The 60,948-nt window shown below is 42.8% G+C and overlaps 3 protein-coding genes across 3 annotated transcripts; all 3 read left to right on the top strand.

The window, feature by feature from the left end:
* Positions 1-4,843: 4,843 nt before the first annotated feature.
* On the top strand, positions 4,844-12,746 carry cpa4 (carboxypeptidase A4). Its single transcript, XM_049574134.1, has 11 exons — positions 4,844-5,004; positions 5,727-5,808; positions 7,045-7,179; positions 7,321-7,419; positions 8,910-9,011; positions 9,097-9,198; positions 9,648-9,758; positions 9,984-10,074; positions 10,164-10,363; positions 11,983-12,067; positions 12,443-12,746. Exons 1-11 carry the CDS (start codon positions 4,937-4,939, stop codon positions 12,628-12,630), a joined length of 1,263 nt encoding a protein of 420 aa, XP_049430091.1. The 5' UTR covers positions 4,844-4,936; the 3' UTR covers positions 12,631-12,746.
* A 1,321-nt stretch (positions 12,747-14,067) lies between these two features.
* smc1b (structural maintenance of chromosomes 1B) lies at positions 14,068-37,234 on the top strand. Its single transcript, XM_049574135.1, has 25 exons — positions 14,068-14,454; positions 14,798-14,986; positions 15,668-15,780; positions 16,450-16,653; positions 21,569-21,807; positions 22,008-22,266; positions 23,203-23,343; positions 23,922-24,004; positions 24,125-24,332; positions 25,488-25,673; positions 25,824-26,015; positions 27,136-27,282; positions 27,488-27,625; positions 27,785-27,901; positions 29,071-29,177; positions 29,873-30,014; positions 30,257-30,402; positions 30,919-31,072; positions 31,321-31,419; positions 31,921-32,077; positions 32,161-32,315; positions 32,695-32,846; positions 34,192-34,261; positions 36,470-36,580; positions 36,672-37,234. The coding sequence occupies exons 1-25, from the start codon at positions 14,346-14,348 to the stop codon at positions 36,780-36,782; spliced, it is 3,729 nt and encodes a 1,242-aa protein (XP_049430092.1). The 5' UTR covers positions 14,068-14,345; the 3' UTR covers positions 36,783-37,234.
* An 886-nt stretch (positions 37,235-38,120) lies between these two features.
* On the top strand, positions 38,121-44,584 carry borcs5 (BLOC-1 related complex subunit 5). Its single transcript, XM_049574989.1, has 4 exons — positions 38,121-38,590; positions 38,965-39,108; positions 41,290-41,447; positions 42,499-44,584. The coding sequence occupies exons 1-4, from the start codon at positions 38,533-38,535 to the stop codon at positions 42,730-42,732; spliced, it is 594 nt and encodes a 197-aa protein (XP_049430946.1). The 5' UTR covers positions 38,121-38,532; the 3' UTR covers positions 42,733-44,584.
* The last annotated feature ends 16,364 nt before the right edge of the window (positions 44,585-60,948 follow it).

Genomic DNA, 60,948 nt, shown 5'->3' with positions numbered 1-60,948 from the left:
CTCCAACATGTTCTCCCCGTGTCAGCATGGGTTTCCTCCAGGTGCTCCAACATGTTCTCCCTGTGTCAGCATGGGTTTCCTCCAGGTGCTCCAACATGTTCTCCCTGTGTCAGCGTGGGTTTCCTCCAGGTGCTGTCTAGTAGAGTTCTGCACATGTTCTCCTACCGATGGTCTGATCCCAGCCTGTACCTGTGAGAACATCACCAGGACTATATTGTCGTCATTTCAACGTGAAGTAATGTGCATGCTGTGAAAGGCACAAAACATTTCCAACTTCTTTTAGCTGATGCCAGTGTATACATGGGTATATGTATGTGGTTTTTATTTGAATAATTTTCCTTTGCAGAGCTGTGTAGCAGTTTATATATTGTTAGAAAAACTTAACTGTGAAGATATGACCAGCACTGATACAGTGTGTAAACTATGGTAACAGTAATCTAAACTATCATCATCACTGTCAGAATCAGAGAGCATCTTTCAGCTTGGACAGCGTCAGTCAGTGTTCAATATTCAGCTCCAGAGGCAGGTGACAGCATCTGTGGACCAAATAGATCAGAAAGTTCAGCCACATGTCACCGTGCATTTTAAATTGGAGGTCTGACTTTTACTTTTTCTGTCTCCTCCTCGCTCTCACCCAGCTCTCGTTACGCCTCGTTCTGGTGAAAGTTAATCTGAGGATGGAGGAAAGTTGGTGCTCCAAACAGTTAAATTACAGCACGGAGTCATAAAGGAAACTCAGGGAGACACTATAGGCAGATATCTGACAGTGTAATCCAATCAGAGGAAAGAGTCTGTCCTCACCAAGGAAGTCACAGGTGACCGACTTCTTCTACCTCCTCTGTCATCTGACCACCAGACTGTCCGGGCAGAGGAATCACACAAGCGCAACGTACTCAGGTGACCAACATACACAAACTGCCATTGTCATCTCTCCTCTCTCATGCTGCAGCTTTTATCGACAGAAAATATCAGACATTAAAAAGTTTTATCGTGTTTTACGAAATGCTTTTTAACATCTAAGCGTATATGCTATGTACAAAACAGACGAACAAGTGAGTGATGAATGATTAATGGTCAATTTACTGGTGGGCCTCTGAAATATTGAGAGACAGCTCAGCCATGAAATGCAATGTAAATGGATCTATTTATAGAGCAGCAGAGGAAGTCATGTGGAACGGGCCGGTCGGGGGCGCCGTGTTCATATAGCTTTTAGAGGCAAACGGCAGGGGAGAAAAACACACACTCTACACCCACATTTGCATGTAAAGCCACTTTTCATGGCGACATTAAACTTTTAGACACACACACACACACACACACACACACACACACACAGCAGGAAAAGCAATAAATAATTTCCACATTGAGAAAGATGGAAAGCCCCAGCTCAACTCCCCCGTCCCCTGTAGCCTCCCGCTCCTGTTATCCCCCCCCAACCTTCCCACATTGTCTCACGGGATTGTTTGGGAGTGAAAAGGACAGGAAGTGACACGTTAAAACCCTCTTCTTATTAATTCTGAGAGCGGCGGAGGGTTTGTCGGGTTGTCACAGCAGCTGATGGGAGTTGGGAGGCTGTGTGATGCACAGTCTGATATCAGCCAGCAGATTTCAGGATAAATAACCAAACACGAAACCCTGAATCCTTCGCTAGCAGTCATGACATGTGATGCCGTCTGCTCCACTGGGTCACTCTCCATTTTATTACATTAGCAAGTACAAGGAGTTGGTTTAATGGTCATTTGTTTGCAGGGTGGAATGTAACTAAGTACATTTACTCAAGTACTGTCCTTTAGTACAGTCTTGAATATTCTCTTTTTATGGTCCTGTAAAAAATAATGAAAGCAGCCACCGTGACATCACCCATTGGTCTGTGTATGATCATTTTGCTCCAGTTTCTCCTCCATTGTTAACCAAATGTAAACTTGTTGTCGTGACCACCACAGAAGCCCCACCTCTCAAATCATCCCATCGGACAATGGGAGAAAGAGCGGGCATGACTCTGAGTTGAACTTTTTTTAACTCGAGGAGTTAAGATAAGAGATAAGATATACCTTTATTGATCCCACAATTGAGAAATTCCAGTGTTACAGCAGTCAAGTGTAAAGAGTCAAATTAAAGATTTCAGTATTTAAAAAACTTTAAAAAACTAGGCATGCAGAAAAAAAGTACAAAAAATACAAGAAACAGCAATAAATGATAATAATAATGAGCAGTGGATAAAAAGTGAGCAATGGATTAAAGTGAACATATTTAGTGCAAGTGAATATTGAATATGCAAATGAACAACGACATGGGGGACAGCAATGCTTATTGTGGTGTTTATAAAGTGTCCATAGTGTCCCTAAAGTGTCCATGGTGCAGTTTACTGTGAGCAGTGCTGGTTATGTAGCCTGACAGCAGCAGGCAGGAAGGACCTGCAATAGCGTTCCTTTACACACTTTGGGTGAATCAGTCTATCGCTGAAAGAGCTCTCCAGAGCTTTTATCTCCTCCTGCAGAGGATGGGAGTCATTCAGTTCAGAGAGCGCTCCTGCAAAAACACCAGACACCTTGAGCACAGAAACATGAGGCAGGTAGCAACACAAGCACAGCGAGAAATAAGTTTAATTCTCATTAAAAACTATAACAAAAAGCTGCCTCCAGCTGCAGAAACACTTTCTGTGTGATCAAGTTTTAGTCTCTTCTGCACTCATTTCACATAAAAAACATGATATGTTTTTATGAAATGATGCAGTACTGTAGCACTAATCCACCCAGCAGTGTACAAAGTTTCTTGAATTGTCTCCACAGTGTTTAAATATAACATAAAAATGCTCTTGAGTGTATCAGATATGATAAAACCAGAATAATATTATAATTCATATTAATATAACACTATTAAATTAGCATTTTTATGGAAAGAATACTTTTGATACTTTAAATACATTTTGCTGATAATACTTTTGTATTTTTACTGAAGTACATTTTGAATTCAGAGATGTTTGAATTTACTTGAAATGGAGCAATTTTAATTAAGATCTCGATTAATCAGTTCTTAAGAACAGTTCGATCCTTTCAACTCTGGTTCTGTAAGAAGCTCTCCACTCACTCGTACTCTATTACTGACACTGATGAAGATTTTTTTATTTTAAATCCTCTCTGTGCAATCAATAATTTAAGATTCGGGGTAATTCCAGCCTGTTTCATCTGATGTCACTGAGTGAAGTCATGAATGGGAGTGTTATCGCTGAGTGGGACCCTCTGACAGACGATTGGTGATGTACTGCCATCTGCTGGCTGCTGTACGCACATGCAGGTACTCCTTCAGTCTCAGGGTGAGTTACTTCATGTCACTGTATGTGGACACCTGAACGTTACACTGACATGTCATTCATGAACCATGTGCATTTATCTGCTGCTCTGCTGGTTTCAGACTTTCCTCCAGATTTTGGAACCTGCCTGAAGAGATTTGCTCCCATCATCAGTGAGATCAGCTACAGGTGTTGGATGATCCAGTCTGGCTGTGTCTGTGTGATGGTGTCGAGGTCAGGACTCTGTTACAGTCAGGTTCATTGACAACAAACCGGGAAAGCTGTATCTTCATGGACCTGAGTTTGTCACGTCAAAACAGAAACATGTCTTCCTCAAACTGTCGGCACAAAGTTGGAAGAACACTAATAATAATAATAATAATGATACATCACACCTATATAGTGCTTTTTGGACACTTTACTTAGAGTAGGATAACCGCAGTAATTTTTTTTGTTTAAGACAATAAATTAAAGGACTAAAATTGATCCAAGTCAGCTGGGAAATAAAAACATTTATTCCTCAACATCTCAGAGGCAAAAATTGTACTTTTACTCCACCACATTTGTCTGACAGCTTTAGTTATTTTACAGATCACAGTTTTTCATCCACTTCCTGTTTGGCGTCTGCTCTGTGGCCCATCATCAGTTTGAGCCTGATATTCGAGGACTCAGCTGTTTTTGTTAAACTTATGCTGAACAAAGTATTTTCAGTTTTCCTGTGACACGTGTGCACAACAAATTCTTCACAGGACATTATTTGTTCAGCAGCTGTTTTTGGGTGAACTGTTCCTTTACATAACAATTATTTTGTGAGCACAGAAAAAAACTGCAGCTCTCATTTAAAAACTACATGGTTGGTATTTTAACGCCGTCTAAACTTGATTTTGTCCAATAAATTCACCAAAGCTCTCTTCTAACATATTTTTATATTTGTAATACATATATAGATATATCAGTTGTAATCTCTGCAGCACCTTTACAGCATTCAGATAAACGCCAATACATGATACCATCCAGTGGTGTAGCGGAGGGTGCACGTGGATATACAGGGTTAAACTCTTTTAAACCCTCTTGGATCAGCTGTAAAAGTCAGTGTGTTTTTTTCTGACTTCCTGATATAAAGGAGTTGAAATGAGAACAACCTGAAACATCTACAGCAGGAACATGACACAGACACATTAATATTAATCCAACAATTTTGGATAAAACGATGAAACACTGACAGGAAACAGTTTACTGCGCTGTGAGCACTTAAGGGACATTTTGTTGATAACACCTTTTCTCAAATAAGGTTTTGAATACAGTTCTTTAACTTGTCGTGCAGTATTTTTACAGTGTGATACTGGGATTTTCAACTTAACGACAGAAGCTGAATACTTCTCTCACCTCTGTTTTCTAGTTGACTGAAGTAAAGGAAAAACTGAGGGAAAGCTGTGGCTATCAGCAGCTGAGCTCTGAGCAGATAAAACACATCCTGATCAGCACATCTGTGACTCAGAATAACTTTGTTCCAGACAGGAGGGCTGAGTGATTATCAGCAAAGTGAGGAAGCTGGGAACACACCACCTGTCACCTTATGGGAATAAGAGACTACAGGAGCTGAGGTCCAACAGTCTGGTGGTCAGTCGACAGTCCGAACGTTCAGACATGATGAGAGGCCTCTGGCTGCTGCTGGTGCTCGTGGCTGCGGCCACAGCTGAGAGGGTTTTTATTGGGTGAGTTCATCTGTCTCTGCAATTACAACAGAATCATGGTTTATATACAAAATCTGAGAAAAATCTATCAGTGAAATTCGTCTTTAACTTTATTTATCGAGTGTTTTGTCTCAGGAAATATTAATAAACCAAATCTTACTTGGATGCAGAGTTGAAGCTGTGCAGGTGCTTCTGTGTTTTTATGTGAACACAGTGAAACATTAAGACTGTGTCTAGAGTTATAAAGTACATTCACTAACAAATAAACTATGATACCAGAATAATCTTCATTTGGACGTTAAATTTCACACCAACACGTTCAGGTCCATTAACTCAGTGTGGAGTTAATTCAGGAGAAGAACACTCAGTCCTCCTTGTTAAATAAAAGTGTTTAGAGACTTGATGAGGTGGATTTTTTCCTCCCTTGGATGCCTCATAATCAGCACGTCACATAACTGTCAGAGTTGAGAAAGAACATTTGTATTCAGTGGGCAGAAAATGATTCCACTTTTTGTTTAGAGGAGGATTAAATCATAATTACAGTCGTATTAACGGGAACACAGTGGGAGCCACGAGTCCAGGCACTGACTGTTCTGCACAATTAAATACTTTTTATATATCGCTGAGCAGTGAATTAAATCTTCCTGGAGTACAGCACATCGAGGTGAGGAAGAGCATCAGCTGAAAACATGAAATGTAAATAATGACGCTCAGACTGTGAAATTAATTTCTTCTTCTTCCAGAGATCAGGTCATCAGGGTCAATGCAGAGACAGAGGAACAGATCCAACTGCTGCAGGCTCTGGAGATGCAGGAGGAGGGGGAGGTACGCGCGCGCACACACACACACACACACACACACACGCACACACACACACACACACACACACGCATAATGACTGTGTAAAGTACAAACACCTACGTACATCCAGTTTTCTCAGCTGCTTGTTCCAGCAGTTCCTCATGAACTTCCCCTGAAGTACAAGTCGAGTTCAGCATGAGATGATCCTCCTGACAGTTTAACAGGTTGAAGGTTAACAGAGTCAGAACGTCAGAAAGTGTCAGAGGTCCGGCTCATGTTTCTGCTGCGCCCTCTGATACAGAAATAAACCCAGAGATTAACCTCTCCTCTTATTTTATTCTATTTATTAAATATTTCTGCTCCTCCACAACGTAAATTAATGCACGTCTAAAAACAAGTAAAAATTGTTTTGGTTTCAGGGAATTTTAAGCTTTGACTCGATGTCTTTTGGCCTCTTCAAACTTCTGTAATATCTATAATATAAAAGTTATAAAAGTGGGTTTGATAAAGATTGCATTATGATGGCTCAAGTTCAAGAAGCTTTATTTGCCATTTGCACAGATACTGAGCACAGGCACGTTGCAATACTTGAACTTTTCTCTCAGTCACAAAACAAGAAACAAAAACAGAAGAACAAGTTGTTAAAAGAGACAAAGAAACACAGAGGACAGTTTTTGCTGTAGCTCATCATTATGAAGTAATGTGACAATGTAATGGCTGCAGAATAATGACACCATCTGCATATCAGCCTCGGTTTCACTAAGCAGGTGTGTCTGCCACCTGGTACCATCTCGCAGAAAAAAGAAGGCTGGATTTACTACACAAAGGAAGTTTTCCTGTCGTAGCTAAACCCAGGTCAGTAACTAGCCTCAGCAGTGGAAATGACAGATGGTGGAACAACTGAAGTCACTGTGAGAAACAAAATGCAGCGTGTCATGTGTCGTTGGTCGTTACGAGGCTGTGAGGAAAACAGAGAGCGATCCAGTTATCTTTGAGAAAACAGCACCGACAATAATACTGCACCACTTTAAACCTTACAGCGAGGTGACACACTGCATCACAGTATGTAAACTCAGGTGGAGTCAGCAGGTACAGAGGAGCTAATGATATGTACAGATACAGAAGTGGTCCACAGGTCAATAACACTCTGTGAGCTGATGAACGGAGCCTAAAACTAAAACTGGAGCCATGAGTTCATATCTGAAGATAAATGATTAGAGTCCAGTCTGTGATGTCACATCATTTCCTGTCTGATCCCAGCTAGACTTCTGGCTCCACCCGGTCTCCACTGAGCTCCCTGTGGACATCCGAGTGCCACGCTCCAGTTTCAGCTTTGTGACGGAGTACCTCAACGCCCACAACATCCCATACTCTGTCCTCATCAACAACCTGCAGGTACACAGTCAGTCATTAACACACACTCTGATAATGAAACACCTGTGCACCAGAAGAGTCAAGGCATCAAGAGTTCCTGTGTCCTGATTTTAAGACTGAAGGGACAAAATTAATTTGTGTTTTTCTGTACGACGCATTCAGGAGCTTCTGGATGAGGAGAAAGCTGAGATGATGCAGAACGAGATGAAGGAGCGCAGCAGCAGGAGCTTTAACTTCGGAGCTTATCATCGTCTGGAGACAGTACGCTCGAGTTACACATGAGACACACACCTTCATCACACACACCTTGTTATAACTCATCTCAGCTTCATATCAGATTCACACCACAGTATTGATTAATGACAAACCCACGGCTGTGGAAAGAATACCACAAGTATCAAAGTAGTTACACCACAGTGTGCTGTAGAAATACTGTCACAACTAAAAGTTCTGGATTTGCTCTTAGTTTGGTAAAAAGAAATTCAGTTATCAACATATACTTCAAGTACCAAAAGTAAAAGTTCTCATGATGCAGAATGACACATTTCAGAATAATGTACGTTATATTTCTGGATAATAATCATTGATAGATTATTGTACGCTTAACTTTCATGTTGCAGCTGATAAATTTGGAGCTAATTTTATTTATTTTATATATATTTTTAATGACTGTATATAAAGGACGACATGACAGCTGATCCCTGGTGGCTGGCTACAGTATAGGTCATAAGGTCACAGATGGGACATGAGCCAAACTGAAAACTCAAAGTGCACATCAAATATATTATTCCCAAACATGGTTTCTGTCATTTTAGGTCATTTTCATCACACTGATGTTTGTTCATGGGTTCGCTTTTCTGATAAGTTTGAATTTGTTATTTCATGCTGTTAAGAGGAAGGTCAGTATCATGATTGACAGCTGTGTGAGCCAATCAGTGTGCTCATGATCAATGACACTGCTCAGGATTGGTTGGACAGACTCATGGGCGGAAACTTTACACTGCTGCTTCACTTTGTGGTCACTACTGTGCAGAGTCTGGCTCCAAAAGTACAAGATGGCAGCGCTCATATTCAAGGCATTATGAACGTTCAACATCTATGAGATTAATTTATAATAAAACGTCATCATTTATTAGTTGGTTTTATATTTTGTATGAATAATCTGACTCTGTAAAGTATCTAGTAAAACTTTAAATTAAGTGGAGTGCAGTGAAAAGTAAAATATTTGCCTCCAAAATGTAAGAGAGTAGAATCACCTCAAGTAAAGTACTAAACTGTACTTAAGTGAACTACTTGAGTAAATGTACAGCTCTCCTGTCAGAGCCACAACATGAAGACAACATTATTGAAGTTGTCACTACCTCTCATCTGTTTTTTCACAGGTTTTTTATTCTGTCAGTTAGTTGATTAGTCGATTAACAGCCAAGTATATGAATTGTATTTGTTTTATGAGCTGACACAGTGTGGCACAGTGATTAAAACCATCTTAGAGTCAGTCTGACATCAGCTCAGCTCGTTGGTTAACTAAAGTTGACGATGACAAATAAAAAACACCAGATATATTCTGCTTTTTAATCATTATTGTATTTAGAAATTTGATTCAGCACATGGTGTTTCCTCTGCTCACAGTATGTTTTAAAATACAGGCCTTTAATTGTTAATGATCGAACCTTTGGTGCAGATGGGTAAGTATCTCTATTCAGTATCTCACCTTCCTCCTGTGTCTGTGTTATAACTCGTCCTCCTCACAGATCTACAGCTGGATGGACACTCTGGTGGCTCAGTATCCTAATCTGGTCTCCAAGCAGGAGATCGGGAGGTCGTATGAGAACAGACCCATGTATGTGCTCAAGGTACGACATGTAGCTCACACACACACATCGCACCTACAGTCAGAGTCTTATCAGCAGCAGTTTGAACTCTGTCGACGTGTTTTAGTTCAGCACCGGAGGAAACAAGCGTCCCGCCATCTGGATCGATACGGGGATCCACTCCAGAGAGTGGGTGTCTCCGGCCACCGGACTGTGGACAGCCAACAAGGTAAGACACGTCCACGAGGCTGAGCAACACAGCGATAGATTGAGTTATAGATTCAACTGAAATTTCTTTGATCTCCTGCAGAGACTGTAAGAAAAAGATCCTTTAGGTATTTGTCTCATAATAAGAGCTGAAGTAACAGAAGATTTGATTTGAAATTTTTAACACTGATGAATCATTTCAGTCATATTTCAAGAAAAAAGAACATTTTAAAAAGTCTTATTGTGGATTTTTTTTGGTCATTTTTCATTTTAAATTGAATATTTTGGGGGGTTTAAATGTTGGATAAAATAAGGATTTTTTTCTTCTTTATTTTGTTTAGGTCTTTGTTTGTAGATGTTGTTACCTGCAGACGAAGACATGAAAGAGTGTTTTGTACACTTAAAAAATTTACTGTTGAGAATGTAACTCCTACAAAATAAAAGCCTTGTTGCTGTTGTTGCTGTTGACAGATTGCCACTGACTATGGTAAGGACACCTCCCTGACCTCCCTCTTGAACACCATGGACATTTACATGCTGCTCCTGACCAACCCTGATGGCTACGCTTACACACACTCTAAGGTGTGTCTCTGTCAGTCAGTGGACACATGATGGACTTTTAAACCCTGAAACATGTTTGATCTTACTTCTTGTTTTTCAGGTTTTGTGACATTTTACATGTCAGGTGAATATTTGAGAGGAAGTCGTAGTTGATAGGGTTTACAGTTTAGATCCTAAACAAAAAAACATAAACATTCTTAAACATACTTTATGTGCTTGACTGATGTGAAACTGTGTGATGTTCAGGACCGTATGTGGCGCAAGACCCGCTCTGAGAACCCAGGCTCCAGGTGCCGCGGAGTCGACCCCAACAGGAACTGGGATGCAGGCTTTGCTGGTCGGTATAGAAGCAGACAGGAAATGCTTCTGCTGCTTTGTGTTGAATAACTTAACCGTGCTAATGCTCATGTTGTGTTCTCACTCCAGGCCCTGGTGCCAGCAAGAACCCCTGCTCTGATTCTTACCACGGCCCCTCGGCTCACTCTGAGATCGAGGTGAAGAACGTGGTGAACCTGATCAAAAGCCACGGAAACTTCAAGTCCTTCATCTCCATCCACGCCTACTCCCAGCTGCTCATGTACCCCTACGGCTACTCCTGCAAGAACGTGGCCCATCAGCCGGAGCTGGTAAGGACGGAGAAACACAAAGGGTTAATTAAAACTGACACCTTTTTCCTCTCAGGAAACAAAGTCGCTCTCACACAGGAGGATCACACAGCGAGGCAGCTAAATTTTATTACAAGCTGATATGGAAACGTCTGTCTGTGTTCTCTTCAATAACCGTAATGATTTAAAAAAGCAATATCCTTCCTCCTGACAGCTCTAACAGCCTCAGCTGTTCTACTCAGGGTTACACTGTCTTATCTTATTCAGGCTTTATTACTGAAAATCTAAATTATTTGCTCCTGGATTGATGAATCGACCAATTATAAACTCATCAGTACTTCATATGACAAGTGATCTCCCTGAAGTCAGACAGGAATCCTCTGTTTCAGACAAACTGCTTCCAGTTTTCTTGCATATTCAACCCAGTCACACAAAAAAATGTTGGCATCAAACGTTTCTGCAAACCACAGATCTGTTAGTCGTGCACTTTATCATCCACAGTGCTGAGGTGCTTGGTGATGGTTGGGAAAAGATCATGTTTTGGCTTAAAGTACTGCATTTTGGGGGCACAATCCCAGCAGGAAGAGCAGCAGTGTCTCGCTAATGAACAACTGCTTCTCAGTAGGGGTGTAACGGTACACAAAAATCACGGTTCGGTACGTACCTCGGTACACAAGTCATGGTTCGTTTTTTTTCGGTACAGTAATGAAAAAAATAGACAACTATTAAATATCTTTTACTTATTGGTAACCTTATTAAAACATACCACCGCAGCAGTTAACTCTTTTTACACAATTTTTGAATGAAACAAATATATATAAAATCCTGCTTTTTCACATTGTTTGAATGAAAATAGAAATATAAAAGTGAAAAATAAAATCCTGCTGTTTTTTAACACATTTTTTGAATGAAAAACATAAATATACATTTCTGCTTTAACAGTTTTACTCAATTAAAATAAAAAGTATAGTGCAGCTGGTCAGCTTTAAAGCCTGCTCAGATTCAGATTCGCTTTAGATGCGTTAGCATGTTAGACGTGTTTCCAAGTACATACCCGACCGCTGTTCTGCAGCATCGGCACACTGCTTTTGTCTTGTCCACTTGTTTATTTCCATCTTCGTATTTTACCCTGAAACCAAAGTGTTCCCAAACGGAGGACTTAAGGTTTGCGGGTGGGTCTTCAGGTTCGTCAGGCTCACTTGCCATGTTGTCAAAATGCGAGAATGCGCTGCACAAAGTGAAAGTGGAGATTTACGGGACTCAATTATGTCCGTCAGGGAACTAGATATTTTAAATGGTTCGGCTCGCAAAAACGGAATTAAAATAAAACAAAATAAAATAAAATAATATCCTGCGCCCAATAATTCGGTACAGAGTCGTGCCGAACCGAAAGTCACGTACCGAACGGTTCAACACAAATACATGTACCGTTACGGCCCTACTTCTCAGGCAACTGTCGCAGCAGGAAACACAGCAACTTCTTGGTAAAAGAACAACTGCTTTTTGGGCCACATTTTCTTGTATCACTGGGCTGACACATTGGAACTCAATGCAGTGGAGTACTTTCACAGCATGGTGTTGTTACTTTTACTTAAAGGCTCGACTTTAACTACAGTCATTTGTCCTTGTCGTCCCTGCAGGACTCAGTTGGCAGAGCAGCAGTGCAGAAACTCACTTCTCTCTATGGCACCCAGTACAAGGTTGGAAGTATCTGTAAAATCATCTGTGAGTAACTTTATTTTTTCTCTTTTTGTCCATTTAACTTCACTGCATCTTAAATTCAGATTCACCTCAAACGGCTGAAATGTGTTGTTGTAATCATGATAAATAATAATGAACCGATGGGCTCACAATAAATACAGTAACTTAGGTAAAGAATTATTTATTTCACTTCCTCTAAAAAAACATCATGATTATACAGCTGCTGTTACTGATACCAGCTACTAGTGTCAGTATATCAGACAATAGTAATCCATCTGTAAACATCCATCAGAGAGCACTGACAGATTTATCTTCCGATCAGCTTTTTAAAACTCAAATGTTGCTCTACAAGTGGCTGCCGTCGTGTCCTCACCTTCCCCTCTCCTTTCCTCCTCTCAGATCAAGCCAGCGGCGGCAGCATCGACTGGTCATACGACGTGGGCATCAAATACTCCTTTGCCTTTGAGCTGAGGGACACTGGGCGCTATGGTTTCATCCTGCCAGCCAATCAGATCCTCCCCACGGCCACTGAGACCTGGCTGGCTCTGAAACACATCATGGAGTATGTTCGTGATCATCCTTATTGATCGCTGTGACCCACAGAAGGAAGAGAAACTTTGATATCAGCTAACACTCAAAACAGTTTTCTAGGCTGATGTGTGACGTCTGACTTTATTATCAACCAATAAAGTCATGAACAGCCTCCTTGTGTCTGTGTCTGTTTGTCTTAATGTGTTCAGCTGTTATACCAGGTCAACTAATTGAGATGTAACACCTGGCATTTCTTTTCAATTACATATTTTTTCTCGTTACCTGTAACTGATTACAATCACAGTTACTTTGTGATCTAATTACATAACATGTAACTTGTTCGTTGAAAGGACTAGATGTTGCAGTCCCTCTTGTAGCACCACTTCTAATTCATGGGAAGTTCTTGAAAGATGGCTGCTATGAGGCTTTACCGCTAGGACACATTGTCAGTTGTGTACCTCAGCATCGACGGGTGTTTCGGCCATTTAACACAAGACACCCTCCACTGAGGCAGGCCCACCACAGGTTGATCAAGCCTTTGCCTTAGCGGCCCAGATGGTGTCGTTTCTCTTCAACCACAACCAGTGACTCGTCCTCTCAGCGGTGCTGGCCAGCTCTTTAATGGCCTGTCTGTGAGCCTGTCCCCTGACTCCAACCTCCCTAAGGAGCTTTGCTGTTGTACTGGCTACAAAGCCCCTGCACCCCACCTCCACCGGGCGCACCTTTACTTTCCAGCCTCTGTCCTCTGCCTCAGCTGCTAAGATGGAGTACCGCAGCTTCTTGCGCTCATACGCTTCTTCCATGGCGTCCTCCCAGGGGACTGTCAGTTCAATGATGTAAACAAGCTGGGAGGAATTAGACCAAAGGACAAGGTCTGGTCGCAGGGTGGTTGTCGCGATCTCCAGGGGGAAAATGAGCCTCTGATCCAAGTCGACTCTAAACTGCCAGTCCCTGGCTGCATTCAGTGGGCCCAGATCAGGGGTTGAGGGGTGGGTCCTCAGCTTGTCTCCCTCCCTAACAAACAATGGTGGGTGTCTGCGCGCATCCTGGTTGTTGAAGGGTTGGGCGTTGATGAATACCCTCTTACACTCAAGTTTGTCAGCTAGACACCTGAGGACCTGGTTGTGTCTCCAAGTGTATCTGCCTTGAGGCTGGTCCTACAGCCAACCAGGATGTGTTTGAGCTTTGCTGGGGTCGTACACACGGGGCAGGAGGGGTCTTTTCCAAGCCAGAGCTGCAGGTTTGTGGGAGAGGGCAGCAAACCTGCAGCTTTGGCTTAAAAGACCCATCCTGCCCCCAACACTGCAAATGTGTTATTCAGAAATTAGTTGAAGGTGAAATCCTGGAGTTGAAAAACGGCTCAGTTTTTCACACTTGTCGTGCAAACGGTTTATTTTTGGCCAAGTGTTACATGAGATGTAGAATAAAGTGATTTTGATGAAATATCACTATTTTAAGATCAGACTTGATAATGAACAGTCCCTAAGTGTATTTTGAGCAAATACAAGACAAGCAAATTTTTCACTCCTAACTACACCTTTACACTGTCCTAATATTATTATTACTTCGGTTGTTGTATGTTTAACTACAGATAAATATAGCACATGAACTGATATAAGTTATAAAGGTGGAGAAACAAGTAAAATATGTTTGTGCCTCTCAAGAGGAACAAGTTGTTTTCCCGCCTCTAGTTGTAGCCTCCTTTGATTAGCTGACTTTGCCTCTGACACATTAATTAGCTGCCTAATAAACTCCACTGACTGGGATTAAAATGGGATATCTGAAACAAATCGATATTGAAAACTTCAAGTCATGGCGAGGGAAGAAAGTTGTCGGTCCGTTCATGAGGTTTAACTGTATAATTGGTACAAACGGCTCTGGTAAGTCTTTATGTATAATGGTTGCTAACTCTCTAGCTAACGAGCTAACGTTAGCTGGTGATGCTAACAAGCTAGCTAGCTTAGTTGCTTCCCTACTTTTAACTGGGCTAATTCTTGGACAAATTTTTACATATCCCCCTTTTTACGAATATGAAATATTAACTCATAACTGGATATGTTGTTGGAGGCAATATAAAAACTACAGCATCTCTGTTTTGTGTAAATTATATATTTTAAATAATGAATTACGCTCTTTAAAATGTAGGTTAGCTGGGTGTTAGCTTGGAAGTTACATGTTAATGTAGTTATTCAGAGACAAGTTACAGGTGTTAAAACTCTGTAGGTAAGTCCAATGTGATGGACGCCCTGAGCTTTGTCATGGGGGAGCGGGCTGCCTCTCTCCGGGTGAAGCACCTCCGGGACCTGATACACGGAGCCCACATCGGGCGGCCGGTGCAGGACACCGCGCGCGTCGCCATGCTGTACTGCGACGACGAGGACCAGGAGACGGCCTTCTGCCGGACCATCGTAGGTCAGTTTAACGAGCGTAGATGTACATAATATTTACAGGTGTATAGTTTACTGGTGAGGAAGCCACAGGTGTTTGTTTCAGTGGGGGGCAGGTGAGGGGGGGATAAAGCTGTCAAGATGAGCTTCCAGCTCCACAGTAAAGTCAGACCTGCTCCTCAGTCATGACTGTTGTTCTGGCCCTGATTCATGAATTCATAACCATTAATCAAAGTAATGTAGTCATCATAATAACGTCACACAGGCCATTTGGTTTGGTCATTTTGGTGCATGAAGATGTTGGAGGAAGGAGGTGAACTTTATTAACCCTGCATGGTGAAATGACATTTTTTCGTTATATATATATATATTCACACACATGGGCCCGAAATACAGTTGATAGTTAGACAGCTGATTAAAAAAACAGGATCTGTATAAATGCATTAATATAAAGAGATTCTAATCCATTCCTAGAAAGGGTAGTAATAACAAAAGTCGTGATATTGAAATGAAAGGTCTGCAGAATTTAAATGCTTTTGCTTTCAATTCTGCTTTAATCAAAGAGATTTTAGACAGTTGAAAAAGAAAGAAATATTTCACCAGGTGTCCCCGTTAGTATCATATAGAAGGATGAACAGCAGTTTTATTTGCAGAGGTCTGATATATATCAGGTGCTGTCATAACTGCTGTTCATTGCATTTTTCAGGTGACTCCTCTGAGTTTCACATCAATGGGGTGCGTGTCACTCTGGCCAAATACACAGAGGAGCTGAAGAAGATCGGCATTGTGACCAAAGCTCGAAACTGTCTGGTGTTCCAGGTAAACGCTGTTAGAACAATTGGTGATGATACTTATGATACTCAGCAAATCCTCCAGAAAGCCACAACTATTTAAGCTTCTTCTGGACATTGTGTTCTTGCAGGCGAATTTTCTTTGTTGCAGACAGGGCGTCATTACACTTTACCTGCTTGTAAAACTAACTGGTATTCAAAATCTTTTATTACCCTGCTACCATAACCCATCCTTTTTTCGGCATCAGCAACACTGTACAGCGCATCACTGTATATATCTACACTCTAGAGACGACCTGAAATAACAATCAAATTCCATTTGGTCGAAGATATGTGTTTAATAAACACTTTAATTTATACAGTGTATTTAACTTCTAGGAGATTCACTGAGTTCAGGTGAAGAAGAACCTTATTAAAATCTTAAATATTTATTAATCAGCAGTGAAAGCAGTGTTGGGTGAGTTTAAATGTGAAGGTGCAAGTTCTAATTGTGCAGCCCTGATACATACCCAAAATATTTATGCTGTTTTGTCGAGACAGTTCTCATAGTGAGGAGACCTACAGCTGTATGAATGATAAGCTCTGTGACCCAGTTTGTGAAACTAAAGAACAATCAGGTGTGACTGTGAGCATTTATAATGACTGGTTGTTATAATGCCTTACAAACAAGTGTGTTGGTCCCGATGTTCCTCACCAGGGGGCAGTGGAGTCCATCGCTCTGAAGGACCCAAAGGAGAGGACCAAGATGTTTGAGACCATCAGTCAGTCCAATGAGTACGCTGCAGAGTACAATAAGAAGAAAGAGGCCCTGCTGAAGGCCAAAGAGGACACTCAGTTTCACTTCAACAAGAAGAAGTCTGCTACTGTCGAGAGGAAACAGGTGTCCCAGGAAAGAGCAGAGGTAAAGTCACGCAAAAATAAAAATAAGATCCGTCTGTACACCCAGCTACAGTGGCCTGTTCACTCCAGTCCTCAAAGTCACCACACACCTGCAGTTATTTTTCCTGCTACATTCATAACCACTCACAGAAAAACTGTCTGGCTGAGAGCAGACCGCTTGTAGGGTAGTCTCGCATGACCAGCTTCCCTTACTTCGAAATGGGAGTCTGGGGACATTCGTCTTTAGTTTTGTAATAGAAATGGGCGGGGATATCCGGACCACATGACGGCGTTGCCATAGGTACGGCGTGCTGTAAATCCTTAATTTCTCCAATCTTGTGGATGTTGCAGCTCTGCAGCTGAATCAAATGAAATCATATTCATTTTAATCTCTTCTTGCGATGCACTGAAGACTTCCTTTTCTGTTGCACTACGGACAACAATTCGGGGAACAGCAATTCCAGTGTAGGTGGCTGTAAGGCAAAGGTAATCAGCTGTTGGTCGAGGAAGTATGGAAGTACACGGATTTGGATCCAATCACATCACTGCCTCTGGGAGCCAGCGCTAGTTCTATTACAACTTTCCTATGGGAATGTCCACAGACGACAAAGTCAGCCAGCGTGCTGACGTCATCGGCGCCTGTGTAAGAGACTACTTGTAGGGCTGCACCTAATGATTATTTTTTAATCGATTCACATGACAATTTTTTTTTGATTAGTCAACTAATCTAACGACTAATTTATCAATCATTCAAAAGGTTATTTTGTTATATAACTCTATTAATATGAATTACCCAAAAATAATAAAAATGTCTCATAAATATTTAAATATTTTATTCAATCACAGTCTCTTGAAAACAATGATAGTAGTGGAATATTTTAAAATGAGTCTAATCTCTAAATCAAATTGTTGCTTTTGCATGCCAATGAAAGGAAACAGAAAATATAAAACAGCCGAATAACAATGTTAGATGACACATGCAGTATCATTAGCGGCGGTGCAGAAAGTTTAAGTGACTACTACGAACAGAAACACATTCAGCGTGTGGATAATCCTGATAGGTTATGCCTTGGTAGGACAAAAAGTGAACAGGTTGGTGCTTTCTGCTGCCATCTTGTCAAAGAGCTCTGGGGTGTTTTCACTACAAGTATCTGCGCTGCATGTGTTCTGCTGAGAGAAGTCATTTTCAGTTTGTAGGCGAGGTTTTCATCTGCACTTGTTCTCTGGAGGAATCCATGTTTTCACCAGGTGCAGCCTACTTTATTGTGACGCACCGACGCACATTTTGCAAAATTTTTCGTAGTCAATTACGTGGATGAATCACCCCACCCCTTGTGGCTTGTATTAACTTTCCTATAAGAAAACAATAACAATGCTGCAACAGTACCATCACTTATGCTGCTTTTGCTGCTTCCAGAATTAGGGACTTAACTGTCTCCCTGAAAACATAAAAACAACAACAACAAAAGTAGTGCTGCATGATTAATCTAATCGCAATCGCGATGTCAGGCTGTGCGATTACATAACTGCATAAAAGGCTGCGATTTGCAATTTAATGTAGGCTAAATAAATATTAACGTGTGTGCCTGTGAACGTGACTGCCTCTCCTGTAGTGTGTGGAGTTTGTTGATATCACGCCCACAAGCTATCCTGGTGCGTGCAGCCAGCGTGCAGCAGTGACCAACACAGACGCTGAAGAGGAGCATGAGCTCGACCATGAACAGGCTGAGTTGGTGGCGAAAAAAACGTCTGTTACATGGCGATACTTTGGATTCGGGTACGGCGATGTTGAACACAAAGACGTGCTGTTTGAGTGTAGAACTTAAAGTCGCCACGTCCCGCGGCAACACGACCAATCTATATCAGCACTTGAGACGGGACGTGGCGACTTTAACTTTAAAACTTTTACACAGCACGTCTTTCTGTCCAATGTCACTGTACCTGAAAGATGTGCTGTGTAAAAGTTTAAAAGTTAAAGTCGCCATGTCCCGCGGCAACACGACTAATCTATATCAGCACTTGAGACAGCACCGGCAAAAGTAGAAAGAATGCATGCAAGAGAAAGCCGAGCCGTGTAACGTTAAAGACAGAGAGACAACTGAAAGCTGCCAGAGCCTCATAAAACAACATCCAAGCACAGTCAAGCAAACATTTGTAAGTGTCACAGGGAAATCATGGACTCCATAACAAATGAAAAACGGAGCAATTTTGCTCGGGTTCGGCCCACTTGACATGCTGCTGTGTTGTGCTAATGGCGTGCTGGAATTTGTCATTTACGTGACATCACCTGAACGCAACATATGCTCGCTCAGCTGTGTGTACAATTCCGTGCTGCGCTGCTGTGTGAGCAGCGAGTTTGACTGTGCTCAGTCTGTTGATGGTCACTGACTCACTGTCTGTCCATAACAATAACTGTCAGGTCAGTGCCCCCCTGATATAATGTAGGGGAAACGCTGAATCAAGCAAAAAGACTCATGATACCATTTATTTATTACATTTTATTGTAATTATATTGTAATCGCAATCGCAAATCGCGATATTGTCCACCATAATCGCAATCGCGCATTTTTATCATATCATGCAGCACTAAACAAAAGAAAGGCATCCAGAATGATCCAGACTTGTCATTGAATAACTTGGTAACATAACTTAGTTCAGCTTTCACTAAAGGTTCACCTGAAATTAAAAAGTTAATTTGACCCTGCATGACGGCAGAAGTGTCGATGTTCTGACACATTAAGGACAGGTAAGAAAACATGCTGTCATATAGAGAGGAGACACCTGGTCATCATTGGCGATACAAGGACACACTTTTGTACAATCTGTCCTGTGAGGTCTTCACAGTGAGGGATCTGCTTGTGTACACAAAAAGTGACAGATGTGTGTTTTTTTGTAACTCCCCTGTGAGGTGGATGTGAGTGTCAGATTGACAGTTTTGGATGGTTATGAGAATTGCTGGACTCAGCCCCTCAGACACCGTTGGACTATCAGACGAACATTTTGGTCTCTGGACACTTTAACTGCTCTCAGATTGGATTTTGAGCTCAATGAGCCAGGCCATGATGTAGCTGTGATTGCATTGTGATAAAATGCTATGGATGTCTGGACTGCACCCGAGGCGCAGGTGGTCACACTGTGATGCAGCGTGACTGTAAAGTAGCACATCATGATGGATATGAATTCCATCTGTCCTGAACTGATGCCTGAATTTCCCAGGCTGGTATTCTGAAATACAGCTTCAGTGGGCAGAACTAGGGACGTCCCCAACAACTAATGTCCCTGGCGTTTAAATGGAAGTTAACCCTTAGACTAGTTGAGTTTAGGGCTGTGCGATATGACGATATTTATCGTGTGACGAGAGAAAAATGTCTATCATTTCATACTTTTCTCTATCGTTATCGGCAATATTTTTCGTGATTTGGAGTCTATCCATCTTTTGCACGGATCTCATTGATAAATTACTCTTCTTAGCTTTTTAATTCGCAAAGCTTTTACAGCACTTACGGTAACACAACGAGTTTATATAACTGCTGTCTGTCTCTACTGCGCTGGCTCAGCCCTGCAGCACTGAGAAGGAGCAGACAAGCAGCGAGACGGCGACAATATTCAGACCAAATCGGGTGGTGCGGAGCGCAGCCTCAGTGTTGAGCAGAGGTGTGTGAGGGTGTGGGCGTGTTTCTGCTTTACAACATAACTGCTGTGAAACAATCAGAAACTAACTCTTTATTGATCTGATTCACCAGCTTTCTTGCTACCAGTGCTCCTTCTCTTCACTCATTCTCTAGCTTGCTCGACCACAGCTGCTTGCTCTCTCTTTTTCTATCATCTTCTTTAAAATGAGTCAGTTGCCCCACTCATTGTAATGTTATCAAACGAGGAGAAATGTCCTCCCCTCGTCCTAGTAACATTTTTGTACTCCCTCATGGCAGAGGTTAAAGATCAGTCTGATCTCCGTCACCCCTCTGAATCTGGAACACTTGCATGCTACGTAAAAGCACACACAGAGGTACATTTATGCTGGTGGGGGGGCAACTTTTTATTCATTGGATTAAAATGTGCTATATCGTGATATGTATCATTATTGGAATATAAAATGACCTATATCGTGATATGACATTTTGGTCATATCACCCAGCCCAGTTGAGTCGTTTGAAAATAACACAATTTAATCTGTAAAGTTAAACATTGTCTGTAAAAATAATGTGTATATTATAAAAGCCGTTTGAAATCGTTGATCACATTTTTAAATAACCAAATCATATATTAGATGTCACTGAATTGTGCGGCATTCTGCACCGTGCGTTATGAACATCAGATGTTATCCTACAAAGCATGACAACAACAACACAATGAATAACACTTTACAAATCACTTTTATTTACTGAGTATTTAACTTCCAGATTTATCTCTATTTAAAAAACACACACTCAGATGGTAACTCTCATGCATGGGTTTGCACACAAACTTATACAAACACACATACATCCAGGCTAGCAGGATCTCCTGTCCCCAAAAGCACCTCTCTGGTCAAGTTTTTCAGGAAGACATCCACATGGAGCCAGTGTGTGAGGCTCGGAGACAGACATACTTTATGTGTCAACTAACTGTGCCCATCCCTGGTCATAAGTAGAACATAATGGACTTCTTGAATTTGTAGAAAAAATGTTCTTGCTATACAGATGTAGCATCATGTTATGACAGAAAGTGATTTTTTTTAAACTTCACTCTCTTGTTTTATTTATTTGGTTTATGGGGCTTTATCCTGGCCTTCATTCTGTTGATGGAGGAAGAGGAGAGCATCTTTAATTACTGATTTATGTGTCCTCATATGAACTGACTGTTGAACATCAGCTGTACTGTAGTTCAGTGGCCTTAGATTCTCTTGAGTGTTCCTACCCACCAAATGGCTGGTTCCATCAACCTCCATTTTGTTCCAGGCCCAGAGGTACCAGGGACTGGTGGATGACCTTTACCAAACCCGCCTGCAGCTGAGCCTGGCTGAGCTCTACCACAATGAGAAGGCCATCGACGCTCTCAGCAACACCCTGAGGGAGAAACAGCAGGCTGCAGCCGCTAAGAACAGTAAAGTGGTGAACGCAGAACAGACAGTCAAAACCCACAAGAAGGAACATGGACGCCTCAACAGAGAGCAGCAGCACGTCGAGAAGGAGATCAGGTGTGTGTATATCAGAAAACACCCAGACATATTTTGTTTGTCCCTCACCAGCTGCTTTGTTCCTCTGTGTAGGGATGTTTAAAGGCAGCCAGGCCTCTGATGATGGCGTCTGTTCAGTTCTGATGAAACAGGCATATCATACTGTATAAATACACTGGTGGTCTGTGTTAACCTAAGCCTCCTCTGACTCTGTCACTCAGCGCCCAGGAGCACATCCTGTCCCAGTCTCGATCCCAGTACATCAAAGCCAAGGTGAACACCTCACATCACATGAAGAAGGCTGAGGAGGTCCATGACGCCCTGAGGAAGAGTCAGAGGCTGATGGCTGTTAAAGAGCAGGAGCTTGCAGAGGGACGGCAGGAGATCTCTGACCTGGAGAGGGCCTGGAGGAACTACGAGAGGCGGGTACAGGAAAGGGGAGCCTCCCCGGGCAGAGACATTGAGCTGGATGAAGATCAGGTGAGTGTTTGTCAAACAATGGTGACTCCTCTCAAGTCCAGTCAAACCAAAAGTCAGTTAAAATGTCACTGCTGGGAGCTGGTAGGCCATCAAGTCATCGCTCAGCTCCTTGGCAGAGCTTTACTTCAGACTATCTGGTCCTAATGTATAGCAGAGATTTAAGGGGTTTTGTTGTGATCAATGTATCTTGAATACAAACTTGAACATCCACTACACGTTTCTAATTTAATCTGATCTAACCACTGTTACACCTCCGTCATGGGGGGCAGAAGCTCAATATAAAAGTGTAAAAGGCTGTTCCACCCCAGACCCCAAACCAGATGCCTCACAGTAGGATTGCAGTTTAAGTAGTTATTTATTACTGTGACTAAATAAGTTCAGATTAACAATAAAGTGAAGCAAATATAACTCCGTGTGAACCAGTCACCAAGAAGAAACCTTCAGGTTTGACATAGAGAATAATAATAGTTTGGAGGCCGAGGACAGAACACTGCTGCTGTCAGACTTTTGAAAACCAGAGGATTTTTGATCTGCAGTCAGCAGTTGACGCTCCCTCAGACTGAAGCCCCAACTCCAGCCAATCAGTGTGATACACCTGTAGTTTAGGAGACAGAGATTCTCACACATACAGAGCACTCACTCTCAATCAAAACTCAGTCAGAGGAAGGACACAGAAAACTAAGACACATATCAGAATACGGCCAGAGCCATAACAACCACACACGCTTATCTTGCAAGGAACTACATTATGAGCTGATGCAAAATTGAACATGTCCCTTGATGGCAAATGTCCATTAATCAGACAGTTAAAGTCAGTCAGCTTTGGTTGTTGATGGCTGTCAAGAGCCACATTACCAAACTGCAGATACCTCGATAAATGAAGGGGAAAAATACCCTGACACCCTCAGTGGGTTTTTGACTGTATTTCTGCCACAGATGGAGCGATACACAGAGCTGAAGGAGCTGGCCCGAAAGCAGGGGGCGGTCCTCAGTCAGCAGGCTGAGAAACTGCAGTGGGAGGTCAGAGCGGATTACGAGAAGATGGCTTTCGACCAGCGCAGAAAGAAGGAAGTGGAGGTACTGTCAGGGGCCACATTGGTGCTGCCACGTCACATCTTTGTTAACAGTCACAGCTGCTGAAATACACGTGTCCAATATGTTTCATGCTGAATCTGTGATTAACACTAAATCCTGAAACATGCAATAATACATTTCTTTGGCCACTTCGGGACAACAGAAACAAGCTGCATACACAGCACTGACATGTCATCACCCACTGTGGAGAAAATGAAATATCACAAGGTCATCATTTCCTTTTTTGATCAAATACCTCAATAACAATGTTGTAGGGCTGACTTTTGGTGCTTTTACAGATATTCATACAATGAGATTTTTGATAAATAATCATCAGTAATGTGGATATAATGACTAAGAGCAGGCAGAAGGCAAATAATAGAACAACTAGAATAATCTGGTAATATCAGAAAAGTATGTGACCTTACTGTAAAGCAGCCTTTGAAACCAGGAAAAGACAGCACTTGGGATATTACGCTATCCAGTATCTAAGTCGTTATTTGCTGCACTACTTTGTTAGTGTAAAAATTTAAATTACAGCTGCTTTAATGACACCTCTCCTGGAACATCATCTGTTGAAGGTTGCCATCAGGAATAACCAGACTCAGCTGGACGATTTGACACGCAGAGCAGAGAAGCTGGAGGACTACACCAAGTCCTGCACGTACGTCATGGGCATACCTTCTACAGCATGGCTGTACAGCCAGTAAAAGCTCACTGACAGGGAGGTGACGTATACGTATTCCAAAAATCAGGACATAAAATCAGTTCCTGCATGTTTCAGGTTGTCCCTTGAGGATTACTGTCAGCGGGAGAAGAGCCTGAGTGCAGAGCTGCAGCAGGGCCGCCAACGCAGCGAGGAGGTGAACCAGGAGCTGGGCCAGGTGTTGGAGGAGCTGGGGAACGCCTGTCTGGACAGTCAGGAGAGCAGTCGTCAGACGCAGCGCAAAGAGCTGCTGGAGAGGCTCCGCAGGCTCTACCCTGAAAGTGTGGTAAGAGACAGAGAGGCATAATGACCAGAGAGAATAAAGTAGGGACCAATGTGCAGTGTGAGGCAGGAGACTGAAGATGTGTTTAAGGAATTTACTGCCATAGTAAAACAAAAAACACGACACACAAACAAGGCTATCTGACTGATCTCACTTGGTGACCATCAGTCTATGGCGCTGAAAACAACAAATAGAACTTAGACAGCTCTTCTGTGGTATGTGCACACATAAAGGGCGGGAAACAGGTGAAGTCAATGATTATCCTTGATTGCAGAAGGTAAGCTGGAGGTTCCCAGCTGTAGTATTAGCACCTTGGAGAGCACTGAGGTGCACACATTCCTGATAGAAACATCACTTCTTGATATAACTCCTCTCAGGCTCTATTTAGTTCCCTGGAAGATTATAATGAATCTCTCCATATAATCCCTACAAATCAAAAGACATTTTTTTCCTTCAAGCATCATTAAAATATACTGTAGCTATAAACCACTTTACTACATGGTCGTTCATTATTTAGAATTTAATCATTTTTAACAGTCTCTTGTCTGCCTTAATACTTACTGAGAGCTATTTTCATGTTGCCCTTAAACCCCGTGTCCACCAAAGTGCTGAAAGAGCCAGGCTCTCCTCAGGAAACACCCAGCTGGGAGCGTTTGAGAGCGCTCTGGAGGCACAGCGTTTTTTCAACTGAGACACTTTGGTTGCATCTGGTTACTGTGGTACACAATATCTGCAGAGGTAAACATGTTGGCTCTGGACGAGGGGAAGCTGAAGCATCAGGGAGAGAGGACGGACTTGCTGGTCAGTGTGGGTTCATGAGAGGAAAGAGAATATATAAACAGATTTCTCTTCCATCGTTGTTGTTATTTGGCACATGTAATTAGTGATGGTTTGTCTTCAAGGTATTTGTTCCTCCTCCACCGCGACTGAACAGCTGAAGTTACAGTGACAGCTTTTGTAGGGCAGTGTAAATGCCCCCTGGCCTACACTGGCCCCACGAAAAAACGTTTGGGTGGACACGGCCCCTTAATGTGCAGCTGCATCTTTAAAGAGGAATGTTTTATTTTCAAATTATTATTTGTTAGTATCATGAAATTATTTCTGACACACTTGTTTTCTGAAAAACTTCTTTTCAATACTTTATCCTTTCTGTCTCAGTTTGGTCGTCTGTCTGACTTGTGCAGCCCGATCCATAAGAAGTTCCAGCTGGCTGTCACCAAAGTGTTTGGCCACAACATGAACGCCATTGTCGTTACCTCAGAGAAAGTAGCTCGTGACTGTATCAATTTCATCAAGACGGAGAGAGCTGAGCGTGAAACTTTCCTGCCCATCGACTACTTGGATGTAAGTACTTTGTCTGTGTGAGTGAAAAATGCAAATTGGCAAAGACGTTAAAGTTATTGGTGTATTTCAGTGTGCAGAATCTCTAGTAGTCTCTAGTACATGAATATGTAGTGTCAGTGATAACCATCACCATCACCACTGTGTGCCCAGGTGAGTCCTCTGAATGAGCGACTGCGGGAGGTGCCAGGTGCCAAGATGGTGGTCGATGTTGTGCAGGTTAACACTGGCACAGCTGCTGCCCTGCTAAGGAAAGTGGTGCAGTTTGTCTGTGGCAACGCGTTGGTTTGTGAGACCATCAAAGATGCAAGGAGTTTGGCCTTTGATGGGCAGGTGCGCCTCAAGGTAAGCTCAGCCCTCGGCCACACTGGAGTCAGTTCAGTTCAGTTTAAATATATTTGTTTGGCACCAAATCATACAAAAGCAGTTCAGAGTGCTTTACAGGAAATGGGCAAATAAACAGAGACATCCCTGCATAGTGAAGCTATAATATCCCGTATATGTGCAGTATAGACTGTCTGTGCAGTAGCGATCTCTGCGGCATCGAGTTTCCCACCTACACACTGTCCGACCAACTGTGACCAGCACCACTGACTGTGAGCCCACTGATTGGCTCACACAGTTTTCAATCATGTTGTAAAATGTTGTCAGCCTCCCCCAGTTAGTATGTTTACATGACATCAGAGAAAATCAAATTATTGTGTCAGTCCAACTAAAACCGGACTTTTGAAATCAATGTAAACATGTCAGTGTGAGTGAAATGGTCCTAAAGTGAATTTGTCACAGTGGGACTAACACACCCAGATCATGTGACTCCTACATGTATACAGTCAATCAGCCCAAACTGGCGCTCTGAGCATGCTCCACAGTTTCCGCCCCGGGCTTTGACCTGGAAGTCCAATAGCATTAAATTTGTAACAGACGAAGAAGCTGATAACAACATGGAGAAATCTACATCCAGAGCTGTGACTTTTTGGACCAACGAGGAGACACAGTTCATGCTGTGTCAGCTGAAAGAGTTAAATATTTTAAAATATATGGATGGGAGAAAAACACAGAGGCACCTTCACCCAAACAGATAGACATGAATTATTTTCCCTCATGGTGGGGGCAGGACTTAAATGCCTTCTGTCTCTCTTCTTTAAATGCATAAATACTGAATGCTGTTTAACTGATTTCCACTTCAGTTAAATCTGTTAAATCGGCTTCGTTAGTTACACCTAACAACACACTGAAATTACAAAACTGATTACTTTATTTTCAGATTATAAAACGTAGGAGATGTTAAGAGGGGAAAATGTCGCATACAGCTTCTTCAGGCAAAGATGTGACCATAAAGAGGCAGCACCGTAAATCTCGTGGGCCATCTCTGAAGCTCTGACCTTGCTGACTGACTGACTGACTGACTGACTGACGTGTTGGCCTTTACTGCCAGCGCACATGTAATCAGATGTGTTTTCTGTAGACAGTGGCGCTGGATGGGACCATGTTTACAAAGTCTGGCATGATCTCTGGAGGCTCCAGTTACTTGCGGACCAAAGCTCGCTGCTGGGACGAGAAGGACTTGACGAAGCTGAGGGAACGCAAGGACCAGCTGACAGCAGAGTTACGCGTCAGTCAACACACAAAATTGTCAAAAAATCATTCAGTGTAAACTTCAGTCAGTTTACTTGTAGCTCAAAAACTGCTTCAGTTGTCTGTGTTTTTAACAAACATGTCCTGTCATATTCAGACAGTATACTTCTGGCATGAAATTACTATTTAAGAGTCAGTAACTTATTCCCAGTTGACGTCCACACTGTGTTTTGTTCTGATAGGATCTGATGAAGCTGAAGCGGAAGGACTCAGAGCTGAAACAGATCATTGCTCAGGCTCAGGGCGCTCAGACTCGCCTCAAATACTCCAAAACTGAGCTGGAAAACCTTCGGAAGAAAATTATCCTGAAATGCCAAGTGGTAGGTCCGCAGGAGTTTGACTTTCTCACATGTGATACCATGACTGAGACTGTGTTCTCTGGGACAAGGATATACTGTGTCATGGTGACACAGGAAGCAGAGATGAACTCACAGTGTCACAGTATTTACTCTGTCTTGTCATCTGCTGATTGTTTTCAGGAGATTTCGCGTATGGAGAGTGAATTAGCAAACCTGGAGTCTCAGATCCAGATGCAGAAGGAGAGTGTGGAGGCAAAGGATGAACAGATGAAGAGGATCAGAGGCCAGATCAATCAGGTACGACTGTCTCTGCAGAGATGTTATGACATCAGATTTTGATATCACAGTTTTTGTTAAATGAAACATCACAGTTTAACAGTTTTCACAATTATTGTTTAGGGAATTTATTATATCACAGTATGTGAAGAAAACAATGCATCATGTCAATATCTCATATATATAAAGAGAGAGATTCGTACGCTGGTGAGACGATGTCCTCACAAGGTAACAAAAGTAAGCAGTAAGACATCGTTTAAACTGCTTAAGTCCAGCTTAGAACATGGGTTAGTCACGTTTCTTCACCTTGACTTGGGCATAGAGCAGTGGATGATTGTCTGGAAGATGCTGTAATGTATTTAAAGTGTTCGACCCCTTTACAGTCACTTTTCAAAGGCACACTTTGCAAATTAGATACTCATCTTCAACAGGCTTCTGGTCATTTAGCAGATGTCCACACTGATTTGAGGCTAGAATGTCAGTTCCCTCTTGACATTTTTACAGCTCTTCTTCTCAATGGATCAGCTGAGTGTCACGATTCTCTCTCTCTCAAAACAAACTGGTACATGTGTCAGGTGACTCACAAGAGGAGAGTTGCAGTGCAGGATTCAGGATACCACAGATATCGGAGCTTTATGTAACCGCAGTCATGGCAAAACCACTTAATCCTGACATCCCTTTCCCTCTGCACACTGTTTTGAACCTGTTTGACTGCAGTTCTGACCCCCATGCTGAAGTTACCAGGAACTTTAGGCCATTAATATTTCAGTTCATTGCTTTTACTGAACCAAATAATACCACGCTGGTGTATTTTCATCAGTCTCAGTGCCATGTTTCACGTCATGAGGTGGCTTCGCTAAATTTTCATGGGTCAGAACTTCAGGCATACAACAGTGTAGCTTCCACGGCTAACTTTTCTCTCAAGGGTTAAATAAAGTATTTCACTGACAGCCTCAGGCAGACAAACTCAATCGCCCCGTCTCTTGCTCTTCCTGAGGTTTCTTCCATTTTCTCCCCAATTAAAATGTTAATATGGGGAGTTTGTCTTTCTCTGAGCCATGTTTTAAGGACAGAGTGTGTCGTATGCTGTACAGATTGTAAAGTCCTTTGAGTCAGATTTTGTGTTACTGGCCTATATAAATTAAACTGACCTGATCTGACCTTACGGTTTATATGTTGTGTGTGTTTAGATGGAAGACTTGGTGTTTTCTGACTTCTGTGCTGAGATCGGTGTGGACAGCATCAGAGAGTATGAGCAGGAGCACCTGAAACAGCAAACAGAGCTTGACAAGAAGCGGTACGACAAACAACACACCACTGTCTTCAGTCATATATACTGGATCTGCTGAACTTAAATCAAGTTCAAACCTGTGATATGATGTAGTAAATGCTGAAGTGATGAACATTTACTTGAAAAGGAGAGGAGATCACATTTATATTTTTTATATATAAGGGTTTTATCTGAGGAAATCTTTCTAACTTAAGCATAAGATACCATCACAGTATGACTGCAGTCACCAAATGTCTGTAACAGTTGCTCAAATACAAGATTCACTGTTTAAGTGTCCAACACCAACATCATCTGAGACGTTGCACTTCCATTTTGCCAGTGCTGAAAAAATTGGCAGAAATTAAATGTTCTTACTGCTTGGGTTTGCAAACTTCAGATTCAGAATATTCTTTTTTTAAAGATATTTTTTGGGCCATTTTGCCTTTAATGGACATGACAGGTAAGCGTGAAGGGGGGAGAGAGAGGGGATGACATGCAGCAAAGGGCCACAGGCTGGATTCGAACCCGGGCCGCTGTAGCAACAGCCTTGTACATGGGGCGCCTGCTTTACCACTAAGCTACCGACGCCCAAAGATTCAGAATATTTTAGAGTCGTGTGTAATGACATGATTTGTGTTTGTACTGCATCGATGGTATTAGTATGTGTGACATGTTCTCAGGTGTTTTACAGCATAAACATCTTGATATGATTCTCCTTTCAGGCTGGAGTTTGAGAGTCAGTGCACTCGCCTGAAAGCGCAGCTGGAGTACGGACAAGACCAACTGGAGCAGCAGAAGAAGAAGCACCGCAAAATGGAGGAAACCATCGACAAGGAGGAGAGAACCATGGCCGAGCAGAGGAAGGTATCATCTCAGGTGTTAAACTGCCACCTGTATGAAAGGGTTAAAGGTGTCCAGGATAACAGGTTTAGTTACTAACAAACATGGTTAATATTTATTACCCATCTCCTCCTGGAATATTTCCTCCAAATAAGATTAAAGAATAAATCTGTGTTTAGGTTTTGTGTCTGGACACAGATGTGAAATGAACATTTCAGCAGACTTTGCAAACCTCTCTGACCTGATCTTTCCACTCCTCTCCTGAGGATGAGGAGAAGCTTCTGGCAGCGGTGGAGGAGGGCCAGAGCAAACTGCTGGAGCTGAAGAACCAGCTGCTGTCTAAGAAGAGCCAGGTGTCCGCTGCCAAAGCTGAGCTGGACCAAAAAACTAAGATCCTACAAGAAATCAACAAGTAACACAACTACTAACACAACTTGCTGTGCTGTTGGAGTATTATTACTACTACTGCTACGACATGCTGCTGCTGTTACAGATTGTTTTCCCTGTGCAGACTGCTGGGAGAAGTTGCACAAACGGGGAACTCTAAACACCATATATAAAACATTAAAATGTGGTATTACTTCTAAATTGTTTGACAGGGCTCTTAAGACAGAATAAGTCTTGGCAATAACTTAACTATGATCCATGGTTGTTTTTATCTGTAAAAGTATTACTTAAACAGAACTCTGTTTTCAGTCGTGATCTGTAACAACATTTTTAAGACCTTGAGGTCACAAGGAAACAGTATTGTTATGGGATCTTTCCTCTGCAATGTGATTAATTCTGGTTTATTGGTGTGAGTTGATTGATTTGGATTCCATGAACCAACCATCAAAATATTAAGTTTTTAAAGACCGTATTTCGTAAATCCAAAATGTTACAATCCATCAGGAAGATTAATTTTGGATGGTTACTTTCTTTCTCTCAGAGAGTTGGTGAAGCTTCAACGGGAGGTGATGTCTGCAGAAACGGCCCTGGAGCAGAAACGCTTGGTCAAACACAACCTGCTGTTGGCCTGTAAGATCCAGAGTCTGCCCGTCATTCTGCTGTCAGGGAGCCTGGATGAAATCAGTGAGGTGGAGGTACGACAGACAGAACTGAATTTACCATTTCAACACCAGCCCTGGACGGTTCTGGAAATGTGCTGGATATTAATTTGAGCTTAAATGATCATATTTTGAGAAAAAAATAAGAGCCTGTAATAACAGGAGTTGCAGAAACCTTCAGATTAGAGTCATAAAGACAAGACGCCCTGCTGACTTCTGAGCAGATGAAGAAAATGAAAAGACGAAGTATTGTTATCTGATGTCTGAATCTTTTCTTTGTGCAGCTGGACACAGAATCTGAGAGCACTTCAGCCACCATGAACATCTACGAGAGAGAAGCACTTCTGGTCATCGACTACTCTGGCCTGGACGCAGAAGTCAGGGTGAGACATTGAGCCTCATGATCATCATAGGCTTTGGCTGTGTTCACGCTGCGAGTATTACTACTCAGTTTGGATTTATGGCTCAGATTTTAGAGCGGCGGTCAATGTTGATATTGTGGTGACCAGAAATAAATCAAGTGTGTGAGAAACACTGGGTTTCATTTGTATGTTGATGTGCAGCTGAAGCCAGAGACTTTAATGAGCAGATGATAACGAGGATGAGGAGGAAGAGAGACGCATTTTTATGTTTAGCTTTTTCTGGAGCAGTGGCTGCTCCTTCTGTACGGAGGTGTGTAGGGACTACTTTAAACTACCTCTGTCAGTACCTTTGAATGAGGCTTTAGCAGTAAGACACTGAGTACGCGTCTTAGTCAATAAATCTTACAAGACTACTGGCTACTTCCTGTCATCTTTAAATCATTATATCACAAATGCAAAATCAAAAGAGCAAAACAAATCTCTAAAATGTCTATGACATGAACTGAATTTGTGTTTGTACAGAGTCTGCAGGCAGACGAGGAAATTGAGGCCTGCTTAGAGCGGCTGAAGGAGTCGGCCTCCTCTATAGAAGCAGTGCTGCATCGCACCACAGCTCCAAACCTGAAAGCTCTGGCCAAGATGAGAGAAGTGAAGGACAAGTTACACGAAGTGACAGATGGTATCTATGAAATCTAAGAAGATACTGTGATAACTAAAGTATCCTAACTGCTAATTGAACTTTGTTTCTTGTACCTCTGTCAGCGTTTGATGCCAGCACCAGAGCAGCCAGAAAATGCAGTCAGGAGTTCGAGCAGGTCAAAGCCCGTCGCTTACAACTCTTCAGCCAGTGCTTTGAACACGTGTCCATCGTCATCGATCAGATCTATAAGAGAATCTGCAGGAACAGCAGCGCCCAGGTGAAACAACATAACCCTCAACGTTGCACTTGAGTTGATTTTCTTCCTCCTCCACAATCATGTCAGTAAAGAATGTGCTCCTCCAACATCAGCCTTACTTGACTGTACCTGACAGACCAACCAGGAGTGTGTGTGTGCTGTTCAGGGTTGATTTACTGAACATTAAACTTGGTTAAGTAGGTGTCAGTGTACATCTGCACTAAAGATTCCTACCCCAGTGTGTTTGTCTCATGAAAGTCTCCTCAGCTCAGCCTGAACAGTGTCAACAATACGTTGACTTCACACTGGGTGATACAGAAGATGTTTCAAACAAGGCCAGGTGCCTTAAATAATGAGATCCACTCAGTGAGATTAAATCAGACTGCTGTTTGTACTTCAGGCCATTCTGAGTGCAGAGAATCCAGACGAGCCATACCTCGGTGGCATTAACTACAACTGTGTGGCGCCGGGGAAACGCTTCATGTCCATGGACAATCTGTCTGGAGGAGAAAAGGCCATTGCTGCCCTCGCCCTGTTGTTCGCCATCCACAGGTAACACAATCAAACCCTGAAACAGACCACAGGGTTCCTACGCTCATGGAAAATGTGGGGAAGTCATGGAATGTCACAGTGATGTTTTCCAGGCCTGGAAAAGTCATTGAAAAAATCACTGAAAGTTTTGATAAAACTCCTGGAATTTTGTTTTGTGTGATGAAATTAATTGTTACAGTCATCTTTGGGGATAACTTTCCACATTACCTAACATAACAGCAGGTTTTTTTCCTCTAAGTTAGCTGTTGACAAAACATAGCTTGAATGTGCATCGACGTAAGGCTGCAGGATAAATCGCTTCAGCATTGACACTGCGATGCACATCGAAGGACATGCAATGTCAAGTAAGGCAAATTAACTCAGACAACTTTTTATGCTTGATATAGATGGAAATCTTGCACAGTTCTCATTTACCATGATTTATACCAGCCAAGCTTTCTGCTTTTAGATGTTATATGCGTATGTGACGACAGTGTGGCGCGTTGGTTACAGAAGGCGAGACTCTCCGGCATGTGTGCGTGTAGAAAAATACTGTAACTGGGCCGGAAGGTGCAGCAGACACAGTGAGGCATGTGCTTTTCCCAAATGAAAATGTTATTATGGGTCATTGAAAAGTCATCGAAAAGTTTTGAAATGTCCATGAAAATGTGTGAACCCTGAGACCAGATGACATCAGATTCCAACACGTGATTATAATATTGTGTTGAGTGAGAAGCAAAGGTTACAGACAGAAAGATAAACTAATCACTTTAAACTGCACATCAGAGCTCCAGATAACAAGAACAATAAACAGAAGAATACGTCTTTAATGACAGATTGACAAACCACCATCCTGTTTCCTAAAATCATTGAACATAATCTGTGTTTGCTGGATATTAAATCAGCCGGACAGCTGGATAATTACCCCTCACAGCTACGGAAACAAAACCAAAAAATAAAACAGGAATCAGCACAGCTGTTGACAAACTGTGAAATATGTTTCAGAAACATCATTTCTTCTTTTGGGGGTAACAGTTGCCTGGAGGTACTGAACGTGTGACGTTTTTAAACTGATGAATGGACTAATAAAGTAAAGGCCGTGTCGTTCAGAGAGCCTGATGATCTCCTCTTTCACATCGTTAACTTCACAGGAAGAACTCTGATAAAGAGACACTTGACATGTCTCTGAATCCATCATGGCTGCTTCGTTCTTATCAGTCGTACTGAGACTATTGTTCCTCTGTAAATCAAAGACCTGTTCACCTCTTCTTTCCTTCAGATGCACATTATCATATACTTGTTAGATCAGTTTTTAATGGCAGTGGCTCTGACATTTGACCTTCATGACTGGTGTCATGTCTCTCAGCTTCTGCCCTGCTCCCTTCTTCGTCCTGGACGAGGTGGACGCAGCCCTGGACAATACTAACATCGGCAAGGTAAGACTCAGGAGCAGAACGTTTGAATGTGTCACATCAAGTCATCTTCCCTGATATTTGACACGATGGAAGAATAATTGAATAATGAAAAAGAAGATATTACTGATGAAAACAATTTGTTAGTTGCACCCCAAATCTTTAGTAATCAGATCTTTGTATGCTATCAAACAACACATTGTGTGTCAGATCAGTTAGTCCACTTTGGATTTCCAGCAGCAGAGTGGCGACTTTTTTTTTTTTGTTGAAGGGAAAGTTGTGTTAGGCACAGCGATAAGAAAATAAAAACTAACCATAAGAGAGTCTTTTACTTAAAGCAGCTGTGCGGAACTTTATGTTTTCATTGATTATAGCGCCCCCTTTGGTCGAAGCGGTATGACACCCACAGCCTGGTGTCGTAAAATCTCAACTGCAACCGGCAATTACCGCATGCATTTGTTTTGGAGAGCGAGAGGAAAATCATAAATGTTCTGGTGTAGCTCTGAATTTCTTATAAACTGAGGACAACTGCCTGCTGTATATTTGTGTTCATGGTCACAGTCACAGATAATTTTGTTGTAACGTTACTAGACAAAAGTGGTTCACATCAGCTAACGTTACATTTAGCTTGCTTATAACTTCCATGTCGTCATATATTGAAGTGAAACAACGTCTAACAAATTGCGATATATTCTCTAAATCAAAACAAAAATTACATAGCTGTCGATTAGGAAAAGGGCCAACTCGGGATCAGTTTTAAAACCTTTCAAATCTCTCAGCTCTCTCCACTTGGTGAATGCCCGACCGAGGTTTACACGCGTTTGGGCTCGAGCCCTATCACTGTCCCGTTTAGCCTTCTTCTGTTCTTCTGTTCTTTTGCTTTTAGATGGTGCTCCTTCTTTATCCGCCATGACACCGAAAGTACAACCAAGTCCTTATAGATACATCTGGTAAAACTGTTATGTGTTCAGCAATGCCCGTTGCGTACCGCTTACTCGAAGAACACTCTGTAAACACGGCTCCTTCTTCTTGTCTCAACTTATTGGCGGATCGTAAACAACTTCCAGGTGCATACCACCACCTACTGTACAAGAGTGTGCAATGTGTCTGAAATCATTCACTACTCCCTACTACATGTCATTTAGTCTGTTTCTTAAATCCTACTTGTAAACTCGGCTCCTTCTTCTTCTGTGGTTTAATGGCTGCGGGCCGCTGCAGGCGTGCAGACTTACTTCCGCCTCCGGGTGCTGTATTCTGGTTTGCTGACTTCCGCTGTGTCCGACCCGACCGAGGCTATGCTAAATAGCCATGTAGAGTGTAATGTAAATATGCGGATCTTCAAGGGGGGGTGATACGAACTAGGGGCAGTTTTATAAATGGTAAAAAGTTCCGCACAGCTGCTTTAATCATTATGTTTTTAATAAGGTTTAATGCCTGGTCCACACTACACAACATAGTAATTAAGCAATATCACACAAGAGGGAGTGGTGTTGTACTGTATATCGTCACGGCTGTTATTCGACAATTACAGTTGTGATGATATACAGTACAACATCACGACCTCGAGTGTGATATTGCTTTTATACAACAGTTCAACAACAGCTTAAACAGCAATGCTGAGTAAGGAAATGTTAACAAAAAGTGATGAAATAAATTATTTAAGTATGTTACGCAGCTCCGCGAAAACAAACATTTCCCCCAGCCCGTTGCCAGGCAACGCAGCACACATGCCAGGAACTCACAAGCTACTTTGTATTTACATTGATCTGCAACTGTGTAACTTCGTCCAGTTCAGCTGATGAAACGTTGGCAAACCTGGATGTTGGCACGGCCGGATTCAAACACACCTGGAGGTCTGCACAGAAGAGTCCTGGCGTTCCTTTTCCTCGTCCTCTCCTGACAACCACTCATAATTTAATTCAAATGTAATTTGGGGGAAAATATCCATCTTCTTGGTGTAACGCTATAGTGTCAGTTTCCGTCAGTGTAGCGGGTGTGACAGTGGGTTAATTAATGGTTGTATTTATATTTATAACACCTGTGAGCAGAGTGATTTTACTGTTACATGTCCCAGTGATGTTGTACTCTATATCAGCACTCAGGGAATGCCTCTCGTCCAATCACATTACTCGGTCAGAACTAACTGTTGTATAATAGTGTGTAGTGTGGACCTGGTGTAAGTGTGTTGTCTTATTTGTATGGATTCTATCAGCTTGTTCTGTTTGTAACCAGGTGACCAGCTTCATCAGAGACGAGTCCAGAGAGAACATGCAGATCATCGTCATCTCTCTGAAGGAGGAGTTTTTCTCTAAGGCCGACGCCTTGCTGGGCGTCTACTCAGATGTAACAGACTCTTATAACACGTTGGAGAGGAACTCTGATTTCCGTGTGTCATGATGATGATGCGTTAACTATGATGTTCTCTCCTTCACAGTTTGATGAATGCATGTTCAGCCGTATTCTGACCCTGGACCTGCGACCCTACCCTCTGGTTGACGAAGATAACGGGAGCCAGGCGCACGCAGAGAGGACGGGACTCGTGTAGGTCGCATCACCTGCAGGAAGTCTGTTGAAGATTTGTGCTTTGGTTGTATCAGTGTTTTCATCTTCAGATGAGGTGAAGTGGTAAAGTAGTAAATCTTAAACACCACATGGTGAGTTCTGTTTGAGGCGGTTTTACTGAACTGATTTTACTTTACTTCTGTAGTTCAGGGGCCTGCTCTGTGTTTATATCTAACTACATGTGAAAGATTTTATTAACATAACTCAAAGAGAGTCTTAAATACAGCTGTTCTGTTTCTACAGATTGACACATTGAAATGGTTTGATTGTGAATATAACACCGTTAAAAGATGTTTTTGCTGTTGTTGATGTCTCCAGGATGTTTCATGATGTTCTGCAGTGACAGATGTCGGTGTTTTACTTGTTTTTATACTCGTTCATTTTACTTGTTGTGTGTTTTTCACCCCAATCGTGCTTTTCAGCCTGACTTTTGTCCCGTTCATTAAATCTACAGTTAAAACTGTGTTAGAGTATCGGTCTGTGTTATTATGTGGAGGACTGAATTGGCCGCTAGGGGACGCAATGACATTACGAGACTGAAAGTTTTACCCATTTAAAAGAGTTTGTACGTTATACTATTAGAATATTATCATTATTATTACTACTGATGGTGCAACATGTCAGATGCATTTAATGATGTAACTGTTTGGTGTTTTAATGTTCTGTATAACAAAGCATTTTATTTTATCTGCTCATCACAAGAGTTTAAATCTCCATCTGCAAAGTGACTAAAGGGAACCGTTGAATGAATTGCAGTAAAAAAAATATAATATTAAAAATGTAAAAAGTAGAGAAGCAGCAGGATAAAGTTAAAATACTCAAGTGAAGTAACAGAGTTGCCTCTTGTCTCTGATCCTGTTTGTGATGTTCATGGACAGGATCTGGAGGCTCAGCCAGGGGGAGGAAGGGGGACCTCAGAATTGCGTCTGCTGTTTGCAGATGATGTGGTTCTGTTGGCTTCATCGCACCGTGACCTCCAGCATGACCTCTGGCGGTTTGGGTGTGGAGTGGTCAGGATGATGATTATCATGAGTGAGGGTAAAATGGAGTGTGAGACAAACGGGAGATTTGGTGCAATGTATGAAGAACAGCATTACATCACTAGGGGGACATAAAGGATTGTACGTAGACTTCTATTTAATTATTTTAGACTAATAAGAATAATAGAAAGAATGTTTTTTGTTTGTTGGTTGGTTTTTGCTGGTTTCTTAATCTCCTGCTCCACACTTCAGTCCACTAGGTGGCGGTAATGTACCTGAGAGCTGTTCTGCTAACCGCCATTAAACATCAGTAGAAGAAGAATGAAAGCGCAGACCTCGTGATCAATATTTACGGAAGTGTTGCCTCGTCCTGACCTGAAGTCATTTCTCTGTCTCAGTCGTTTTGTGTCGTTTAATGTAATTGTTTTTAAATATAACTCGGTGTCACTCGTCACAGGGGCAGATGTTGCTTCAACTCTGACTGAGCTTTACAGTAACGTGTGCTAACCTGTTAGCTAACAAACTGTAACAGGAACAACTGACGTTAGCTAACGTTAACGTTAGCATGTTACCGCAGAGCCAGCGATAACTGCCCTTCAGTTACTCTGCTGCGGTTCGTGGTCTTGTCGTTGTCGGTCCGGGTGTGTGGTGGTCGTTTGGAGTCGTTTTGATTCATCCGGTATTTATTCTGCTCCCGTTTCCGTAACCGTTAACGGAAGCTAACCGTTAGCCTGTTAGCCAAACGCTAGCACGATGGGAGCCGAACAGAGCGGAGACTCGGAGCACAAACACTCGGACTACAGCTCATCAGGTAAAATCACCTCTCTGATTAATCTGATTTAACATTAAAGAGTTTATTATTCAGTCATTTTATCGGTTTCTGTTGAAGGTGGAGTTTGATATAAGCTAAACACTGCTCAGTCACTGACACCGATTTACAGTCAGTTTATTCATGTGAAGTGCTGTGAGTGTTTATTAGAGTGTTTCTATTTAATGCTTCACACTTTACTTCACTGCTCCTCAGCTGTTTTTAGTACTATTTGTGGTCAGTGTGATCTTTCTTTCTCTGTCTACATTATAAAATTACTTCTCTTACTGCAACAGGGACATAAGTGTCAAAAAGGCGAGAGGTCATGTATAGTAACTGCTGCCTGCTGATATTAACATTAACCTATTTCATTTCAGTGGTGCCCTCCCCGGCAAAGCAGAAAGCAAAGATGGATGATATCGTGGTCGTGGCTCCGGGGACACAATCAATGAGAAATATCCACAACGACCCAGACGTCATCAAACTCCAGGAGATACCCACATTTCAGCCGCTGTTAAAAGGTAACTTCTGAAGTCTTCCAGCTGCTGACAGGGACCTTAGTGTCATCTGTAAGGCAGACAGCTCAGCAGGTACACCTCCATACATCTAAAGCAGCCTAATACTATTTACTGCTCACACACTGCAGACATCTCTGGTAGATATTGTGTGAATTTATGAAGCCACAGAAATATGTTTTCATGAATTAAAAAACCTCCCTCGGGGCACAAGATACAGCAAGTACCATTTCAGTTCTAGACAGAGCGCACACATCTATAAAACTTTATCAGGATCTAGATTAAAAACAAACTGAAAGTAGAAACCTGACAACAGATCTGCACACCACACTGATAGCTTTTAATCACTCTGTGAAATCAATTGATATGTTCTCCTAATAACATCCGGTGGCACTCACACCAGTCATCATGAAGTGCTTTGTTACCAGCCTCCCGCCCACATTTAGCTCACTTTGTGTCTTCAGAGGATGCCATAGTCACAGCTCTGCACACGGCACTAACCCAGCTGGAACATCAGGGAGCTATGTGAGACTTCAGCTCTGCCTTTAACACATTCATCCCAAGCAGACTGGTCACTGAACTACAGGACTGTCACATACTGTTACTGGATCAGAGACTTTTTGTCGAGCGCTCTCAGAGAGTGAGAGTCAGTTCCCTCAGTCTCAGCACCAGCTCCCCACAGCGATGAGCGCTGAGCCCTCGACTCTACACTCTCTGCACCAATGACTGAGCCCCCATACATCTGAGATACGCCATCATCAAGTTCGTGGATGATACAACTGTGGGGGATGAGACTGTATACAGGGACGAGGTCCAGAGGCTGTCAGTGTGGTGTCCCGAGCACGTCCAGAACCAAAGAGCTGATGATCGACTACAGAAAGAAAAAAAATCTGATCCACATCAACAGAGACTGCGTGGAGAGGCTCTCAGATGTCAAGTTCCTGGGCGTACACAGGGATGACCATTCATCATGGAATACAGATGCCACCATGCTCACAAATAAGGCACAGCAGCGTCTTCATTTCCTGATGATCCTCAGAAAGAACAACCAGGCTGAGTAACTGTGGGTTCCTTTTATCGCTGCTCCATCAACAGCGTGCTGAGTCACTATTTCTCTGCGTGGTTCGTCAGTTGCTCCACAGCCCACAGAAAAACACTTGAGGGGGTTATTTCCAAAGTCCAGAAGATCATCAGCTGCCCTCTCTCCTCCTTTGAGGACATTTACAGAACTCACTGTGTCGGAAGAGCATGCAGCTTTCTCAAGGGCTCATCCCACCCTAGCAGGGTTAGAAATCAGCAGCAGCCACCAGCTAAATGCTGCTGAAATATACAAGTGGCTGTTAGATTGTCTTCACTCACCAGACAAAATAACAATTCATCTTTGTTAGGGGTTGCGGGGAAGCTGGCACCTATCCCAGCAGACATTGGGCGAGAGGCGGGGTTCACCCTGGACAGGTCACCAGACTATCACAGGGCTGACACATAGAGACAGACAACCATTCACGCTCACATTCACACCTACGGACGATTTAGAGTCACCAATTAACCTGCATGTCTTTGGACTGTGGGAGGAAGCTGGAGCACCTGGAGGAAACCCACACTGACACAGGGAGAACATGTCGGAGCACCTGTAGGAAACCCATGCTGACACAGGGAGAACACGTCGGAGCACCTGGAGGAAACCCACGCTGACACAGGGAGAACATATAAACTCCACACAGAAGGGTTTGAGGCCACACAATGCCAACCACTGCACCACTGTGCCACCCTATCTGTTTATTAAATATAACTTCAGTGATCTGATCTCTGTAACAAGTGAAATGAGTGAGATCTAAATGTTGCCACTTTGAATTTATTTATTGAGAGTTATCAGTCCAGATTTTTAATCTGACTTGAATCATTTCAGTTTTATGTGAAGTTATTGAGAGTTTTATATAATTTACATCACCTCCCCTTCAGTCCATTTTCAGATTCTGTGTGGTGAAGCTAATTGTCGCTGCAGCCCATTAGCGCTGTGTTAGAAGGTATATAATGAGCCAAGTTTCCTGTGTAGGCACCCTCCTGACACACCAGAGGGGTAATTCTGTCAGATCCCGAGCATAGCTAATTACAATAATTACCAAGTGTTACGCTGTTGTCGAGTGTTACTTTGTTCCAACATGTCCGTTTGCTTTTCGCTCTCTGCAGGAGTGCTGAGTGGCCAGACGTCACCCAGCAGTGTGTGTCTAGAGAGGCTGGATGCCGCCCAGGTTCTGCAGCTCTGCATTCGCTACCAGGACCACCTCCACCAGTGTGCCGAGGCCGTGGCCTTCGACCAGAACGCACTGGTCAAGAGGATCAAAGAGGTAAAAAACTATAATATGAAATGTTTAACAACAACAGCCATTCTAACTGCTGTGTTTCCTGTTGAATGTAGAGGGTGTCTGAAAATATTTTATTTTAAGTTGTAGAGAACTTATTTCCTGATCAATTGAAAATCAACAGTCTTGATCAGTTGATCATTCGGGTCATTTATGAAGTAAAATTCACACCATTACGCTCAGCAGCCGTTTACATAGTTTTGAGCTGTTGTATTATTTAAATGAGCAAAGACAAGTTTGACAATTGACTTATTGTTTTAGCTGTTTCTCCCCACTAATGGCGCTGCTGTGGGAATTATTGTGGGTCATCTTTAGACGCTCATGAAGCTCAGAGACTATATATTTTTTAAAGATTATTTTTTGGTATTTAATAGACAAGAAAGTCTGGCATGAAATGGGGAGGGAGAGAGGGGGGATGACAAGCAGCAAAGACCGGAGTTGGAAATGAACCTACACCTGCTGTGGCAAGGACAGAGCCTTACATGGGGCATCCGCTCTACCAGGTGAGCTAGTGGGCGCCCCCAAGTGCAGAGAGTTGACATACAGACAGCAGTTTGTCCAGTTTGTCCATGTTTTCCTGAGCAGATAGGGAGTCAGGAACCGAGTTGGAATTACCGACTTTTGTCTTACATTGGAAAGCAGCATCTGAGCCCTCTCTGCTCCTTTTAGCTTTGGCTAATTGACGTAAAACAAACTAGTTCCGGTCTGCCAGCGAGAGAGAGTCACCTCAGACACCACAGCTCCAGTTACTGTGACATGCAGAGATTTATCCTTGAAGACGATAGGCTTCATCAACATTGTACGAACTCTTTTGGCAGTGACTTGACTGTAACAGATGTTGGTTTACATAACAGTCCCACCCTCCAGCCTCTTATTCTTTATATCTAAATTTGGGTGATGTCACTGAGAGACGCTCACACTGTATATTTCTGTATTATTTAAATCATATTCATGTCTGAGTTGTGTTAGAATGATTCATGGTGTCATCAGAAGTCAGAGACACTCTCTCTTCTCTCTCCCGACTTCTTCCTTCCAGATGGACTTGTCGGTGGAAACTTTGTTCAGCATCATGCAGGAGCGCCAGAAACGCTACGCCAAGTATGCCGAGCAGATCCAGAAGGTCAACGAGATGTCCATGATCCTGAGACGCATCCAGATGGGCATCGACCAGACGGTGCCGCTGATGGAGCGCCTCAACAACATGCTGCCTGAGAGCGAGCGCCTGGAGCCTTTCAGCATGAGGCCCGACGGCGACTCTGTCACCAAGTAGCCTCCTGAAAGCCGACGCAGCTGCTCCTCCCCTGAGTCTCCACCCAGACCTGCGGCCAGGAGGAAGTGCAGGTCTGTCCAGCTGTAGGGATTACACATTAAGGTTTTTGTTTCACAGTAGAGCTGAGGTGTAAATGTGTCAGACTGATCTGTGACAGCTCTCTACGTCAAGTCTTTCTATTCTCTCTGCTGAGCACATGTCAGCAACATCATGTTTGCTGTCACATCTTAAACTCGTACATGAATTTAACCTTCTGCTCCTGGCTGCTCAGAGAAACTGCAGAGGGCCTCTGCAGGGAATCAAACCAGCAACCCTCCATTCACACGCTTTCCTCACTAATCTAAAGGCAGGGGAGGAACAAACACTTCTGAGTCAGAGTGAACTCGAAATGCTCAAAAACTTCTCCTGCAGATGTGTTGCAGGTTTTAGAGACTCAGATGGGACTGAGTGACAAAAAAAACAAACTTGAACTTCCTGTGGGCTGATTCTGGATAGTGAACTTCACTTTACAAATATTTGTCGCCTGTGATCCTGATGTTCATCTCGCTCTGACGCTACGCGCCTCGCCAACTGTGTGGAGATCCCTTCATGAGCTTCCTGCGTGCAGATTGACTGCTTTTAGTTTTCTGAACAATATGATGCATCATTGTAGAATATTATGAAGCAGAGACTCACAGAGAACCAAGACGGATTACTGCTGTTGGATACGTTGGGAGTAACATTGGGAGTAAACTGGGAAACCTCGTCTTGGACAGAAGATATTTAATATTCTCATAAACTGATGAGAAAACTTTAATTTATTTGGATACTCTTGTTATTTTCATGTGAAACCATGAAGAACATGACACAGAGGAGCGACCAGAGACCCTGACACTTTAGATTCAGATCAGTACAGAAGACGGACGCAGAGGAGGACAAAATCATTTTAGCAAGTTGCCACACCTGTTCAGGCTTCAGCATTATCTATATATGTTTTTAAGCTTTGTCATCACACGCCAAAGATTCACACGTCCTCACAGCTGGTTAACAACATGTAGCACTTTAACAACAGTCGGTCACGTCTTTGGTCTCTGAGGAGAGTGATCATGTTAACGTCTCTGCTTCATCTGTTGAATATGTGTTTCTGTGTCTCATGTTGTGCTCGTCAGGTTTAAAGGGTCAGTTCACCCAAATTATTAGGAAATAATCTCTCTTACCTGTGAAGGTTTCAGTCTGTGTACATGGTTTTAGTTTCATTTCTTCAGGTTTTCTGCCACCACAGCTCAGTGAGAGGTGACTCAAGTTTATTACACAGCAATAAAGAATTACATGAATCAACAGCAGCATCTTTGGAGAAAAGGTTCGTCTGTTACTGAGGATCATCCACAAAACAAGTGGTCAACGGTTTTAATATAGACTATTTGTCAAAGGTCCAGTGTGGAGGATAAAGGAGCAGAAATTATATATAATATTAATAACCAGTGGCGGCTGAAACACCGACAAAACACCTGTAGCTAGCTCAGAACATCAGATTTCAGAGTAGAATCACCTCTTCTTCAGTAACTTACCCATCTTCCTACCAGTACACCACCTCATCCACCACCACTACACCACTGTTAATAATTACATACTACACTAACAGACTGCAGTTTACCTTTATAGTGTTTGGTGGCAGCAGAAATCTCAACACCTGTTGAAATAAAATCAAACCTGTGGTGCAAAAACATGGCTGAATACCTTAAACTGTAAGTGAGAATTTTTAGTTTTTCTAATTTGTGTGAACAGACACTTAACGCACCTGATCCTGGGTCAGTCTGCAGTGTGGCAATAAAACATAAGATGCTTGAAATAAGGAGATAAATGGTGTTGTTATTGCAGCAGTGTGTCAGTGTGGGTCTGTGTTAATCCACAGGATGGTGCCAGAGGAAACGCAACGCAGTCTGAGGCGTCTTCACACAATGTGAGGGTGAAAGTCTTTAACAGAGCTGTAGTGTCATGTTCTGATGTATATCCCTTTTTCATTAACTATCCTAAACCCGTCCGTGCAGCTGACAGTCAGTAGCTTTCAGTGAACAGTCTGATTGTTAATAGTTTTGAGCGGCTCAGATTCTGTCTCGTCAGACGTTTATATTTCGGTGTTTCTTCGAGCTCACAGAGACAGATCTTACTTTAGAGCTGCAACAAACTAATTTGATAATTCATTCTTTCATTTCTGTCATTTTTAATACACTGAACATCTGCTGATTCTGACCTCTGATATTTGATGATTTGCTGCTTTTCTTTGTCACGTATGATACAAAAATTATTAGTTTTAATCCTCCTACAGACGGTGAGACTTTATCAGTCTAAGTTTAGTGCAGCTACACTGTGCCACATGGGTCTGATCAACTTGGTATGACATCAGGTTTGATGTCTGCAGAGTGTACGATGACAGCGCCGACTGAATCACAGGCTACGACGTGCGATGTCGCAGCTTCATATACTGAGTGATGCTGCAGGGTTATTACCGCTCCAACATGGACGCTTCACACACAGTTTCAAGATTAGTCACCAATTCAGTGTCTCACCAAATGTCTCCCCTTCTGTTCCTGAGATATGACGTTAAAACATGATGATGCCACAGTCAAGCTGACCTTTGACCTTTAGACCTTCATTATTTTATCCTGTTAGACATTTGTGTCAAGTTTTGTTAACGCTTGTTAAGTTTAATTAACGTTAGAGACGGGCATTTTAAGTAACTTCCATATTTGAGTATTCACATTATATCAGTACAGAGCAGTGGTTCCCAACTGGTGGGTCGCGGTCCAAAAGTGCATTGCAGGTCCATTTTGAATGGATCGCAAGTGACTCACCATCGTGTTAAGTTTATTTTGAAGTACAGTAAATTTCCGGCACAGAGCTTTTATTTCAAAGTGGTTTGCTGCTGTAAAGTGAGTGAATAACAGACAGCTACTGAACAGAGAGGAGTTAAAATCCAGATTATAAAATAAAATAAATAAATACATTTTATCTATATAACCCTTTTCATGGTACTCAAAGACACTTTACGTTATTTAAAAAGATCATAAAATAAAACAGTAAAATACACACGTAAAGGCTGTTTTGAAAAGAAGAGTTTTGATGAGTGGTTTGAATAAAGACAGGTCACCCTGCGTGTCTGTGTCTGTAACAGCGCGACAGAAGCCGTGACGCTGGGCATGTTTCCTTGGGGATTACAACATGTATGTTTCAGGCTCGGCGACCAGATGACAATGAGGCATTAAGGCCTCACAGCTGAAGGCGAGCGGCTCGTTGTCTGTGGAGGCAGCGGTGGATGGTGTGTTTTTTCCCATGAGCCACTGCAGCCTGATTAGGATGGCTGTGTACATTGTTGAATTTTTCATTGGTGTATAAACACACTGAACTCAATTACACCTACAAAAAGAGCATCCTGCAGCCGCCTCGCTCTGAGGCACAGAATTAGCAGGTTGGTTGACATCAGGGACACGAGACAGAAACAAGTTTCCTCTGAATTTAAAGCAGGATTCCTTTGATTCCTTATCACCTTTCATGTGTAAATTAAAAGTGCTGAAAAATGTCTTAAATGGCCTCGGGGGTATTGTTTGAACACGGGGACAGAAATGGAAATAGTCATTGCATTCAGTGGCGAGGAGGTGTAAAAGTTCCTGCGAGTCTTTGTAATGAAGAATAGCCTTGTGACGCTCAGAGCTGGATATTAACGCCACCAGATGATACAATACGATCTGCCACCAGGAAATTCATTCTCTGAAATGAAAGAGAAATCCAATTTCCCCTGTATACGTCTCATTTGAATATAAATCAAAGGCTGCTTTGCTCTGTGTCTCCTTCCTGTTTGGCCCACTCAGAACTGGAGACATGAAAGTGAGTCTGGGCTCCTTATCGCCGCCATCTCTCAGGACGAGACACAAACCTCCGCCACATGTTTTTACTGCGATCAGAGACGACACGTCACTGAAATCTGAAACAAATACAAGATAATAATACGAGATAAATCAGATTCCGATCTGAGGTCGTCTGTAGGAGATATTAATTCACAGTATGGATTTTAAGTTACTTCGATCTTTAGCTGAAACAATCGATTGGTTGATGAACCAGCATCTGTTTGGATAATCAATTAATCGTAAGTCATTTTTCAAGCAACATTATTAAATATTCTGGTTCCAGCTTCTTGTCTGTGAGGATTTCTTTTGGGGTGCTGCACTGTAGTGTGAGCAGGGATTGCCTCCACACGGCTCTCACCTCTGACATCACTAACAAACATGGAGGTCGCTGATTTACACAACAGATAATAGTTTGCTGGGTTATAGATTAGTGTCTAAATCACTGCTTTCATTAGGACAGAATATTATATTGATTCTTCAGACAAGGATGTGATATTTACTGATCAACAAAATCTGCCACGATACGATGTGGATGCGATGTGATTCAGGGTCCTGCGATCGTTATGAGGCGATATTATCTGATCATTCGACACAGTCTGTCACAGAAGAAGCTGCTGCAGCTTTATTTGTTACTTTGGGCCATAAAAGATAATCATAACCGAACATGGTTGAAACAGCAGCTGATGTTTCTGTAGAGAGAAGTTAGCGGAGTGAGACGCCGTTCAGGCAGGTACGACATGTTTTATCTCATTACAGCATTGTTTACGTACGACGTGTTCTGTCTGCCGACCAGAATTTGATGATATTGGATTGTTGATAACTGAAACGATAGATCAATGGATCGTTACATCCCTATTATCATTTTCACTTAATTAACACCCTTTAAAGTAAGTGTTCATATACAGAACATCACTGTCTTCCTGCTCAAAAGTAGATTCAAAAACTCAATTTTCAAACTTTTCCTTTAAAGATTTCACTGTATTCTCTCTGAACATGAGTCCCTCTCCCTCCTGAGCATCAGTCCCAGGGTGGCTGTGAATACTGTACCAGTGAGGAGCCTGAGGAGAGGCGGGAGGCGTCCCTCAGATGATTGCCTGTATCGACTGTATTGACTTTCATCCTGTAAAATTACCCGGCGCCGCTTTTTTATTTGACACCCAGTCACCTCGGGTGATAGATACCCTGTGGAGCCTCCCTCCTGAGCTGCAGCCAAACATCATCACTCCTACTGCAGACATGAGTTCTACCTCAGACCTGATCTATCAGGGGACGTCTAATAAAGCACTTTGTTGCTTCGATGCTCAGTCGTGCTCTCAAGGACAGCGAGTGGCTACAGCAGAGCAGGACTGACACGTCCTTCCACTGAAACACCACAGCTCTCATGGCGTTAAGGAGGGCGACAATATATCAGCTGCCTGCCTGTGGGAACATCTGGAATAAACACATTCAGCTGGATGCTGTTTGCTCTCTACATCACATATGCACGAGGTAATGAGGAATATTTCAGATGCAGGCTCTCACCAGCTGCGGCCGCACTCAGCTGTTTGAATCCAAGCAGTTCTTGCTTGAGGACACTTCAACACCTTTGCTGCTGAGGAGGTTGAAATATCTCTTATTGTTTAGTTTCCATGCTCTGGTTTATAAATCCACCATGTGCCGAACAAAATGTGCTCTTTTAAAAACAGGATAATTCAAAGAGAAAGAAAAACTGAAGGGAGCTCTTAATGGTCACAGTGCAACAGGAAGTCAGTTAAACTTCAGGGATCATTCCAGTGATTGTGAATCAGTTTCAGCTGCTTTGGTTCAAATCAAAGAGACAACAGGAACAATGGAGAGGCAAACAAGAAATGGTTTTACATGTGGTGTCCACAGACAGTTGCTCTCTCCTTATCCTTCCTGACTGATTCTTCTCTAGTTTGGTCTTCTGCTAGTGTCCTTGTCACTACTGGTAGCATGAGGCGGGACCTGCAGCCCAGTCAGGTTGATACCAGATACCAGGAGACCAGCTGATACACCAGGAGAGCTGGACAGGGCCGTAGAAAGGCATCAACCCAGCAGCAGGACCGGTATCTGCTCCTTTGTGTGAGGAGGAACAGGAGGAGCACTGCCACAGCCCTACAAAATGACCTCCAGCAGGCTACTGGTGTGCATGTTTCTGACCACACTGTCAGAAACAGACTCTATGAGGGTGGCATGAGGGCCCCACGTCCTCTAGTGGGACCTGTGCTCACAGCCCAGCACCATGCAGCTCCATCATTCACCAGAGAACACCAGAGCTGGCAGGTCCACCACTGGTGCCCCGTTCTCTTCACAGATGAGAGCAGGTTCACACTGAGCACATGTGACAGGCGTGAAAGAGTCTGGAGACGCCGTGGTGTACGTTATGCTGCCCTTAAGTTTTTTGAGCAGTGCGTATTTGAAAGGAGGTGGTGGACAACAAACATCTTCAACGAGGCAGACTGTTCTGTCAGCAGGTCTCAGTATTATCAAGTCGACTCCGTCAGCACTGCTTCGGACTCCTGCTCTCTCCACATCAGTCCATCCTCAGATTCAGGAGTCTGTGTCGGAACATCCCTGTAACTTTCCACAACTATTGATCTGACATTCACATCCATGTCACAACATGATTGGTCAGCTGAGCAGGAGTAGAAAGTTTACTCGACTGTTTCTGGTATTTTTTCGTGTGAGCTCAGTAATTCCTTCTAGGAGAGACAGTCTGAAGAAGCAGGGCCTTGAATTAATTTCACCTGTCCCTACTACGACAGTGTCCTGTTCTTACCTCACATTGGCGTCGCTGTCCTCGGGATTCTCCGAACTGTTTACATGGCTGTAATTCATTGTGTCTTTGTCCTCCTCTCTGGTGCTCATCTCTTAAATCTGAATCAGTGTCCTTAGTCTTTCTCTCGGTGGCTCCCTCTCGTCTCAGTGCTTTATTCTTTGCCTGCTGAGTGATGATTTAAAGTTTTGTAACATCGGCTGGTGAAAAGGCACGGCAATGTACAGTTTATAAATCAAGCAGCTTATTTCACTGTTAAGTTAAAACAACAGAAACTTCAGCTCAAATGAATGACATGGAGCCCACGTGGTTCGAGCCTTAGGTCTGACTCCAGAGGGAGGCCCTAGAGTCCCCATACTGGCCAGGTACTCTTTTCCTGAATGTGCTGTTTCATCAAGGTCTTCTCAAACCACTCTTTAGTCTGGCCCCTCCCCTGGGACCACTTTGCCTCAGGAGACCTGTTAGCCCCAGACAACACAGCTCCCAGGATCACAGTGACACACCAATCCCTCCACCACGTTAAGGTCAAAGATACATGCGTCTGAAAGGAGTTTCCTCTGTAGGGTGTCTGGGCTCAGCCTTAGAGATAGGGGGAGGAGTCAGACATCTGGAGGGAGCTCGGAGTAGAGCCGCTGCTCCTTCATGTTGAGGTGGTTCAACATCTGATCAGGATCCTCCTGGTCCAGCTGGTAGGAGGCCCCGGGGCAGACCCAGAACACACTGGAGGGATTATAGATCTCATCTGGCCTGGGAACACCTCGGGGTCCCCCAGGAGGAGCTGGAAAGCGTTGCTGAGGAGAGGGACGTCTGGTGGGCTTTGCTCAGCCTGCTGCCTCTGGGACCTGGCTTCAGATCAGCGGTTGAAAATCAATGGATGGATCCTAATATCTGTTCTGAAGTCAGTGGAAAGAGCTTAAAACTGCAGTGATGTAATCACATCTCCTGGTTCTTTTTTTTATCACATTCTGAATCCACTCAGTAACATTTGAAGTTTCTCGTTGATATTCTGACCTTCAATTTTTGCAGATTCACCAAATGAAGACTGAAATGGAGCTGAAAGAAAACTAGTGAATAGACTTATGATCACAGACTCTCTGTATTCAGTGAAACAAGAAAAGACGAAGTTACACTTTAGATATAAATATACTCAGTTACTCAGCATAAATACCAACCAGGTGCATCGGACCTGAAGCAGAGAGAGAACAGCGGAGTGTAAGCTTCCCTTTCAGACTGACATGTTTAGCTGTTTACCACACAGGTGTTTATGTAATGACAGGTACGCTGAAGTGCCTCCACAGATTCACGACGCTGTCATCATGAATTAGGGCAGACCTGTGTGGGCGGCAGAGTGGAAATCTAAAATGTTAGTTGCCATAACAGTGAAGCTTTTTGCCAGAACGCTTCAATAATGACACAAATAAACTGTTTAATTATATCGACGCCATAAAAACATGTTTACATCTAAATAAAACCGGAGGTGGTCGGGTTACTTGTCACTAGTTACCAGTTACAGGCCTGAGTGTGGCTCTTTTAACGACTGATTTAGCACATGAAACTCTCAGGCCTGTGTACAGCTGCAGTCGATCGGTCGAGTGTCAGAAAGTATAATTTATGTGCTCTTGAGCAGGGCACTTTGCCCCCACCTGCTCCGGCGAAGCTGCCAGCAGCACATAATCACTGTAGATGTGGGTACTGGCAAATGAATAATGTGTAACACGTCCTCCCCCACAGTTAACTTCCCCAGTCATTTGTGTAAATAAGAACATGTTCTGGATAAATAAAGATTTAACAGCAGTAATAAAAAGAAGAAATAAAGCCAGGATAAGGACGTTTTACACCACAGATAACGGTGAAATTGTTTGAGAACTTGCCTTTGCTCAAACGAGGGACGGCGAGAGACTCAGATGGTGATTCAGTGCCACGGGGGCCGCTGCCATGAAATGTGAGTGACAGCATCATGTGTCATCTGCGACAGCCTGTAGCCAAACAAACAGCAGCTCATTACAGCATCAGTTTGGATCGCCTGCTCTGAACACAAGAGAGGTGACATTGGCTCATAATGTGTGTGTGTGTGTGTGTGTGTGTGGGGGTGATCACCACGTCAAAACAAAGGTGCTTGAACTTTGGGTGCACCAGCATCTGAGTATCAGAGCGAGCCGACCTCGGGAGGAGCCGCAGCCAAGCAATCTGTTTGTTCAGAGATGTGATCCAGACGCACAAATAATCTCCAAGAAGCCGGAATTTACCACAACAGGCGCCGGCCGTGATGCCAACAAGTGAGGGGTCCAAAGTGGCTGCTTGAAAACATCGTAGAGGCAAAGCTGTGAGCTGTTTCTCCACTCGAGGACTGTAATCCATCAGTTTACCATTCGTCGTCCATTTTCAGACGTTTATCTGGGTCCAGGTCACAGAGGCAGCAGGCTGAGCCATAACTGCTTATTTTAATGTGTATGGATCAAGTTTTGGCCTCAGATTAGTTTTCAGATTCATGCTCAGTCCATGAACAAAAACATGTTTGTCTTCAAATGTCTTGGTTTGTGCAACTTATGGTCCAGAACTCAAAGATCTTCCGTTTACAGTGATGTCGAACAGAAAAGCAGCAAATCTTCATGTTTTAGATTCATGTTTGACATTTCTGCTCGATATGTGACTACAACATTAAATCAGCCATCAGAACTGATCCTGGTTTGATTTATATAAACTCTTAATCTACAGAGTTATTTGTAAAGACATGCTGTTTTACCCTGAGGTCTCTCCCTCTGGTGTTGTGGCTGTTTACAGTCCTGTAACGTTATCCCCACCACTCACAGTCAGCTCAGCTGCTAGTAGAAACTGACCTCTTAATACGGCGTCATCTTAACAGGAAGAGGCATGTTTGTATTTTGGATGGTACTGAAAATCAAACCGTCAGGATTTGTAAAAACTCTTGTATCCTGTAATCCTGTAAAACCAGCCAGGCCTAGCTGCTACATATGAACCCCTGAGCGTGCCTAACGTGCCTCTTCATGACTGAGCCACGCCATCTTTGACAACTCTGTTAGCAGTCTTCTAAACTAGCTTTATTCCTCAAACCCTCTAACCGTCACAGAAGCTGAGCCGTGTGCTCCTGTGGATGCCACGTTAGTGATTCACCAGCAGCTCCTCGTGTTCTGAGAGGTAAAATTATTTTTTTGTCAGAGTCTGGTGGTTTTGAGGAGAGCAATGTAACAGCTTCATCTTCCGGAAAGAGCTGTCGATGGACGAGTACGTCACACAACCTCACCTCAATATCATTAGCTGCTTTCACACTGCTGCGAGGTCGCCGCCCCGCCAACCGCCAACCCGTGAGGGGGCTCCCCAAAAAGCAACGTGTTTTTTTTTTTGTGATGACAAGTGAAGCTGGCTTGTAGCTGCAGACTGAAACAAGACAACAGAAGAGACTGAAATGACCAAAGATTTCTACAGTTTGGACAATTTTTCATCTGAAGTTTGGTAGAAATGTTCACGGCCCACTTCTTCTGGTTGTCTTCATAAGTTGCTGGCTCTGTACCTCCAGGTCTTCAGACACCAACATGATCAGCTCCACCATCTTGTCTTCTTTCTGCTATCATGATGCTGCTATTTGATGAAGCCAGGCAGCAGCTGCCAGAAGTTCAACACAGTGAACTCAGCACAACAGAACAAAATCTGTGTATGTCCACGAAGGCAGAAACACCTCATACCCCGACTGCCATGTTGGAAACCACTTCCCCTCTGCCGCCTCCCCTCATTGAAGTAACTGGAGGCAGTGAGTTACCACACGTCAGCGTGAAAGCAGCTCTAACTGGACGCTCTAACTCACGTCACTGCTTTTTGCTAACAGCTGTTTCCTTTTGGAAAACATGAAGAACACAGATGACTCGTCCTTTAACTTAAATGTGTTTCACATGTGCTTTTCCTGCTGTGACAGGTCAAGATGTCCGCCATAAAAATGAGTTTATAATGTGTGAAGGATGACAAAACTCTGACCTCCAGACTCCAGGCTAAATGTTGCGTGAAGATGACGTGATGGTTCGATTGTATGTCGCCTCATGTCACTGTTGGAGAGCTGGCATCAGATGTTGTGAAACTATTAGACAATTTGTTTGTGTGTGCTCAAAGTTTTTCTCCCAATGACCACTTTTTTTTTTTTTTATAAAAAAAACAAAATATTTCATCCATAATTCATCGAGGAGCGGGAGGAGGAAACCCGGTGAGACCGGAGCCACGTCCATCACGGCTCTGTTATATTTTACTGGCTCAGATGAGTGAGTCAGACGAGCCGCTGGGACTTCAGCTCGCTCTCAGTGTAAAACGCTCAGATACTTACTGTCGGACATTTTCACTCAGGTCCCCGAGCTCTCGTGTTTTGCTTCTCTGAGAACGACTGTCGCTTACAAATGTGGCTCTTTGTTTACAGCGTCTCTGTTTCTCATCTGATTTGTGCTTTAAATGAAAAATACATCAAATATTCATCATCATCATCATCATCATCATCGGTGTGATACAGGAGTAGGAGATGATCCTAATAAAACACAGTAGTTTTACAGCAGCTGTTTCAGGCAGAGGTGAGATAATGGACCATAATGTTTTACAGTGGATTCACTCAGAAATACTAAAATATCTCTTTGATGCAGGACAATAATGAAGCGTCTGGAACAATGAGCAGTGAGCACGCTGTTCAGTTAAGAGTGAACACGTGTGCTGCTTCTCTTCAAACAATAACAAGTAGGAGGAATTCATTATTCACTCTTATTCATATGCAAATTTTAAGTTATCCTCTACAACGCCCTCCTCTTCAGTCTCCACTTCGCCCGCTGCTCCAGCCTCGTCTGTGTGTGTGTGTGTGTGTGTGTGTGTATGTGCGCGCTCGAGTCGAGAAAAAACCCATCATCACATCCTATATCAATTATGTTGAGTGGTCTCTTCACGTTGATTACCAGATAAGAGGTTGAGCCAAACGCTTTGTTCCAGAAACATACAGTCGGCAGATGAGGCGGCGTGTCAGTGTAAAGGCCGTGAAGGACCCTCGAGGTTTGATCACAGCACAACTCAGCAAACGCGTTGGCCTGAAGTGAAATGTTCTCTGTTTCTGGCTGTTTCCTAAACGGGGACAAATAACCCCAAATCATTTTAAAAAGTCATTATCGCCTCCTCCCCAACACGGTGTTATCTGCAGCCACTGGTTCTGTTTGTGCCAAATATCAGATGAGTTCTGCTGCCTCCGTTTGAAAGACGACCACAGAGAGTTTATTTGTTCAGGATTGTTTGTTTCTCATCGTAGCTTATTTGCTACAAGTAGTTTACTGAAATTATTCATCTGGTAATTTTCTATAGATGTTGTCTTGTCAGCAAATTCCACAAAAATACCAAAACCAGCAATGAAGTGATCTCATCACCAGTTATTGTCTGTGTATCAGTCATAACTGAGTCCTCTGAACCACAGAGCTCCAAACATCTACTGACACACTCCGGTCACAGTGAAGTGGAGCTACAGTTCCAGCTGGACGAGGACATTTAACTGGACTACTGTCCTTGTCCCAGTATACAAGCACAGGAGGGGAATCCATTTATTGACCCAAGTATGTGCGACTCCTCTACAATAGGTGGAGATATGCCCCCTTTCAGCTTGTTAGTATTGGACCTTTTTCCTGTTGACCTATTACGTCACAGACCAAACAATGGACAAACAAGTTAGCTACGGTTAGCTAGCAGCTAACTGCTACCATGGTGGACAACTTTACAGCTCTGTACATTTGGTCCGTCCAAAAAGTCACAGCTCTGGATGTAGATTTCTCCATGTTGTTACCGGCTTCTTCTTCTCTTACACATTTAATGCTATTGGACTTCTGGGTCAAAGCCCGGGGCGGAAACTATGGAGCATGCTCAGAGCGCCTCGGCCAGTTTGGGTCTGATTGACTGTATACATGCAGGAGTCACATGATCTGGGTGTGTTAGTCCCACTGTGACAAATTCACTTTAGGACCATTTCAGTCAACATGTTTACAGGGATTGACACAATAAATCAATTTTCTCTGATGTCATGGAAACAGACTGACTGTTACACTGGATATACACCGTTATTTTCAATTAATCCCACATTTATCGTCCTGCTTCCAGCACTCACGAGAGCACCAAATGTGTTGCACAATAATGGCGACCGGCTGCATATCACACCGACATGAAAGCACAGCTTTTTCATTGGTGTCTGACAGCGTAACTCACTGACCACGCGACTGGTATTTGACTTTGGAGTGAGACTGGGTTGAATCTGAAAACAGACATGCCTCAGAAAATAGTGGGCATAATGTAACACACTTTAAGCAGTATATAGACCAGTACAGAAACCTGATCCTGCATTAAAGCAGCCTGTGATGTGTCAGTGAAGACACAGTGAGCTGAAATTCATCAGCAGCCAGTTTCAGTTTGTCATCTTCAAATAAATGAGTCACTGGACGGAGACAAAGCTGCTGTGATAGTGCGAAAACATGATATGTTTCTATTTGATGAAGATTATTACACTGGAGTCAAGTACGACCGGAGTGTCACAGGCACCAAACACGATGCTCACGAGCATTTTGAGCCGTCTGTAAAGCTGCACTGACGACTGTTAACCTACTGTTTGTAATCAGGGTGACAGGGTGATGGACACCACAGGGTGAATTTAATAAATATCACATGACCAGTAAAGGTGCCAGGGTCTCCGGATGAGGGAGAGGTCCGTCAGGTTCGGTGGTCGTGTCAGCAGCTCACACATGCCTGATGTTTAAAATGGTTTGGGCTACAAACGAGTTCAAAGGTTGTTAAGTTTGGGTTCAGTGTGTTCAGGTCCAGAATAAGACCCTGGGAGGACGGAGAGCCTCTGTGGGTCATGTGACTTTGATCATATTTGATCAAAGTAGAAGTAAGATTCAGATCTTTAACTTGAGTCATATTAAAGGGAACTTCTGTATTTTTCAACCTGGACTCTATTTTCTCATGTTTTTGTGTCTAAGTGACGAATGGGGGTGACAAGTGTTGAGAGAGAGAGCGCTGCAGTACTTGAGTAAATGTACTTAGTTACTGTGCAGTGCACTCCTCTGTCACAGGTTGTTGGAGTCGATTCAAACCTTCATTAAACAGACTGAGTGCAACAAAGTGCCTCCAGAAATCAACAGGATTAATACAGCGTGGAGCCAAAGTACGGAGCGTTTGGCTGCTGTTCAGGTTCATGATAATGGGAGACTTTATTGATATGTGCTCGTCTCGTCCCTCTGGGGAGGTCGACGTGAAGGATGAGCAACCAAATGGTCCCTCCAGCCCCGGCAGCAGCTGAGCGACTTGCTCAAGGACACATCAGAAGGGTTCAGGCCAAATGTTCACACACTGGAGTTTAACGCAGGTCGCAGTTCTCCAACAAGTCTGGACCTTCACATCAGTTTGAGTTTTTAATAATAATCAAATCAAATCAATTCAAGTTTGTTTTTCTCTAATGTTTTTGTGTTGTTTTTTTAATTCACTGTGTCCTCCTGACTTCTGAAATCAATGCTCCGCTCTCATGAAGAACTAAAATACTTTGGATTCTGTGTTTTATTTGGCCTTTGTATCCTGTTTTATATTTGGTTGATTGGTTGTTTTTGTTCAAACACACTGAGGTCATCATGAGCACCGCGAGGCAGCAGAGTCGGCAGAGGACTGTGATTATTTTTCACAGATCTTCTGTGTGAATATAGCGACAGTTTCAACAAGTATGAAGAAGTATTTTTTATAAACTTTACCAACTACAGCTTTAATGGTCCGAATGAGGCTGGAAACCTTTGTTAAAAGTCATTCCTCCTTTCTCTCCCTTATTTCCTGTTGATGTTCTGAAAGGCATTAAATGTCCTCTGAAAAACTTCAGCAATGTAAAAACATTGTGAAAGTTCTCGTAACAGTTTCTCTGAGCCCAAAGTGACATCGCCATATTGATCAATCTGCTGTAACAACACCCCAAATCCCAGAGACGCCCAGTTTCCTTGCTGTAACACTGCATCTATAATGTATAAATATCAAAGTGTTTCAGCATTATAACCAATAAATCTTAAACCTGTCTGCATAACGAGTTCACACTGAGGTTTGTCTCATATACAATACCAGCCATGACTATTACCATCAATTAAAGATGTTTAAATTCATCACTGAATAATTGATCTCATTTCAGAAACCTGACCCTGAGAATCAGCGCAGCGGGAGTCGTGGCCGATCCTCCAGGTGAAGAGGAGCGGCTCACGTCTCGTCCACGATGCTGCCTTTCATCCCGTTCCAGTGGGTTAAAATGTGAGTTGCAGTTCAGTGAATATTTAGTCACGCTGGGAGCTCCTGCAACCCTTCAAATGATCGCTTATGAAATATTCAGACCTCATCTCAGTGGGGACGGAGCAGGAACACAGCGGGCGCTTGGAAAGCTGATTGGACGACAGAGTTTCCTTTTAGCTGGAGTTATAACTCTGCATTCACCTTTTACTCTGACGAGGCTGACATTAATGGCTACCCTTCACGCCTCTCAAGCATGTAATTATGGTGCAGGCAGTTAGAAAATACAGCAATTGGCAGTATAGAGAGGGGAGAACAGTTATCCATTACCTGTGATAAAAATAACACTGAAACAATCTGGAGCTGGATGTTACTGTACGGGACTCAGAGTCAGTGTGAGATCATCTGCTGCTATATATATGTCTTTAAAAGGAGCTCCAAGAACACATACAGTACACAGAGAAACATCAGCTGGTAAGAAAGTCTGAGACGTTCAGAACATCCTTCAGAAAAACCCTCTGAAATCAAAGTCCATTAATGAGAGTTGAGTCTTGAGAGATCTGTGAAATGTTATCAAAGAAGACCTGTTCTGTTTTCCATCATTTGTGTGTTATATATTTATAGTGTTACAGTGAAGGATCATCAAATTAAACTTCAATCTAATTCAGTTTTATTTATAAAGCCCAATATCACAAGTTGCCTCAGAGGCTTTACAGCAGACGACATCCCTCTGTCCTTTGGACCCTCACAGCTGATCAGGACAAACTCCCTCCCCGGCCACAGTCATTCCCCGGCTGCAAGTACACTGCTATCTCATATGTAGCTACATGCTAATGTCAGGGAAACATGATGGTGGTGTCTGGTGTTGTTAATTTGTCACAGATTTTGGATCAGATTCCCTATGAGACATGTTAGATTGTGTTTGGAAGCTTCTGTTGGTGATTTTTCACGGGAAAAAGCTCCACTAATCTCGGCCAGTCATTCCCCAGCTGTAAGTACACTGCTACGTGTAGCTACATGCTAACATCAGGGAAACATATAATCCTAGTCGCTGCTGTCATAAATTTCTTCCAGATTTTGAATCAGATTCTTGCTGGAACATGTGAGATTGTGTTTAGAAACTTTATTGGTGATTTTTACTGGTACAAGTGTTGATATTCTGTGATTCATTGATTCCCCGGTTGCACATATATTGCTACATGTAGCTACGTGCTAAAATCAGGGAAACATAATTTTGGTGTCTGATGTTAATTTCTCCCTGATTTCACATCAGATTCCTGCTGGAACAAGTGCAGTTGTGTGTAGAAGCTTTTACTGGTGATTTTTCACCATAGAAAGTGCTGCTTTTCTCCGTTACACTCATTCCCCAGCTGTAAGTACACTGCTACATGTAGCTACATGCTAACATCAGGGAAACATGTAATCTGGGTTGTTGATGTTGATTGTGGATCAGATTCCTGCTGGAACACGTCCTGTTGTGTTTAGAAGCTTCTATTGGTGATTTTTCACAGTGAAAAGTGAAGCTTCAGACATCGTGATGCAGGAGACCGACTGGAAATGCTGACCAATCAGAGCAGACCTTTTCAGGTTGAGGTTTTAAAGAGACAGCTGCTAAGTTGAGAGTAGGACAATAGTCAAATGTGACTTGTTAATATTATTTGGTACATTACGTCTTGTGAAAACGTCCTCTTTCAGCGTTGGAGATTCACTGTCAGTATGGGGTTAATTCAAAGTGACCTCAACCACCTGTATCATTAACCCCTCCTGTGTTGATTGTGAAATTAACAGAACAGGCTAAATAAGGGAGTCTGCTCAAAACGTCCGTGTGGCGTCCATGTAGCTCCAGATGTAGCTAAACAAACAGGCTAACAGGCAGCAAACTATCATTGGCTTGTCACACTTAACGTTACGTAAACTTATCGCACACTTCAGCAAGCTGACGTTAACTCTCTGGTCCAGTTCCAGACAACAGACTTGTTTTTAATGTTAAACAAATAAAACTTTATTCACTTTCAGTGCTCACACGTGTTTGTTGTCCTTCATCTGAAATCTTAAAATTGTGGTCCTTGGTCGTCCAATTCAGTAGGTGGCACTGTGGCAAAACAACTGGGGTCCTACAACTGCAGCCTCCTGTGCTGCAGCTGTACCCAATGGTTTTAGGTAGAGGATAAATACACGTTACAGCACAGATAGTATGAGGAAAATTTATTAAATTTGTTAATTTAACAGCCTTGAAACTGGTGTCAGATTTTCACATTCAGTCAGATCCTCAGCAGAAACATCACATTATACATCTGAGAGTGAATTAACTGTCTGAAATAATCACTTTGGCCACCTAAACTTCCTCACCATGCATTGATTAAACCTCCAAAAACTCTTCTCTGTTCATCAGAATTACATATTTGGAAGTTTTTACCATGAAGAAAAATCCCTGAAGTCATGCCTTAAAACTCTTCGCCTTTGCCTCATTTATGCACCCGTCTCTGAATATGCAGTATGCCTCCATCTTCACCCACCCTCAGGTGCTCCTTTAACTCTGCTTATCCTTCTGCACAGGAAACCTGATCAATAATCTGAGCCTTCAGCTTGACTACGTTATCAAACAGCTGATAATACCTTGTTTTATTAGATGAAGCTTGTTCCTAACTGACAGCTCTGCAGGGTTTTAAGAGTATTTTTTAAAAAGCATTGAATTTAATATTTTCAACAGAGGGCCTTAAAAAGTTTTAAATTTCTTTGACAGAGTTTTAAATTTTGTTTACAAAGGTCTGAAATTGTTTGTTTCTTTTCGTAGGATGGAATAAATACTGTAACTTCATAAATAACTGAGGGTACCAACCTCAGACAAGTGAAACCTTGAGGCCCAGACGCACCAAGCTGATGGTCAATGTTGGGCCGTCGATGAGCGTCTGTTACCATGGTCTCTGTAGTGTGTCCCACACAGTTGGCTCTCGTCAGCCCTTGTTGTCTTTTTTTTTTCAACCAATTCAGCTGGTTGAATCGCTGATGGTAATGGTGGAGCTCGTCGCTGAATGACCTCCCTCTGACTGTGAGCTGAGCTCAGGTGAGGAGCAGAGAAGCGTCAGTGAGTAAAGGAAGAGGAAGTCCAGAGGGAGTGAGACTAAAACCAACTTGTTCCATAAGGTCAGATTATTTTTCTCTTTAGTAGTCTCGCCACCAGACAATCAGAGATCTCCGCCTTCTGATAGTCTGGGGACACTCCTTTCTAAAGTGTGTTTAACACACCAGCGAAAACGGCCGGCAACAAAGCAACGCCTCTTGCATTTTTGA

This window comes from Epinephelus fuscoguttatus, linkage group LG4, assembly GCF_011397635.1.
Source record: "Epinephelus fuscoguttatus linkage group LG4, E.fuscoguttatus.final_Chr_v1".
NCBI classification, from domain to species: Eukaryota; Metazoa; Chordata; class Actinopteri; order Perciformes; family Serranidae; genus Epinephelus; species Epinephelus fuscoguttatus.
This window is presented reverse-complemented; position numbering and strand designations above follow the sequence as displayed.

Coding starts and splice junctions, on each gene's coding strand:
- borcs5 (XM_049574989.1), top strand. CDS start 38,533: ATGGGAGCCGAACAGAGCGGAGACTCGGAGCACAAACACTCGGACTAC. Junction 39,109..41,289: donor ATTTCAGCCGCTGTTAAAAG/GTAACTTCTGAA, acceptor CGCTCTCTGCAG/GAGTGCTGAGTGGCCAGACG. Junction 41,448..42,498: donor TGGTCAAGAGGATCAAAGAG/GTAAAAAACTAT, acceptor TCTTCCTTCCAG/ATGGACTTGTCGGTGGAAAC.
- cpa4 (XM_049574134.1), top strand. CDS start 4,937: ATGATGAGAGGCCTCTGGCTGCTGCTGGTGCTCGTGGCTGCGGCCACA. Junction 5,809..7,044: donor AGATGCAGGAGGAGGGGGAG/GTACGCGCGCGC, acceptor GTCTGATCCCAG/CTAGACTTCTGGCTCCACCC. Junction 7,420..8,909: donor CTTATCATCGTCTGGAGACA/GTACGCTCGAGT, acceptor TCCTCCTCACAG/ATCTACAGCTGGATGGACAC.
- smc1b (XM_049574135.1), top strand. CDS start 14,346: ATGGGATATCTGAAACAAATCGATATTGAAAACTTCAAGTCATGGCGA. Junction 26,016..27,135: donor ATGGGCAGGTGCGCCTCAAG/GTAAGCTCAGCC, acceptor TGTTTTCTGTAG/ACAGTGGCGCTGGATGGGAC. Junction 31,073..31,320: donor ATGAAATCAGTGAGGTGGAG/GTACGACAGACA, acceptor TTCTTTGTGCAG/CTGGACACAGAATCTGAGAG.